Source organism: Rutidosis leptorrhynchoides, chromosome 5 (genome assembly GCF_046630445.1).
Source record: "Rutidosis leptorrhynchoides isolate AG116_Rl617_1_P2 chromosome 5, CSIRO_AGI_Rlap_v1, whole genome shotgun sequence".
Lineage (NCBI taxonomy): Eukaryota > Viridiplantae > Streptophyta > Magnoliopsida > Asterales > Asteraceae > Rutidosis > Rutidosis leptorrhynchoides.
The window spans coordinates 169,945,084-170,017,172 of NC_092337.1; the positions used below are offsets into that span (position 1 = coordinate 169,945,084).

At 32.2% G+C, this 72,089-nt stretch overlaps 2 protein-coding genes and 1 long non-coding RNA gene across 3 annotated transcripts; 2 read left to right on the plus strand and 1 right to left on the minus strand.

The window, feature by feature from the left end:
- The first annotated feature begins 20,730 nt into the window (after positions 1 to 20,730).
- On the plus strand, positions 20,731 to 24,723 carry LOC139847157 (uncharacterized). The gene is made up of 2 exons (XM_071836776.1): positions 20,731 to 22,064; positions 23,360 to 24,723. The coding sequence occupies exons 1-2, from the start codon at positions 20,931 to 20,933 to the stop codon at positions 23,678 to 23,680; spliced, it is 1,455 nt and encodes a 484-aa protein (XP_071692877.1). The 5' UTR covers positions 20,731 to 20,930; the 3' UTR covers positions 23,681 to 24,723.
- Positions 24,724 to 31,579: 6,856 nt separating this feature from the next.
- LOC139847611 (uncharacterized) lies at positions 31,580 to 33,037 on the minus strand. The gene is made up of 3 exons (XR_011759590.1): positions 32,101 to 33,037; positions 31,951 to 32,002; positions 31,580 to 31,872 (listed from the first exon to the last, which is right to left on the minus strand). It is a non-coding gene; the product is annotated as an uncharacterized lncRNA (long non-coding RNA).
- A 5,251-nt stretch (positions 33,038 to 38,288) lies between these two features.
- On the plus strand, positions 38,289 to 38,983 carry LOC139850687 (uncharacterized). The gene has a single exon (XM_071840244.1). The coding sequence runs from the start codon at positions 38,443 to 38,445 to the stop codon at positions 38,965 to 38,967; it is 525 nt and encodes a 174-aa protein (XP_071696345.1). The 5' UTR covers positions 38,289 to 38,442; the 3' UTR covers positions 38,968 to 38,983.
- The last annotated feature ends 33,106 nt before the right edge of the window (positions 38,984 to 72,089 follow it).

Sequence of the window (72,089 nt, forward strand, 5' to 3'; positions counted from 1 at the left end):
CTATTTTTATGCCCTTTCCCTTATTATTTTCTTTTGCCTTTTTAAATTCAGTTGGGGTAATTTCTATAACATCATCGGAATTCTCGTCAGAATCTGATTCATCGGAGAATTGGTAATCCTCCCAATATTTTGCTTCCTTGGCGGAAACACCATTGACCATAATTAACCTTGGTCGGTTGGTTGAGGATTTTCTTTTACTTAACCATTTTATTATTTCCCCCACCGGTTCTACTTCTTCATCCGGTTCCGATTCTTCTTCCGGTTCCGATTCTTCTTCCGGTTCCGACTCTTCTTCCGGTTCCTCTTCGGGAACTTGTGAATCAGTCCACGAATCATTCCAATTTACATTTGACTCTTCATTATTATTAGGTGAGTCAATGGGACTTGTTCTAGAGGTAGACATCTATCACATAATATCAAACGCGTTAAGAGATTAATATATCACATAATATTCACATGTTAAAAATATATAGTTTCCAACAAAATTTGTTAAGAAATCATTTTCAAGTAAACACGGTCGAAGTCCAGACTCACTAATGCATCCTAACAAACTCGATAAGACACACTAATGCAAAATTCTTATTCTCTAAGACCAACGCTCGGATACCAACTGAAATGTCCCGTTCTTATTGATTAAAAACGTTCCATATTAATTGATTTCGTTGCGAGGTTTTGACCTCTATATGAGACATTTTTCAAAGACTGCATTCATTTTTAAAACAAACCATAACCTTTATTTCATAAATAAAGGTTTAAAAAGCTTTACGTAGATTATCAAATAATGATAATCTAAAATATCCTGTTTACACACGACCATTACATAATGGTTTACAATACAAATATGTTACATCGAAATCAGTTTCTGGAATGCAGTTTTTACACAATATCATACAAACATGGACTCCAAATCTTGTCCTTATTTTAGTATGCAACAGCGGAAGCTCTTACATGCTTTAAACGTCAACAAAAATGTTGGTGAGTTATAGGTTTAACCTATATATATCAAATCGTAACAATAGACCACAAGATTTCATATTTCAATACACATCCCATACATAGAGATAAAAATCATTCATATGGTGAACACCTGGTAACCGACATTAACAAGATGCATATATAAGAATATCCCCATCATTCCGGGACACCCTTCGGATATGATATAAATTTCGAAGTACTAAAGCATCCGGTACTTTGGATGGGGTTTGTTAGGCCCAATAGATCTATCTTTAGGATTCGCGTCAATTAGGGTGTCTGTTCCCTAATTCTTAGATTACCAGACTTAATAAAAAGGGGCATATTCGATTTCGATAATTCAACCATAGAATGTAGTTTCACATACTTGTGTCTATTTTGTAAATCATTTATAAAACCTGCATGTATTCTCATCCCAAAAATATTAGATTTTAAAAGTGGGACTATAACCCACTTTCACAGATTTTTACTTCGTCGGGAAGTAAGACTTGGCCACTGGTTGATTCACGAACCTATAACAATATATACATATATATCAAAGTATGTTCAAAATATATTTACAACACTTTTAATATATTTTGATGTTTTAAGTTTATTAAGTCAGCTGTCCTTGTTAGTAACCTACAACTAGTTGTCCACAGTTAGATGTACAGAAATAAATCGATAAATATTATCTTGAATCAATCCACGACCCAGTGTATACGTATCTCAGTATTGATCACAACTCAAACTATATATATTTTGGAATCAACCTCAACCCTGTATAGCTAACTCCAACATTCACATATAGAGTGTCTATGGTTGTTCCGAAATATATATAGATGTGTCGACATGATAGGTCGAAACATTGTATACGTGTCTATGGTATCTCAAGATTACATAATATACAATACAAGTTGATTAAGTTATGGTTGGAATAGATTTGTTACCAATTTTCACGTAGCTAAAATGAGAAAAATTATCCAATCTTGTTTTACCCATAACTTCTTCATTTTAAATCCGTTTTGAGTGAATCAAATTGCTATGGTTTCATATTGAAATATATTTTATGAATCTAAACAGAAAAGTATAGGTTTATAGTCGGAAAAATAAGTTACAAGTTGTTTTTGTAAAGGTAGTCATTTCAGTCGAAAGAACGACGTCTAGATGACCATTTTAGAAAACATACTTCCACTTTGAGTTTAACCATAATTTTTGGATATAGTTTCATGTTCATAATAAAAATCATTTTCTCAGAATAACAACTTTTAAATCAAATTTTATCATAGTTTTTAATTAACTAACCCAAAACAGCCCGCGGTGTTACTACGACGGCGTAAATCCGGTTTTACGGTGTTTTTCGTGTTTCCAGGTTTTAAATCATTAAGTTAGCATATCATATAGATATAGAACATGTGTTTAGTTGATTTTAAAAGTCAAGTTAGAAGGATTAACTTTTGTTTGCGAACAAGTTTAGAATTAACTAAACTATGTTCTAGTGATTACAAGTTTAAACCTTCGAATAAGATAGCTTTATATGTATGAATCGAATGATGTTATGAACATCATTACTACCTTAATTTCCTTGGATAAACCTACTGGAAAAGAGAAAAATGGATCTAGCTTCAATGGATCCTTGGATGGCTCGAAGTTCTTGAAGCAGAATCATGACACGAAAACAAGTTCAAGTAAGATCATCACTTGAAATAAGATTGTTATAGTTATAGAAATTGAACCAAAGTTTGAATATGATTATTACCTTGTATTAGAATGATAACCTACTGTAAGAAACAAAGATTTCTTGAGGTTGGATGATCACCTTACAAGATTGGAAGTGAGCTAGCAAACTTGAAAGTATTCTTGATTTTATGAAACTAGAACTTTTGGAATTTATGAAGAACACTTAGAACTTGAAGATAGAACTTGAGAGAGATCAATTAGATGAAGAAAATTGAAGAATGAAAGTGTTTGTAGGTGTTTTTGGTCGTTGGTGTATGGATTAGATATAAAGGATATGTAATTTTGTTTTCATGTAAATAAGTCATGAATGATTACTCATATTTTTGTAATTTTATGAGATATTTCATGCTAGTTGCCAAATGATGGTTCCCACATGTGTTAGGTGACTCAAATGGGCTGCTAAGAGCTGATCATTGGAGTGTATATACCAATAGTACATACATCTAAAAGCTGTGTATTGTACGAGTACGAATACGGGTGCATACGAGTAGAATTGTTGATGAAACTGAACGAGGATGTAATTGTAAGCATTTTTGTTAAGTAGAAGTATTTTGATAAGTGTATTGAAGTCTTTCAAAAGTGTATAAATACATATTAAAACACTACATGTATATACATTTTAACTGAGTCGTTAAGTCATCGTTAGTCGTTACATGTAAATGTTGTTTTGAAACCTTTAGGTTAACGATCTTGTTAAATGTTGTTAACCCAATGTTTATAATATCAAAAGAGATTTTAAATTATTATATTATCATGATATTATGATGTACGAATATCTCTTAATATGATATATATACATTAAATGTCGTTACAACGATAATCGTTACATATATGTCTCGCTTCAAAATCATTAAGTTAGTAGTCTTGTTTTTACATATGTAGTTCATTGTTAATATACTTAATGATATGTTTACTTATCATAATATAATGTTAACTATATATATAACCATATATATGTCATCATATAGTTTTTACAAGTTTTAACGTTCGTGAATCACCGGTCAACTTGGGTGGTCAATTGTCTATATGAAACCTATTTCAATTAATCAAGTCTTAACAAGTTTGATTGCTTAACATGTTAGAAACATTTAATCATGTAAATATCAATCTCAATTAATATATATAAACATGGAAAAGTTCGGGTCAATACAAGAAGTACCGTCCCAGAACCGAGGTCAATAAGCTCAAGACAGAACTTAGAGGGTTACGAACCCAAGGATTTGATATTACCACGTACGAAAGATGATTCACAGAATTGTGCCTATTGTGTCCGGGAGCATTCGAAGATGAGGAAGAGAAGATCGACGCGTTTGTGAAAGGATTACCGGAAAGAATCCAAGAAGATATAAGTTCACACGAGCCCGCCTCCATACAACAGGCATGTAGAATGGCTCACAAACTAGTGAACCAGATTGAAGAAAGAATTAAAGAACAGACTGCTGAAGAGGCCAATGTGAAGCAAGTCAAAAGAAAGTGGGAGGAAAACGGTGATAAGAATCACCAATACAACAACAACAGCAATTACAACAATAATCGCAACAATTATCCCAACAATCGCAACTACAACAAACGGCCCAACAACAACAACAATAACAACAACAACAACAACAACAACAGCAACTACAACAATCATCCCAACAACAATAATAACTGCAACAACAACAACAATCAGAAGCAGCTATGCCAAAGGTGTGAAAAGTATCACTCGGGGTTCTGCACCAAATTTTGCAACAAGTGTAAAAGAAATGGTCATAGCGCGACGAAGTGTGAGGTCTACGGACCAGGGGTTAATAGAACGAAAGGAACAAATGGTGTCGGAACGAGTAATGGCGGAGCAAGTAGTGTCGGAGCAAGTTATGCCAATGTAGTTTGTTATAAATGTGGAAAACCGGGCCACATTATTAGAAATTGCCCGAACCAGGAGAACACGAATGGACAAGGCCGCGGAAGAGTTTTCAATATTAATGCGGCAGAGGCACAGGAAGACCCGGAGCTTGTTACGGGTACGTTTCTTATTGACAATAAATCTGCTTACGTTTTATTTGATTCGGGTGCGGATAGAAGCTATATGAGTAGAGATTTTTGTGCTAAATTAAGTTGTCCATTGACGCCTTTGGATAGTAAATTTTTACTCGAATTAGCAAATGGTAAATTAATTTCAGCAGATAATATATGTCGGAATCGAGAAATTAAACTGGTTAGCGAAACATTTAAGATTGATTTGATACCAGTAGAGTTAGGGAGTTTTGATGTGATAATCGGTATGGACTGGTTGAAAGAAGTGAAAGCAGAGATCGTTTGTTACAAAAATGCAATTCGCATTATACGAGAAAAAGGAAAACCCTTAATGGTGTACGGAGAAAAGGGCAACACGAAGCTACATCTTATTAGTAATTTGAAGGCACAAAAACTAATAAAAAAAGGTTGCTATGCTGTTCTAGCACACGTCGAGAAAGTACAAACTGAAGAAAAGAGCATCAATGATGTTCCCATTGCAAAAGAATTTCCCGATGTATTTCCGAAAGAATTACTGGGATTACCCCCACATCGATCCGTTGAATTTCAAATAGATCTTGTACCAGGAGCTGCACCAATAGCTCGTGCTTCTTACAGACTCGCACCCAGCGAGATGAAAGAACTGCAAAACCAATTACAAGAACTTTTAGAGCGTGGTTTCATTCGACCAAGCACATCACCGTGGGGAGCTCCTGTTTTGTTTGTCAAGAAGAAAGATGGTACATTTAGGTTGTGTATCGACTACCGAGAGTTGAACAAACTTACCATCAAGAACCGCTACCCACTACCGAGAATCGACGACTTATTTGATCAACTACAAGGCTCGTCTGTTTATTCAAAGATTGACTTACGTTTCGGGTATCATCAAATGCGGGTGAAAGAAGATGATATTCCAAAGACTGCTTTCAGAACACGTTACGGTCATTACGAGTTTATGGTCATGCCGTTTGGTTTAACTAATGCACCAGCTGTGTTCATGGACCTTATGAACCGAGTGTGTGGACCATACCTTGACAAGTTTGTCATTGTTTTCATTGATGACATACTTATTTACTCAAAGAATGACCAAGAACACGGTGAACATTTGAGAAAGGTGTTAGAAGTATTGAATAAGGAAGAATTGTATGCTAAGTTTTCAAAGTGTGCATTTTGGTTGGAAGAAGTTCAATTCCTCGGTCACATAGTGAACAAAGAAGGTATTAAGGTGGATCCGGCAAAGATAGAAACTGTTGAAAAGTGGGAAACCCCGAAAACTCCGAAACACATACGCCAGTTTTTAGGACTAGCTGGTTACTACAGAAGGTTCATCCAAGACTTTTCCAGAATAGCAAAACCCTTGACTGCATTAACGCATAAAGGGAATAAATTTGAATGGAATGATGAACAAGAGAAAGCGTTTCAGTTATTGAAGAAAAAGCTAACTACGGCACCTATATTGTCATTGCCTGAAGGGAATGATGATTTTGTGATTTATTGTGACGCATCAAAGCAAGGTCTCGGTTGTGTATTAATGCAACGAACGAAGGTGATTGCTTATGCGTCTAGATAATTGAAGATTCACGAACAAAATTATACGACGCATGATTTGGAATTAGGCGCGGTTGTTTTTGTATTAAAGACTTGGAGGCACTACTTATATGGGGTCAAAAGTATTATATATACCGACCACAAAAGTCTTCAACACATATTTAATCAGAAACAACTAAATATGAGGCAGCGTAGGTGGATTGAATTATTGAATGATTACGACTTTGAGATTCGTTACCACCCGGGGAAGGCAAATGTGGTAGCCGATGCCTTGAGCAGGAAGGACAGAGAACCCATTCGAGTAAAATCTATGAATATAATGATTCATAATAACCTTACTACTCAAATAAAGGAGGCGCAACAAGGAGTTTTAAAAGAGGGAAATTTAAAGGATGAAATACCCAAAGGATCGGAGAAGCATCTTAATATTCGGGAAGACGGAACCCGGTATAGGGATGAAAGGATTTGGGTACCAAAATTTGGAGATATGAGAGAAATGGTACTTAGAGAAGCTCATAAAACCAGATACTCAATACATCCTGGAACGGGAAAGATGTACAAGGATTTCAAGAAACATTTTTGGTGGCCGGGTATGAAAGCCGATGTTGCTAAATACGTAGGAGAATGTTTGACGTATTCTAAGGTCAAAGCTGAGCATCAAAAACCATCAGGTCTACTTCAACAACCCGAAATCCCGGAATGGAAATGGGAAAACATTACCATGGATTTCATCACTAAATTGCCAAGGACTGCAAGTGGTTTTGATACTATTTGGGTAATAGTTGATCGTCTCACCAAATCAGCACACTTCCTGCCAATAAGAGAAGATGACAAGATGGAGAAGTTAGCACGACTGTATTTGAAGGAAGTCGTCTCCAGATATGGAATACCAATCTCTATTATCTCTGATAGGGATGGCAGATTTATTTCAAGATTCTGGCAGACATTCCATGTTTATATATATTAATTGAGATTTATATTTACATGATTAAATGTTTCCAACATGTTAAGCAATCAAACTTGTTAAGACTTGATTAATTGAAATATGTTTCATATAGATAATTGACCACCCAAGTTGACCGGTGATTCACGAACGTTAAAACTTGTAAAAACTATATGATGACATATATATGGATATATATATAGTTAACATGATACTATGATAAGTAAACATATCATTAAGTATATTAACAATGAACTACATATGTATAAACAAGACTACTAACTTAATGATTTTTAAACGAGACATATATGTAACGATTATCGTTGTAAAGACATTTAATGTATATATATCATATTAAGAGATATTCATACATGATAATATCATGATAATATAATAATTTAAAATCTCATTTGATATTATAAACATTGGGTTAACAACATTTAACAAGATCGTTAACCTAAAAGTTTCAAAACAACACTTACATGTAACGACTAACGATGACTTAACGACTCAGTTAAAATGTATATACATGTAGTGTTTTAATATGTATTTATACACTTTTGAAAGACTTAAATACACTTATCAAAATACTTCTACTTAACAAAAATGCTTACAATTACATCCTCGTTCAGTTTCATCAACAATTCTACTCGTATGCACCCGTATTCGTACTCGTACAATACACAGCTTTTAGATGTATGTACTATTGGTATATACACTCCAATGATCAGCTCTTAGCAGCCCATGTGAGTCACCTAACACATGTGGGAACCATCATTTGGCAACTAGCATGAAATATCTCATAAAATTACAAAAATATGAGTAATCATTCATGACTTATTTACATGAAAACAAAATTACATATCCTTTATATCTAATCCATACACCAACGACCAAAAATACCTACAAACACTTTCATTCTTCAATTTTCTTCATCTAATTGATCTCTCTCAAGTTCTATCTTCAATTTCTAAGTGTTCTTCATATATTCTACAAGTTCTAGTTACATAAAATCAAGAATACTTTCAAGTTTGCTAGCTCACTTCCAATCTTGTAAGGTGATCATCCAACCTCAAGAAATCTTTGTTTATTACAGTAGGTTATCATTCTAATACAAGGTAATAATCATATTCAAACTTTGGTTCAACTTCTATAACTATAACAATCTTATTTCAAGTGATGATCTTACTTGAACTTGTTTTCGTGTCATGATTCTGCTTCAAGAACTTCGAGCCATCCAAGGATCCGTTGAAGCTAGATCCATTTTTATCTTTTCTAGTAGTTTTATCCAAGGAACTTAAGGTAGTAATGATGTTCATAACATCATTCGATTCATACATATAAAGCTATCTTATTCGAAGGTTTAAACTTGTAATCACTAGAACATAGTTTAGTTAATTCTAAACTTGTTCGCAAACAAAAGTTAATCCTTCTAACTTGACTTTTAAAATCAACTAAACACATGTTCTATATCTATATGATATGCTAACTTAATGATTTAAAACCTGGAAACACGAAAAACACCGTAAAACCGGATTTACACCGTCATAGTAACACCGCGGGCTGTTTTGGGTTAGTTAATTAAAAACTATGATAAACTTTGATTTAAAAGTTGTTATTCTGGGAAAATGATTTTTATTATGAACATGAAACTATATCCAAAAATTATGGTTAAACTCAAAGTGGAAGTATGTTTTCTAAAATGGTCATCTAGATGTCGTTCTTTCGACTGAAATGACTACCTTTACAAAAATGACTTGTAACTTATTTTTCCGACTATAAACCTATAATTTTTCTGTTTATATTCATAAAATAGAGTTCAATATGAAACCATAGCAATTTGATTCACTCAAAACGGATTTAAAATGAAGAAGTTATGGGTAAAACAAGATTGGATAATTTTTCTCATTTTAGCTACGTGAAAATTGGTAACAAATCTATTCCAACCATAACTTAATCAACTTGTATTGTATATTATGTAATCTTGAGATACCATAGACACGTATACAATGTTTCGACCTATCATGTCGACACATCTATATATATTTCGGAACAACCATAGACACTCTATATGTGAATGTTGGAGTTAGCTATACAGGGTTGAGGTTGATTCCAAAATATATATAGTTTGAGTTGTGATCAATACTGAGATACGTATACACTGGGTCGTGGATTGATTCAAGATAATATTTATCGATTTATTTCTGTACATCTAACTGTGGACAACTAGTTGTAGGTTACTAACGAGGACAGCTAACTTAATAAACTTAAAACATCAAAATATATTAAAAGTGTTGTAAATATATTTTGAACATACTTTGATATATATGTATATATTGTTATAGGTTCGTGAATCAACCAGTGGCCAAGTCTTACTTCCCGACGAAGTAAAAATCTGTGAAAGTGAGTTATAGTCCCACTTTTAAAATCTAATATTTTTGGGATGAGAATACATGCAGGTTTTATAAATGATTTACAAAATAGACACAAGTACGTGAAACTACATTCTATGGTTGAATTATTGAAATCGAATATGCCCCTTTTTATTAAGTCTGGTAATCTAAGAATTAGGGAACAGACACCCTAATTGACGCGAATCCTAAAGATAGATCTATTGGGCCTAACAAACCCCATCCAAAGTACCGGATGCTTTAGTACTTCGAAATTTATATCATATCCGAAAGGTGTCCCGGAATGATGGGGATATTCTTATATATATGCATCTTGTTAATGTCGGTTACCAGGTGTTCACCATATGAATGATTTTTATCTCTATGTATGGGATGTGTATTGAAATATGAAATCTTGTGGTCTATTGTTACGATTTGATATATATAGGTTAAACCTATAACTCACCAACATTTTTATTGACGTTTAAAACATGTTTATTCTCAGGTGAATACTAAGAGCTTCCGCTGTTGCATACTAAAATAAGGACAAGATTTGGAGTCCATGTTTGTATGATATTGTGTAAAAACTGCATTCAAGAAACTGATTTCGATGTAACATATTTGTATTGTAAACCATTATGTAATGGTCGTGTGTAAACAGGATATTTTAGATTATCATTATTTGATAATCTATGTAAAGCTTTTTAAACCTTTATTTATGAAATAAAGGTTATGGTTTGTTTTAAAAATGAATGCAGTCTTTGAAAAACGTCTCATATAGAGGTCAAAACCTCGCAACGAAATCAATTAATATGGAACGTTTTTAATCAATAAGAACGGGACATTTCATATTCTCAGCCCAAAAATATAAAGGGTAAAAAGGCAAATGAAACTCACAATACTGTATTTTGTAGTAAAAATACATATGACGGCATTGAACAACTGAACTGAACAACGCAGGGTTGGCCTCGGATTCACGAACCTATATCATTTGTATATATATTAAAATATATAATGGAAATCACATAATTTTATTTATTAATATATATTATTTATGTATATATATTTGTAGTTATATAGGATTTATTTTAAATCCTAATTAAAAACATATACATATATTATATCTTAAATTATATGTTACATATACTTATTGTGTATATATATTTTTTAAAATGGTTAATATTCAGTCATTTAGTTATATTAATGTATATATCCATATATATACATGTATGTATGTATATATATATATATATATATATATATATATATATATATATATATATATATATATATATATATATACACATTGTTATTATTATGTTTGAAAATCAATAGTTTGTTACCTGTAATTATTTATCTAGATAGTGTTAATATATATAGTTATATGAAATATTAATATAGTTATAATATATGAACTAAATACATTTTATATACAAATTTATTTATTCGTAAAAAAAATGATAGTTTTGACATTAGTGGGTTACTAATAATAATAACTTTATTAATAATGATGATACTAATAATAGTAATGATATTATTAATAATGATAATAATTATACTAATAATTATAAAATGATGCTAATTAAAGGAAATACTAATAAATTTTATTATTTTCATATTAATGGTAATAATAATAATCCTAAACATGTTAATAAGAATAGTACATATATTAATAATGATATTCATAATAATAGTTATAATTCTTGTAATAATAACACTAATTAATAATGATAATCATAATAATAACCCTAAATTTCATTACGCATATTAATAATACTAACAAATAATGATAATACAAGAAAATATTAATTATAATATTAATAACAACAATAATAATAACAAATAATAATAATAATAGTTAATAATTAACAATAATAATTATAATAAAATTAGATATAAAAGAATGTATACCCTTAAGAGAGACTGTTCTAAAAAGAAATGCCCACGACCGGGCTCGAACCCGAGACCTCACGTTAACCGACCCAACACCCAAACCATCCAAGCTGTATTGTCTTTCGGTTACTATGCAACTCAAAATTAATTATAAACCGTGCTGTTTATTTCCTTCTTCTTCAATACTCAATCATACGGATCCAAACTCAACCAAAACCAAATCGTGAATTACAAAATCAATTTAAAACTTAATATCTAGTATATGATCACTTATATGTGATTAATTGTTTAAAAGAAATAAAAAAATTAAAAGAAAAGAACCTGCTGCTCGTCGTGATTAAGAAAAAAAAAAGAAAAATTGATTGATGAATTGAGGATGTTTTAGCAAAAGGTTTCAACACAAGATGCATTTCAAATTACTCCTAATAACCTTCTGAATTCTCAATTTATTCTGAAACATTCAATTGAATTCGAATTTTTGTGAAGAACGATTGCTTTGACTTTTTGTTCATATCATTGACTTCGAAAATTAAAAATCAGTTTAAGGAATTAGAGACTCAAAATTTGCAGATAGCTCGAATGAATTATTCTCAACACTTCTGCATTATTAGATTTGGATGAGTGCTTCGAAATTAAGCCTTTGGAAAAATGGACATGGCGAGCAGTTCCCTTTTTTTTTATTTCTGGTTTTCGCAGCAAAAATAAAAATAAAAATAGATAATAATATGGTATAATTGATAATGGTTATAGAAGTCATCTGATTTAATCCACATAATAGAGGAAATCGATTTGTATAGATTGATAGATAACAACTGGTATCACGAGTAGCACATCAACAAAATAATATAGCAGAAAAATAAAATAAAAAAATAAAGGAAGATAGAGACCTGTGTGAATTTTAGTGTAATAACAGTATTATATATCATGTATTTATATTTATATGTTTATATAATTATATTTATATATATCTGTATTTGTTTAGGCTTATACAATTAATTATAATCTGTTTATATTTCAATATTCATGTATCTATATTCATATCCAAATTTGTATATCTATTTTACTTATATAATTGTATTTATTTATAAATTATAATTTATCTTGTTAATAAATATAACTATAATAATATTACTCTTAATATTATAAATAATAGTAATACTAATGATAATAATTCCTATAACACTTTATAGGTATAATACTAATAATTTTAATACAATAATAATAATAATAATAATCATAATACTGACAATAATAATTTTTAATCATGATAACTTATACATATCAAATTCTATATATTTTATATAGTAATATTAATAATACAAATATTAACATTTATAAAGAAAGTAAGGTTAGTAATATAACTTTAATATTTTAACTTGTACTTAATCTTTATTATTAATATGATATAATAGCATATATAGAATATTTAATATTTATACCTTATATATATATTATAATATACATATAACATTAATTATGTATAGATTCATATATATATATATATATATATATATATATATATATATATATATATATATATATATATATATATATATATATATATATATATATATATATATATAACTTTAATATTTTAACTTGTATTTAGTCTTTATTATTAATATGATATAATAGCATATATAGAATATTTAATATTTATACCTTTTATATATATTATAATATACATATAACATTAATTATGTATAGATTCATATATATATATATATATATATATATATATATATATATATATATATATATATATATATATATATATATATATATATACTAATAGCAACTTCATTATTTTATATACTACTTTACATATTCAACTCAATTGATTAATTTGTATTTTATTTTACATACCTAATTCTAATGTTTCAGTTATATTTTACTATTTCCCATTTTTATATATACTTTTTGTTATATTACATTATATGTACACTTTTGTTTACATACAATTGTTCGTGAATCGTCGAGCACAGTCTAAAGGTAAAATGTATACATGAAACAGTTCAAACTTTCTGAGACTCAACATTACAGACTTTGCTTATCGTGTCGAAATCATATGAAGATTAAGTTTAAATTTGGTCGGAAATTTCCGGGTCGTCACACTTTGGAAAGGTAATTTTCCTAGTACAACTTCCAACGTGATAGATCCTACTGGTCAAGTTGCAGAACTGTTGAATCCTGCTAATGAGGAGGTCACAACTTTCTTTTGTCTGTGGATGCTTTCCAATAATTGCAAAAAGCAGTGTTCGAACATGACCTCTGTTCCTGCACCGGTGTCGGTGTATATTCGTCGAATTTGGCAATTGGAGATGTGTGCCCGGATGATGACTGGTTCAGAAGAAGGGTTGATATTAAATAATGATGGGAAGATGATGGGTTCGTGCTTCCATTCATCTAATACCCCTGCTTTTCGTCGCTGCCCAACAGCCCATAGTGGATCATGTATAAGTCAGCCTTCTTTGCGTTGCTTGGGTTTGCTTCTGCATTGTATAGCTCGTTAAGGTAAGGTGCAATTAATTTCGTTCCCTTGGATAGCGCCATTTGATCAAACCAAAAGCGTTAAGTGTGAAATGGATTTTAGATTTGAGTGCTAGATTTTTGGAAAATAGTGAATCGAATATTTTAACTCCAATAACTGTGCAAACCCCGATTTGAAATCTGGATTTCAAGGGCTTAAAACAATCGATGGGATTGACCTTATTCTATCGGAATCGAATAAGTTAATATCTTAGAATGAAGATTAACTCCGATATCGACCGGAATCTCTATCGGAATTGTATTATCAGCTGGAGATATGTTACCATAATTAATTTGTGCAGAGTAACAATAATGCATCCAGTGTTTTTAAATGAATGATCTTATTCGTGTATTTATAGGTGTTATGAGAGAATGATGACGTGGCACATGTCCCTTTCATGGTTATAACAAACTTCACTAATTTCGAGGGTTGACGTGGCACCTGTCCCTTTCATTGGAGTAACAAACAGATCCTAAAAACTTTCCTAGATTCGCGGGCTGACATGGCGTGCAGCCCATCTGTGTGTCTGTTTCGGGATCATGTGTTTGTTCCGGGACAGTATGCCAGTTCTGGGATCATTTGTTTGATCCGGGGCGGTATGCCAGTTCCGGGACCATGTGGTTGATCCGGGATGGTATGCCTGTTCCGGGACCAGATGTTTATTCTGGGACTCGACACATCTTGGAGAGGTATGGCTACTCCGGGAGAGTGTGTTGAATCCGTCTATATTGTGACAGATGAATGTCTTGATTATAGGCAAAAGGACATTGCCTGATGTTTATTTCAAGTGCTTCTTCACGGTACTCTTTCGGCCGGGTAAAATTGTAACAGGTTCATAAATAATATTGTAAAGGTTGTCGGATGCCCCTATCGTACATGGTCCGACAGGCCTTTTCATGACATTATGTTTCGTAACTCCTCAATGCTTTGAACCCGGTTAAGTGGTGCTGAAAGCCTGCACACTTTTCCGGGTAGGATGAGCCTTATGTAGTGTCTCGGCAAGCCAATGATCGGGGCGCGTATTTCCAGGTATGTATGTAAGTAATCTGGTCGATGACGTGTCTTTTCGATACGGGTCATTATGCGTATCATCAGGTACCAACCCTGCTCTCGGTACTGATGATCATTTGAATCAGTTCATTCAAGGTCAACAACATCTAAATCAAAGAACCGCATCTAGACAAGACCAGAAGGAGATACTCATGCGAAACCAATTGGCTCTGCTCAAAAGTCTAGAAACGCAGCTCGGACAGTTATTACAACGCCTTGAAACCCGACCACAAGGAAGATTACCTAGTAACACTATTCAAAATCCCCACATAGAGGAAGCTAAGCAAATGGATTCCATAATCCCAAATGAAGAACCACGGAGAAGGTCAGCAAGGCTCAAGAACAAATCGACATATACTTAGAAGCTTCTCACTCAAACTCCAGTCGTGTACCTTATCCCGGAAAGCTACTGGAAGAACCATCCAAGCTTGATACATACAAACTTTACGGAAGATTCCTGGACAGCGTGTCCAACGTTCCCAACCAGAAGAGATACATTCTAAGGTTTCTCTCTACAAAGGAAAGGATACCTGATTCTAACAAAATTCCACTGAGTGACGAATGCTCGGCATTGCTCAGAAACTCTCTATCGAAGAAACTAGGATATACGGGCCGATTTATTTTCCCATGTTCAATCTACCAATCTAGAACCATTAATAGATTTAGGAGCAAGTATCAACCTAATTCTCTATTCTATCTACAAGAGATTAGAGCTAGCAGACTTGTCACTAACCAAAATGACAATCCAGCTTGTCGATCACACAATTCGATATCATAAGGGTATAGTTGAGAACGTCTTGGTGAAAGTCGACAAATTCTTGTATCCTGCGGATTTTGTAGTGATGGATATTAAGGAAAACCTACATACGCCAATAGTATTAGGGAGACCTTTCATGAACAAGGCTAGGACTGTCATTGATGTGTACAATCAAACCTTGATCTTGCGATCACATGAGGAGAGCGTTACCTTCAAAATTGACCGACCTACCGATCTTTCTGTACAGGCAGAGATGTTTGCTATTTTCACTGGACGGATCACTTCCGATTATGAGTCCCTACCACCAGCCGATGATATCAAAATGAGTGTCGAATCACAGTCTTCTGACGACCCAGAAATGGAAGAAGAGGATCCCAGCGAAGAAATAGAGGAAGGGAAGAATCTGAGGAGGAAGAAGAAATGGAAGACATAAAAGAAACTATGATAGTACCTTCTCTAAGCTTGGAAGCAAATTGCAATCGTCACGAATAATTAATGAGACTAGAGATAGAGGATCACAATTTAATTATTTGATTCAAAAAGAAAACTGCTAAGGCTGCTGAAATTAAAGATATAAAGATTGATCCTCTGCCATTGTCGAAGTGAAGCACCAGAATATTGAAGAAGCCCGTTCGTCAGACGAATCTACAGAAGAAAACTATACCGATGATGACGAGGAAGAGGAGCAAAATAAAGACATTCTGGATGATTCATATTCTCCACCCCCAGCAGATCAAGAGGAGCTGGACTCTTCTTCAGATCAGATTCCGGTCATATCTAACCACTCCGACATGATAACCTTCATCAATGACACCGATGAATTTGAAGATATTCTCGAAGCCATCCGTAGATCGACAATTGTTTTCACACCTCGTTTAAAGGAGCGGATTAAGGCTATCGAAGATGAATACAACCTTTATCTACTAAGAGAAGATGATAATGTTGAAATCTTAGAATAGCTCATTCAAGACTTTATCAATACTCTTCACGATCATATTTACCATGAAGAAAGGCAACGAGAGCACAATTCAGTGGTTTGCACTATTCTCTAGACAAGATTTAGTCGAGATCAAAAGATCATTTACTCTAAGGTTTACAATGCCTTAGCCGGATTTGCACCTCTGTTCTCAGCAAAACAACGAGCGCTACTGACTCTCATCAGGAAGCATATGGATCTCTCCACCGGACGCCCGACTTATCACTCCGATTTGCAAATGATCGAAGATATTCACAGCCTCTTCGTTCTCTTGGAAAGAGATAATTTTGAAAGCACACCAGACATGCTAGTGATTTACGTAACAATTGATCACCACGCTGATCTGATTATCAAGGAGTTACGAGACGTAGTAGCAGAAGAATGAAGACGCAACAATCCGTTCTCACATCTGGAACATGACCGAGTCAACATTCACCTTTGTTACGAATCAGTTAGCACGTATCTTCCATGAATTCACGGATCCTAGTTTCACATCAAAGCTGGATGTCGGGATATATATTCAAAGACGGTGACACTGATGCTTGGATCAGGACTGCTTTTCACTTCTTTTCAGCTTCGCCTCTTAATTTTTTTTTGCAAAGCTACAGACTCCTACTATGGAGACCACCGTTCAGAAGATTTTGAGATACTGAAGATACAATTTTTGACACTATTTGAAGACCTCCGAAATGAACATCCCATTAGAGAAATAATCACTACAAGCGCGACCTCAATAATTGACATTCATGGATCAATCACCAGAGCCGTAGACCATGTTCTCATCGGACTTTAAGATTTTGCATGAGCTCGAACCGCACATTATCTCTCTTTTAGAAGATCTCCGAGAGAAAGCCAGATCTTCTACCACTCTTGATCCGGCACTTTCTCCGAATCTATCCACCAAGACTCACATTTCCTCGAGAAGACCACGATTACAACTACCAGAGGGGAATACATGCTTTTTAAGCATCATTATGGTCGAGCCAACGACCTTAAACAAAAGCGCTTTTCGGGAGGCAACCCGTGCAATAAAGTAGAGTAGAAGAATAAAGGACGACAAATAAGCCGATCAATAAAGGGCGTAACTTCCAAGATTGCTGAAACAACCTGCCTTCACAAGCCAGCCAGTTTCTTCACAAGCAACCACGACAATCCGCTGGGAAGTAATCATTCCTTTCTTCTCATTACTAGTTCTAATTTAAATTATGCCACATCCTAGCTTATCACTAAGTGTGGGATTCCAACATAAATAAACACTAGAAAAATATTCCCAAACATCGTTAACTAGAACTCGTAAGTGTGGGATACACTAGGAACATTGGGGATAATGTTCTTCTAAGTGTGAGATGTTGGTATAATCTTTTTATGCTGTATTAAAATAACCCCATTACAAAGATTCCTAGTTCTTAAGCCAAATTTCAAAATTTTTAAAAAGTACTTTCGAATACCTAAAACGTTTTTAAATAAAAATTAAGGCTTAAGTAAGGTAGAAATCTTGTTGGGACAAACTGAATCTCTAATAGAGCATTGTATGACTGGGCATTATCGACCTAACTTGATTATGGTGAGGCACCAAAATAATGCCATATAAGCATTCATCTTTAATGCTTCACTATTATCCGTTGAGAGTGCCGATGTCTGTACTAAGAATCAGAACTTGCTCTAGATATGCATTTCCAAGTAACAAAATGTGATTCGTGTATAATCAGAAGAGCTAGCCATTTGTCAAAATAAACCCTTCACGCCCTTCACCACTTCTACCATCATCTATATTATCTTTACTATCACTTGAAAAATCTAGAAAATGAGATTCCTTCCGAAAACCCGATGTTATGAACTTCTCAAGTATCACGGAAAAGGTCTTGCAAAAAGTTTACCGGCAGAAAGTTTCCAGAGATAAAATCTTTGTTCACGAACATTATAGATTGGATGAAAATATGAACATTTAATAAATTTGTGATAAATGTTTTATTTTTTGCGGGAAAATGCTCGAAGAAGTAATATATAACAATTATCGTATTTTTCGAGCGTATGTTGAGGTTTTAGATATTAGGGTTTAGATATTAGGGTTTATATATTAGGGTTTAGAAATTTAGGGTTTAAGGTTTAGATTTAGGGTTTAGATTTAGGATTTAGATTGAGTTTTTAACACGAACAGTTTAGAGTTTAGAGTTTAAGGTTTGGGGTTTTCGGTTTAACATGAAAAAAAACGCTAACATTCTTCACGATCAATATTATCTTGAATGTTGTTTTTGTCGATCGTTTTTCCTCCTAAATAATAACATTCATCACGAATTGTCTTTTTTAAATGTTCATTTTTTCGTGTGATCTTGATGTCTGAAAAAACAATTTCCAAAAAAAATGAAAAAAATAAAAATTTTGTTTCCCATACTTCCTCATGATTGGTTACTTCCCCATTGATCATATATATATATATATATATATATATATATATATATATACATTATTATAAAGCACGTGCCATTATGCTTACGTGTCATCTCCTCAATTAATCAAACTTAAATTGTCCTAGGTGTCACTTTATTATTAAACCAAATTAAATATTAAATTAATAATTAATAAAATATGACAATGATCTTAAATTAATAGATACTCCGTCATTGTTACCTTAAATAAAAGATAAAGATAAATATGTAATCATCTTAATTATTAATTAAAAAAATACTCCGTGATTTGTTAAGATAAAAGATAGATATATAAGCAACTTACCTATTAATTAAAAAAACATAAATACTCCGTGATTTGTTAGGATAATAAAGATACATATATTAGCAACTTAGCTATTAATTATAAAAAAATACTCCGTACAAAAACACAATCGGAGGATTTCTTCCCAGTTAGTATTTTTTATATACAATTAGAGATGTACATAAAATATTTTTTTAACAATCAATTTTAAAACAAATTTTTAGGGGCTCATGTTTGGTATTTTATCGATTATTTGTCAATTGAAGTTACAATGATTTCAACAGGCAGACTCATAATCTATGCGTTAGTATCCAATACTAATGTTTTCGATACAAATGTTATCATTAATAAAAGATTTTTTTTATTGTAATTCTATTATACATTTAATAAGTATCAATATTAACGTTATCGACTACTAATTTATACAAATATCGTGCAACACACGGGCTTATAATCTATGCATTAGTATTGAATACTAATGTTCTCGATACAAATGTTATTAGTAATAAAAGATTTTTTATTATAATTGTATTATACATTTGATAAGTAATAAGTATCAATATTAACGTTATCGACTCCTAATTTATACAAATTTCGTGCAACGCACGGGCTCATAAAACTAGTATATATATATTATATATATTATGTATAATAAACATATTAATGGTGATAAATAAAAAATTATAGACGTTAAATTACTAACACTACTCAAAACTATTACGGAGTATTAAAATTTTCAATATCACAAATTCTTAAACTTAAAAGAACATTTAAAATATATCAACACCACGAACTCTTAAACTCAAAAGAATAATTGTTTAAATAAAACAATTAACTTTGAACAATTATTTTACCTATCGTGAAACATACGGCTCTCAAGGTAGAATATTAATATTAATAATTAATATTATACACAAATACCAATACTCGTACGAAAATAAGGTTGTGGAGAGATTGGTAATATCGTAAAATTATGGAAACACATAGGCATATTCTTATCGGTCACGATATCTCTATTTTCATTGAGAACGATATATCTATTTTTTCTAGAAAACCAACAAACACACCAACTACAAATCACAACCGTAGATATCTTCCACGTCACCCATCCGTGCCTTATACATCTAACGTTCAGGATTTCATCCTAATCCAGAACCAGACAAAATGTCTTAACTCTAGGGTTAGGTTTGTTTAACCCAAGCAATACCATTCTGTGATACACCCGGGGCTCCATTATCATATCATCACAAAAAATAAACCACCTTCAAAAAAATTTAGGGCATAAAAACACCTTTAATCTTAGGGTTTAAGCGGTTTATCATCAAAATTTTTCAGAATTTAGGTTAATACTTATCCTCTATTAGTTATTAGGTTAAAAATTATCTGATATCAATTCTGCTAGGGTTTCGATATTATTTAAGTGTGAAACCTAATTTTTTAATCCACAAATGGACGAGATCTGGGAGAGAGCAGTGGAAACGGCGTTAGACGGCCAAACGGACGTGACGTCAGTCCGGACGTTAACGCTAGACGGCGCCGTTAAGTGCGTTCCCGGCCGTTTACCACATCCGTCTTTATTTCAGAAGTTTACGCACTTACAACACCTATCAATTGCAAACATCGGTGTATCATCGCTTGAACAGTTTCCGCGGTTACAAAATCTACAGAAATTGATTTTATCTGATAATCGGATCGCTGGTGGATTGGAATATTTGGTTGAGGCTGGTTTGGAATCGTTGAGAGATTTAGATTTATCGAATAATAGGATCCAGGAGATTGATGATTTAAGACCGTTGGCTGAGTTAAGGCTTGTTTCGCTTGATTTGTATGAGTGTCCTGTTACTAGGGTTAAGGATTATAGGTCTAGAGTGTTTGGATTGATCAAATCGCTGAAGTATTTAGATAAAATGGATGTTGATGAGAACGAACGGCCTGAATCGGAGGATGAAGATGATGAAAACGATGATAATGATGAGGAGGAGGATGATGATGAAGGGGAGGAAGAGGATGATCCTGGTAGTGGAGAGATTGATGGTGAGGAAAACGGGCCGAATCGGTTAACGAATGGACATGCTGTTGAGCAGGATGGTGTGGTTGATGTAGATGAAGACGACGAGAGCGATGCGGATGAGGAGGAATCGGAGATTGTGAGAGGATCGAGTGGGAACGGGAATAGGAATGGATCAACTGTTGAGGCGAATGGTTTTCATGGAGAGGATGATGATGAGGAGGATGGTGATGGTGATGATGATTCGGAGGAGATTGATGAAGATGAAGGTGGAGAGGATGAGGAGGAGGATGTGATTGAAGTTCATGAGATTGAAGATAGTGATGATGAAGAAGATGGGGTTGAGGATGAAGATGAAGATGATGAAGAGGATAAGGAAGTTGATAATGATGATGGTGATTTAGGTGAGCCAGGGAGTAGTGGTTGGGTGACTAGTACAGAAGGTGAAATTGATGGACATGAGCAGGGAGAGGATGATGATGTTGACGAGGATGATGATGGAGAGACTGGTGAGGAGGAAATTGGTGTTGATGATGAAGGTGATTTTGAAGATGATGAAGAGGCTGAGGATGAGGTAGTATCTCTTTTCTTAAATTTTAGTTATTGTTTTATTTAACCAGGTCTAGTTTATTAGCTATTTGATCTTATAGGTTTGTGCTGCAAATCTGATATGGAATTGCTATTAATATTCAGTTATCTTTTGTTATATTTTGCATAGGAACATCATTTTGCTTGCATGATTGTTTTTCCATATGCTATGTGATTTGTTTATTTGTGTGCCAAGCTATGCTTTGTGCTATTGTGTGTTTTCATTCCATTTTTGATACTGTAAATAGTTTGGTGTCAAATTGAGTGAATTTGTAAGTGAATTTTTAAATGGTGGTAGTTGGCTTCTAATATATCTTTTCGTCTTGATTATCATATTTTCAGTAGTAGATTTTGTGGTAGTTTTGATTTTGGAGCATTTGCTGTAGTTTTTTTTGGGTCAAAGGTATAGCTGTTCCTTCAAAAGAAAAATATAAAAAATACGTCAACTTTCTGAATTTTTGTTGTTTTGGTTATTGTCCTACTAAAGTGATACTAGCCGATTACAACACATTTATGTACTTATGATATAGAGAGTATGTAAAGAACATTTATACTAGTATTATTGTATTTGACCAATTATTGAACCATATAATAATATCATATTTCTCTTTGTTTTTGGGTTATTGCTTAAAAAGGACTCTTAACTGAATGATCTGTTACACAGAATGTCATGGTTCATTTGATTGATGTAAATATGCTCTTGGTTTGTTACTAATTGAAATTGAAATTTGATCTTGACGTATTTTTATTTGATTACTGTATTATGAATTGATATGACTGGTTGAATTCAATATTCATGTATAGTTTACATTTTTGGAATAATTTTTATGCATTTTTAATCTTAAGAGACTTTCTTATACTTCCTTTGAAACCTGAATTGATGAATGCATGTTCTTTGTAACTGATATTGTTGGAAAATAAAGGCTTTTTTGTTTTTAGATAATGTATGTTCATGGTCTTAGGTTTGAATCATGGTAATGAACTCTGCATGATGCATGTAAGTGCCTGTTAAAATGTGTTTTTTCCCCGCAAGATTCAGTCTTTAGTGTTTGAATCCACTGTGAAATTGTTAGATTTACTCTCCATTATTGTTGGTTCATAGGAATTTTTTTCGATTTTTTTTGTACATCTATATAATTTTAGCAATTTCTGCTGTTGGGCTTCAATAATGGGATTTCAATGGTCTGCTGATTCTGCAAATCAGAGTGTTCATGAAATTGAAGTGTTTTGTGTTCAGTTGATGTGATTTAGTGTTTAATCATTGTGTTTTAATGGTGGCAGGATGAAGAGGATGCTGGTACAGGGTACCTGGTACAACCAGTTGCACAGGTTGCAGAAGCTGGTATAGTACTTGGGGATGAAGAGGATGATCCTGAAGTGGAAGAGGATGAGGAAGAAGAAGAAGAAGATGAATACAATGAAGATGGTGATGAGGATGAAGAGAATGATGATGAAGTGCACCTTCCATCTTCTTCAAATAAAAGAAAACGTGATGATGATGATGATGATGATGACGATGATGATGATGGAGATGATGATGATGATGGTGGAGAAGATGATGGTCTTGTTCATCATCATCCCAAATCATCAAAGCACAACTAATTATGTGGAAAAAGTTGGAATGTGTGTATGGTGTTTGATGTTGTTCTGCTTCTACTGCTGGCTGCTGGTGATGGTGTTTCATGCTTATGAATTTGGAATTTGTGTTTTCCAGAGAGAAGCGGTAATGGGGGGGTTTATCTTGATAAAACTGTAAACTTATTTTTGAGTTTTACTATCCTTTTGTGTTTTTAATGAGAAGATGTTGATAATTTGGAGGGAAAAGAAAAGGATGTAAGCTGGTTTGGATGATGAGAAGCATTTGAAAAGTTGTTAAAATCGTTGGTTAAGTTTAATACTAGTATACAAGTACCAAGTGGGATGAACGATGATGAATGGCTTGCTAGTATCCGTTAAACATTTTAAGATTTAAATGGCAGTTGATGTTTAAAGAGGGAAAAACAAGTTTTTTAAATTACGGTTGAACCTCAACAACATGAGAGAAAACGGAGGGAAAGATGAAAAGCTCAAAATTTATATATTTATATGAATATGAATGTGAATCGTATAAAGATGTTGGAGTGAATAATAATAATAAAATAATTAATTAATCGAAAATAAGATGCAAAAGAGAAGGGAAGCTCCACGGTGGGTGTACTTGAATTGAAACATGAAAACCCAATTCGGACAAAATGGGGCGGGTGTAAATCTGATTCGACGTCGTATCGAAGTGGATAACTAGTCAAGTTGCAGCAATTGTAAAGGAACAAAGGAACGATCGAGTAGTTGTCGGTGTAAGATTGGCAAGTGAGGTTGGACAGATGTTGGGTATGTATGTGGCAATTGGGCTCGATTCACGTGAAAATCAGTTAAGAAGCCCAATAAGGATGCTAGCCAAACTTTTGGCCTGGCTTTGCTTGGCTTGGCATTTGCTCGGCTTTTGAATTTTTATTGAAAATCATTTATGTGGCCATGTGAAGGTGGACTGGAGGTGCTGGTGCACACATGATATTTAAGGATTTATTTTATTCCCCGTGTAAAGAAAAATAATTGTTCAGTACCTTTTGTAACTGGAATTAATTAATTTCATGCCCTGATTTTCCTTATTTTTTTAATTCTTAAATAATCATAATTTTTTTTTATTACTTAATTATTATTATACAACTGATTAGATAACCTTGCAAATATTTTATATATATCTTTTAAATTCCTTATTTGAGGAAATTAATATATTATAAGCTATACGTTGAAAATGAACTAGCTAAATCTGATAGCAATAACAAGTTAACGACGTTAATATGCATAAAAAGTCAATGATACTTATTTTGTGCTATCCATTTATGCGCGTTAAAGACACCATCTAATGGTGCTATTAGAAGAATTAATTAATCAACCTAGAGAAAATCAAACCGGATTTAAAAAACGGTTTTTAGATCGACGCTGAGATGCCCCGTACAAAACCATCGTGTACGAATCATCAACAACAGGATCATTACAAGGTTAAGTACTACATGCTGTAATAAAAGAAGTTGCATTCACGATAAAAAGATGACGTCATAACCGACGTCAATTGTTTTACACCAATAGTATGGTTCTATGAATAGCAAGCATGAATAAATGTATATGACCCTTAGGTCGTTACAAAACATAGTTTCAAATGTATTAAAGTTTGAATGCAAGATAAACAGTTCATGCGGTGATAACACTAGAGCAGAGGGTGTCTACGGCAAGACTAGTACACAGCGAAAGCAACCTTAAGCACCTGAGAAAAACATGCTTAAAAACGTCAACACAAAGGTTGATGAGCTATAGTTTAAGTATAACAGTATGTAAGGTAGGCCACGAGATTTCAGTGCTACAAAGAGCGTTTCAAAACAGTATGATAAAGTATATGTTAACCGTGGGCACTTGTTAACTAACTTAACGTTTATACCCCCTGAAAGTACACTTGGCAAGTGCGTATGTATTACGAAGTATTAAACACTCGTTAAATGCTAGCGCTACTAGCCCGAGTGGGGATGTCAAACCCTATGGATCCATATCTAAGATTCGCGTTCACCGATTCAAAAACCAATGACTAAACGTTACCGAGCTAAAGGGAATGTTTCTGCCGTTATATAACCCACACATATATAAAGTTTAAGTACTCGTGCCTAGTATGTAAAACATAAAATCCGCATGTATTCTCAGTTCCCAAAATAAGTTAAAGTAAAAAGGGAATGCTATAACTCACAATGATCAAGTAGCGGTAAAGTATGACTCGGGAAATAAGCAAGTGTGTAGGTCCGGGAAGTCCTCAACCTAAGTCAAATAGTACTAAGTCAGTAAATCGTCCCAAAAGGTTTAAAAGTATGTAAATTAGGTCTTAAAGGTCATCATCATTCATCATCAAACGAAAGGTGTAAAGTAAGTTTCGTTCATGAAAAGAGTTTAAAACAAAAGCTGACTTCGGTCAGTCACCACGGCCTCTATACCTACTGAAATAAGGTGAGGCCAGTGGCCATGACTCCTTATATGAGTCCTTTAGTTGTGGTAAAAATCCCAGAAGCAAACTCGTCTTCGTTTGACCGTGGCGACGGTCTAAGTGCGAGTAGGTCAGAATTTTCAGCACAACGTTAAAAGGACATAGTGACGATCGGAGGGCCATAAATCCTAAACCGTAACTCGGATTAAGACGAGTCCTATATGAAAAGTTATCTACTCGAACAGAGCTATCTGAAAATCATAATTACAGTAGACCAGGTCGTACTGATCAGATCCATAAACAGTAAAACAGTAGGTTCCGGGGTTTCTTGGTACTCGATGCTTATCACGGTTCTCATCCTTGATGCATATAGCTTCAAGTGTACAACTCGTTGATGTGTTTACATCATCTTTACCAAGTTTTGACCATCATAACCCAAGTGTAAGTCTAAGATAAGTAGCACAACTCAATTAAGTGTTGCAAGTGTTTTGATGAACCAAAGTTACATCAAAGTCTTAGATTTAACACATACATGAAATATAAAAGTAATATTAACCAAGTTTTGACTATTATGACACAAGTGTAGGTCTAAGACATGTAGCACAACTCACTTAAGAGTTGTATGAAGTTTGATGAACCAAAGTTACATCAAAGTCTTAGATCCAACACATACATGAACTTTAAAACTAATATTAAGTTACAACTTGAAAATAAACTTATAAAATCAAGATCTTAAGTTGTAGAACATAGTTCCTAGTTAGATCTTGAAGATCCTAGACCCAAAAGTCTAGATCTAACATAAGTGTACCAAGTTATAATTAAAGAAAGCTTACTTACATGTTCTTGAACTTTTAAAGTTAACTTTTGTTCAAGATAAATGAGATCAAGGTTAATTAGTAACACTTGACCAATAACAACCAACAAACATGAAATTAAAGTGCATAATATGAAGAAATAAACTAAGTAAACAAGTAAATTAGTTCATGGGTTGCATACTTTAAAGATTCAAGCCTAAGTCTTGATCTTTAGAAAGTAAACTTTAAAGTTTACTTCATGAACTTCAAGTATGATTTACAACCATGAACTTACAATCTTTTGAAACAACATATGTAGAACATAAACTAGTAAGTTTAGTTCTTGTGTGTTCTTGAAATTACAAGATAAAATGAAGAATCAAACTAAAGAGTTTGATTCTTGTAACTAGTAAAGAATAACAACAACTAGTAAGTAATTAACAAAGACAAGTATCAAAACAATAAACAAATGATGATGATGATGATGATTAAGGGGTTCATGGCTACGGTTTTAAGAGAGAAGAAAAGGAAGAACTCAAGCTTTGTTACTTACAAAATGTAGAGAAAGATGAGAGAAAAATGGAAATAACAAGTAAGTGTGTGTTTGGAATGAGTGAAATGTGAGAGTAAGTACTGAAAATTTGAAAGCAAAACCTCCCTTGTATACCTCAAAACCTACGGCCAACATGAGGGGAGGGAGGAGAGAAATATCCACAAGTCTTATGCATGTATGTGTCATAAAAGATGGATAATAAGGGTGCATGCATGGGGATTATGTGCAAGTATTATGTAACTATATTCCTTATGTACATAATCAATCTAGTTAAGATTAAATGTAATACTTACATGTTAAATGGGCTAATAAGTCCACTAAAGAAGTAGGGTGGGCTCTTTAAGTCCACTAACATTAATTAAAGCCCAAGTTTCATGTAAATAACAATTTAATCCAATAAGAGCCCAAGTAAGTAACTAATAACCATAGTTAATTAAAATGATTAATAAAACTTAATCATGAATGTAAATAATATCTGAAAATATTATTCGTGTAATGTACGCGTGTCACAAAGACGTTTCGGGCAATTAAAGTCAAGTACGGTTAATCATGGCAACAAGTAAATGTAATAACATACATTCGTTTAATCACAAGTATTAATAATAATAATTATTAATAAATAAACGTTGGAAAATCCAGGGTCGTTACAGACGCAAACTGAATTCTTAATTCTTAATTCGGTTTTGAAAATTTTGAATTCAGATAAATCGAATTCAAAATTTTCTATGATTATTTTTTACATTTATATGTTAACTAGTTTATAACTCGCGAATTCGCGGGACTATAAAAATAAAATTTATGTTATACATGATAGTTGCAAAATGTTTTTATTATGAATATGAATTACATTCAATTAACAACTTTTGCGAGAAAATTTTAATTGAATATGTTGTAGGACGAGCTTTCCAAATATGTGTAAATGCTACAAGTCTATTAAAATATTTGTTGATTGAAACCAATGTTTGCGCTAATAATCTTGTTAGCTAATTCTCATGTTATTAGTAGTATATCATTAAACTTGTCAAGTGATGTAAGACCCACGTATTTTCCTTGTTGAAATATAAGATTGTTAAAAATAGTATAGCTATATTAATACAGTTATAATATTTTCGTGTAAAGCTATATAATCCCATGCGTTGACCCACCCTTATTGATTTAGCACCCACTAATTTTGAAACAGCTAAATGCACTCCATGTAGAGCAAAATGTCTGAGAGGATCGTCCTTTATTTAAATTATCAATTGGTCATGAACGTTGTTGGAGAACCAATGCACACTTCAAATCAGAGGATGTGGATAGACAATATCTAATCTTCAAAGGGCCTAAATTGATAGCGATTGTATTGAAACTATCTGTTTAGTGGTGTTGTTTATAGCCTTCATTGATGTACATCTTAAAATTTTAGTTTGATAATAAGATACAACAATATACATAACTGTATCTCAAATATGACGATGACAAAATGTCAACAAGAATTAGTAATAGTAATCTTACAAACATAAAACTCTAAGTTCCACTAATCAATTCTACTTCAAATCCTTGTTGAAGAGATGAGGCTGTTTACGTGACTTTTTATCTTTGCACACCTATGCTTCATATCAGGCCCAATTCTACCTCTCAAAATACTTAAAGTACAACAACACTATTTAAAACTCAATAATAATCCCATCCATATTGTCACTATTATATTATATTTATATTTATATTTATATATTTATATAAGACATTAAACAAAGGAAGGTCTGTAGCAAAATGCTTTCCTCACTTTAATTAGCATTTTTAACATCAATGACTTTTGGTCTAGCAAAATGCTTTTGCTTTGGTTGGTGGTAACCTTTATATTCGTATCTACTGCGTTTGGTAAATTCAAGATAAAAGTAATCCCCTAACAAAACTGGACAGCAAAAATGACTATCGTTTCCTTCACTTTCATATTTATTACACCTGCAGCTGTTCTCAATTTCTCAACCAAGACAAGACAACAACAGTGACATAATGAAGCTGCAATAAGCAAGAGCAGCAACAAGATTAAGAAAGTAGGAAGCACATGAGATCATATGTTAACAACTAATTTGTAAATTTGTTTCAACATTAAGGAAGTTGCAACATAATGACCATTTTAATGTAACATTCAATTTTATAAATTATATAAACATACAATGAAAAAATAGACAAAATTTCATTCATCGTCCCTGATGTTTACATCAACTTTGACTCCTCGTCCTTTTTCCTTTTTTTGTGCATCCCTTGTCCTTGATGTATCACAATTATACATCCCTCGTCCTTCCGTCGACTTCCTATCAATTTCAGCCGTTAAGTCAAGCATGTGCAAAACATATGAGGGTATTTTAGTCTTTCTTCCTCTTTATTCCCTTTACCCCTTCCTTATCTACTTGACTTCTCCAAATTCATTCCTAACAAAATATAAACCCTAATTTCTAATCAAGAAACCAAATCAATTAACCAACCCCCTTTATTAAATCACTAACACACACAATCTCATTTTTTCTCTCTAATTTTTCCCTTCACGTTCGTTCAATCTCTAAAAGGTGAGAAATTATTTCATTTTATTTCAATTTCCATCAATTTATATTTTTCTGCGCTGTCTTCAGCTTAATTCGTCCTCTAATCATCTTAATCTACCAAAAATTTACACAATCTAGGCTTTTATCATGTACAGCACTAGTAATTTTCCAGTAAAAATACAATTTTAATTCCAAACGAAAGGTGATTTTTCTACGATCTAATCGATTACTACAACGGATCTAATCTATAATTTGTGTAAAACAAATTAATTTAACGATTATTACAACGGATCTGCGTCGTATTTAATTACCTAACTGTAATAAAAAATCAAAACCAAACCTTGAACACCTAATCGATTTTGTAAGTCACCTTCATCATCATCAACTCGTCGATTTTGTAAGTCACCTTCATCATCATCAACTCGTCATCATAATCGATTTTGTAAGCCCTTGATGGTTGGAAAGAAAGAGCAAAAGTGTGTAGATTTGGAAGAGAATAAGGATGAGAATAAGAAAGAGCAAAAGTGTGTGTAGAGCAAAAGTGTCTGTAGATTTTTTCATTATTATTTATAATTTTGATTTCTTGATTTTATAGGAGTATAAAACTAGGGTTTTTAATTTGGGGATGATTTACGAGGATGTGGTAAAAAGATAAGTTTAATAATAAATAAAATAAAAAGACTAAAGTACCCTCACATGCTTTGCATATGACTGAACAAACGGCTGAAATTGACAGAAACTAGACGGGAGGACGAGAGATGTATAATTGTGATACATTAGGGACGAGGGATGCACACAAAAAAAAAGGACGAGGAGTCAAAGTTGATGTAAACTTCAGGGACGAGGAATGAAATTTTGTCGAAAAAATACCCCCTTTTAAAAAGACTAACATATACAAAAGGAGGGATTGACCTCACTGCCACTCTGAGGTTCTTCCTCGATATTACCATACCACACAACTATAATCTCTTAACATATAAATCTCATTATATCCACACGATGAATACATAAAATAAAGGCAATCTATTGAATCATTTCGAAAGATGACTAACAATGTTTCTGTTAGAAGAACCACATCGCATTCCAAAAAGTCCACCCAAACCATGTATAATATTTTGTATTGGCCAAACTAATAGGACTCTCTATTTATCAAATTCAAACATGATGTTAGCGATTTTTATGATCGAATGTGTTTTACCGTATGGCATACCGCATACATAAACGATTTGCAAAAATATCTGATCCATATAGACATAAAACACAAAACAAAAAAGATAATTAAACATACCTATTACCTGAACTTGGATATCTTATCATTCAAACTGCTCCCGATTTTCTTCTCATTTAGATGTACAGTTCTTAGTGGCCCTTAGTTATGGTTATGTATATACACCAACCCTCACGAGACCTTTATTATTTATGGCAACCCATAGTTTTGGTTATTTAATACCCTATTACAAACTTGTCAAGTCACTCAAGTTTCTTATTTATCTACACATAGTTAATAGATATATTGTAAGAAGTAATTAATCGAAAAACTAAAAAGATAAAATAACGGGGGGTTGTAGAATAGTTAGACAAACCTCCTCAGCTATCAATATCATCTCAATGCAGGAAACTTGGGTTGGATTATTGAAATAGTTTTGAACCCATATAACCAAGACCTTAACACAAACGTTAACATCAGGACCAACCTGATAATTCAACATGTTCAAAGCTACATAATAGACGGTAACGAACTTAAATATATCAACCTAGAAGTTTAAAAATCCAACCCAACATATACTATCTGCAAAATTACACAATGATATATTAGTTTAAAACCAAATATACTCCGAAAACTCATCTGCATCGTCGTTAAAAGGCCAAGGTTTTGCAGTCCAAAATTGTCCTTGCAGCAAACTCAACCATTTCAAAATCTGATTCCATGTAAGCATGAACAATAAATACAGAAAATGTAATTTTAGTTACAGAAAATATAAAAATCATAGTTTTACCTTTGTAATTTGAGACTTGCATTTCTTCAACAAAGAAATAAAAAATGAATCCCTGACAATATATTATAAAATAGATCATCCAATCAGTACCAACTATGTAATCCAGTACACATCCTATAACTGAATATTTTTTACGCAAAAAAATGTTACCTCAACCAGTGTCTCCTCGAAAGCAATTTGCAGAAGCTTATCCTAATAAACTACTACACTTTTATTCAATTACAAATATATTAGAGTGTATGTGCAATAACAATTAATGAAGTAAACTAAGTACTAACCAGCCGTCCAACAATCCCAGGAACTTCAGCAACATCAAGAGCATGAGTAAGGATTGATTTTATTGTCATCCGAAAGTAAGGTGGTTTGACAAAACACACCCTTAGACGCCCAAGAAACGGCCTTCTCGGGAGAAACTTAATCCCCACCAAAAGCTAAAATCAAATTCCAAAATTAAGAAACAATTTTACGTAATTAACATCTTAGCTAAAAAAACTAATAGACCTTTCATTCATCATGCATTTTGTTGTGGAGTTTAGTTTTATACAGTAGCTACAAATCCAATTATTCACCTTGATCACAAGGATTAAGGTATCTAGTTATAGAAGGCAAACAAAATAATTATTATAATCATAACGAACTACTAAAAGGAGAAAATTCTAAGAAACAAATAGCAATTCAGTAAATATTGATTCTCTTTAATCTAAACGTTATGTTTCACTTTAAGATTAATTGCAGTCATGTTTAAAGTTATGTAAGCAAAATTAGTGTAATCAAAATTTAAAAATTCACCTTTTTTCTATTACCTTGCCTTCTTTCTTCGACCTCACTTTCCTCCTGAATCTTGTTAAGAATTATCATGAACGGACCTCTAATAAAACTCTCTTATTAGCAAAATCAATTATTATAAGCCAAAAAGTATATGCAAAATTTAACCAGTATTAAGAAGAGACAATGAATGTTGCTGGATAACATGGAAGGAAGTAGGGTAGGGATGTTCTTTTACCAGCTGTTGTATATTTTAAACACATAATAATACATCGTTGTAATTATTAGTAAGATAAAACTCTTCGAACATAACAGTAACCAAACAATATCTTCATTCCAATTTCATCCAAAAAATCGAATCCAAAACAAAAAGTACCAACAGAAAGGAAAAACATTATTTAAAGATGAATGCAATTATTATAAGCAATGAATCAAACAACAGATATGAACAATAAATTCAAAAAAACCCAACAAAAACCCTAATTTATAAAAATAATTACCTTGATTTCTCTAATTAAAGGCTATGTATGCCATCTTCTGAACAATAATAGTATTATACATACAACTTTGATCGATTTGATTATCGAAATTAGAGCAAGGGTTTCAAATTAGGTTGTCAGATTTCTCTCATCCTACTCGAAATCAAATTTGTAAACCGATAACAATTGTTTCGGTATTCATGCATTCATCAAGTGATTCAAACATGTTTGATTACAATATTTGACGATTTGGTATCCGGAATGGTTTTTGAAAAAGAAAATTCATCTGGTATTGAATAATGATTACGAAGTACGGAGTATACCGTCCGGAAATTGAGTTGACAGATACAACTAGGATCATTACACAAATTTATTGATACAATTTTTTGAAGGGTATTATTGAAAAAAAACAACAAATGTGTGGATCTATCAATTTAAAGTTTGGAAATATCACTTCCCATACCATAAGGGACAGTAGGGTAATTTCCTTATTTGAGTGACGTATTCATGTATAGAGTCACGTTTGTTGTTTTTCTTTTTCTTTTTTTTTTATTTTTTATTTTATTTATCAAGGGTTGAGATTAAAGCAATTTTGTTCATCCAAGGGACGGGATTATAGAATGAGACAATCATTTAAATCAGTCATATGATAATTTGGTAGCCCACATTATAATTATTTTACTAAAAACGTTATGTTCTTCCTCCAAATAACGGAAGTCGTAAACGTCACAATTAAGCTGTTAATATTAATAAATCATCGAGAGGGAGGACTTTCTCTACTCTTGTGAGTGTTTCACTCGGGGTGGAGAAATGATTTCTCTTTATTCTAGGATAGAGGAAGGATTGTCTACGTCTCACCTGAAAGTACCCGTTCATATACATTATAAACGATTCACAATAGTTGATTACATCGCGAGGTATTTGACCTCTATATGATACATTTTACAAACATTGCATTTGTTTTTAAAAGACAAACTTTCTTTACATCGAAAATTGACAGGCATGCATACCATTTCATAATATCCACTATCCAACTATAAATTGACTTAATAATAATAATCTTTAATGAACTCAATGACTTGAATGCAACGTTCTTCGAAATATGTCATGAAAGACTCCAATTAATATCTTTAAAATGAGCAAATGCACAGCGGAAGATTTCTTTAATACCTGAGAATAAACATGCTTTAAAGTGTCAACTAAAAGGTTGGTGAGTTCATTAGTTTATCATAATCATTCATTTTCATCATTTTAATAGACCACAAGAATTTCATTTCCAGTTCTCATAAATATAAGTCCCATGCATAGAGACAAAAATCATTCATATGGATTGAACACCTGGTAACCGACATTCACAATATGCATATAAGAATATCCCCATCATTCCGGGATCCTCCTTCGGACATGATATAAATTTCGAAGTACTAAAGCATCCGGTACTTTGGATGGGGCTTGTTGGGCCCAATAGATCTATCTTTAGAGTTCGCGTCAATTAGGGTGTCTGTTCCCTAATTCTTAGATTACCAGACTTAATAAAAAGGGGCATATTCGATTTCGATAATTCAACCATATAATGTAGTTTCGATTACTTGTGTCTATTTCGTAAAACATTTATAAAAATTGGGCATGTATTCTCAGCCCAAAAATATAAAGGGTAAAAAGGCAAATGAAACTCACCATACTGTATTTCGTAGTGAAAATACATATAACATCATTGAACTAGTGCAAGGTTGGCCTCGGATTCAAGAACCTAAATTAATTATATATAATTATATGTTGGTCAATATTTGTCTAACAATTAGGTCAGGTCATAGTGTACCACAATCCTAATGCTCGAGACTAATATGCAAAAGTCAACAAAAGTCAATTTGACTCAAAATGATTTCCAAAATTTATACATGATTATAATATATTTTAAATATCGTCGTTTTATATTTTTAAAAGATTTATTAGAGTAAATAATATAATTCATTTATTAATAAATAAAATTTTATATTAAAATTTATATAATAAAATATACTTTTATATATATTAAGTAATAAAATTTATAGGGTTCATTTAATATCATAAAGATAATATGATAGGTATTATTAAAGTAATTTATTACACGTAGTAAAATATGTTTGTATTACATATTTATTTGATAAAATAATATCTATAATGTTAGTAAGTAAAAGTTGTATTATTTTGTAATAATAATTATTATTATAAAAATATCAATATTTATAATTACTAAGATGATATTATGTTAAAACGATAATTCTAATTATGATAACTTTAATATTTACGATAATTTTTAATATTATCTTTAAAATAATAATTCTATTTAAAATGATAATAAAAATGATATTTTATAGTAACAATGACATTTCTATTAAAATGATAATTTTTGTTAAAATGATAATTTTTGTTAAAATGATAGTTTTGATACTAACGATACTTTTAATAATAATAGTAATGATAAAAATAATAAGAACGATAATTTTACCTAAATCAATATCTTATAATATTTTAATTTCATCATGATACTCTTACTCATTATTTCCTAATCGTTTCGTTTAATAGCTTTTAATCGTCTTTTATATCGTGTTCATAATAATGATAATAATAGTAATCAAAATAATTAGGTGTTACTAATATTAGTTTTAATTACAATAATACTAATAATGATAATTACTATGACATTATTAACGATAATGATAATATAATAATAATAATAATAACAATAACCATTTTTAAATAATGATATATATATTAATAATGATAATAATAATAATGATAATAATAATAATAATAATACTAATTATAACTTTAATGATAATAACGATAGTAATAATAATAAAAATAACAATTTTTAATGATAAATCCTTTTATTGATAAAGATAATAATAATAATAATAATAATAATAATAATAATAATAATAATAATAATATGATAAAACTAGAACGACGATAATAACGACGATAATAATAATCATTTTTAATAATAATACAAAAATTCGATGGACTATAACTTCAAATCCGTTCATCGAAATCATTCGATATCTAAATGAAAAGTTCTTAATTTTTCGCTAGCTTTCCAACGACATGCATATCTTATACCTTATCTCAGTCACATATATAACTAATTCAGGATTCAACATAACCTAACTAAAGGCAATATCAAAAGTACAAACATGCATAATCCTATATACTCGAGCACTAGTCAGGGATACACTATTAGTATGTAAAAGTTAAATTATGAGTACTCACGTATCAATATTGAGATTCAATATTGCAGGAAAGGTACGTAGACGCAACGGAGATGATAAACACTATATTGACCTCACGAGCATACCCATGAACCATACCCAATCACCTCCATAGCTATAACCCATAATTTCCTTAATCCAATCCCACTCGAAAAACAATTTCGAAATCACTCGGACAGCACTCCGACGTAATATTTTATGTATACTAATAATATCTTGAAATAATACGGAGTAAATATATATATGTAAATCGATTGAGAGAGTTTAGAGAAAAATATTTTCAAGTTTCTATGAAATAATGAAACCTATTGAATTCTATTTATAATAGATTTTTGAATTATTAAAGTGAATTATTAAAGTATGAATTATTAAAGTGAATTATTAAAGTATGAATTATTAAAATGAATTATTAAAGTATGAATTATTAAAGTGAATTATTAAAGTATGAATTATTAAAGTGAATTATTAAAGTTAAAGTAAAGTAAATATAAAGTAAAGGTAAAGTTTAAGTATAGTAAAAGTATAAAACTATGTACGTATAATACGCGTATAAATATATATAATATTAATTTAAATCGTTATATATATTTAATAAAATAAAATATAAATATCATTATCTTTATCATACTGGTTAAGTAATGAGTTGTCAAAAGTGGTTCTAGATATTTATAAAAGTTATATACGTTTTAATAATAAAGTTCTTTTTAAACTGAAAACGTTTTTGTACGTTTGAAACTAAATCAAATAAATATAATAATTTTGTTTTCCAAAACCAAATATATTTTTAAGAATCATTTTGTTTAAAGGTTAAAATAATGGAAATCGTTATATCATAAAACGTTTTAGAAAAGTAGAATCATATATATTCATAATAGGTTTCAAGTTTTTAAATTACAGTCTGTTGGTGAAGCATGGAATAAAGTTCAAAGGTTAAATAAACGTATGAAATCATCTTAATAAAAAATGTCGAGTTACTTAACTTGTCGATATCCAACATCTAAGTTAGTTACACTTCACGTTCTTACTTATAAATCACTTTACCATTTTCCGAATGTTGTCAAAAAGAATAGATTTCTTAAATCATAGTGGACCTCATAACATAGACCCGTAATTATATCACAATGTATCTGATAAATCAATCATTTGATATTATCTTCTAATTCCATCGATAAACATATTGAAACAAATACGTTCATGTAAAGTATTATACGTTTAATACTTTATTAATATTCTCAAGTTATAATATATATACCTATATATACATATTTATTTATATATAACGGTTCGTAAATCGTCAGAATTTGGTCGAGGTTATAATGAATGTATGAACACAATTTAAAATTCTTGAGATTTAACTTAACAAACTTTGCTTATCGTGTCGGAATAATATAAAGATAAAGTTTAAATTTGGTTGGAAATTTTCGGGTTGTCACATCACCTCCCCCATACCTCACACATGTGGGATTGGGCTTGTTGTTGTTGTTGTTGTTGTTGTTGTTGTTGTTGTTGTTGTTGTAGGTTTTAAATAATTAAGACATCTGTGACGCTACAATCAAACTACCATTGTTCTGTTTTTTTATCATGCTTTTCGATTTTAACCGATACCAAACCGAATTTGAATTCGGTTTTTGATTTCGATTCGGTTCCAATTTTGAATTCGGTTTTCTCTTTCAGTTTTGCCCAAGAAAATTTCAAAAAAAAAAAAATAGATTGAATAATCGAATACCGAACCGATGAATACTCTAACTAGCTACATATGCTACATCTACAACTAAAGTTTTTGCTCAAGCTAATTTGGCATATAGACATCGATTTAAGCTACAAAACTATGCATAACCATGAGTTTTTCTTAATCTATTATTCAATTATACATGGGAGACATTTTATATTAGAAAAAAAAGGTCCATTTGATTACACGTAACCATTGTTGAGTCGTTCATTTCATATCCTTCACAATGCGTCATAACTCTATTCTCTACTAATCAAACTCGCAAAAAATGTTCCTCCGATCACCCACTTATTCATTCTCACCTTACGACATCGTTCAATCCCGTTACTTACATAAACACCGGCTCCATGTTCAATCAATGGCAAAACAATCAGGTGAAAAACAACAAGTTTCTAATAATGAGAAGCTGGCTATAGCCGGTGGATTAATCTCCAATCCGGTAATTGCGTGGTCTCTTTACACTCTCAAAACAACCGGCTACGGCCTACCCTCTGGCCCGGGTGGGTCCATCGGTGCATTGGAAGGAGTTAGTTACTTGGTAGTTATGGGAATTGTGGGTTGGTCTTTGTATACCAAGTCTACAACCGGGTCGGGTCTACCTAACGGACCCTTTGGTTTGTTGGGTGTTGTGGAAGGATTGTCATATTTGTCGGTGGTGGCTATTTTGGTTGTGTTTGGGTTGCAGTTTTTCCAGAAGAGTTTTGCTTATGGTTTGGTCCCGGATTCCGTGATTGATTCTTTAATTGATATTGATCAGTTTTTATGTTATTCTTATTCTATTGTTTGTGTTTAAGCCCATGTAATTTTCACGACATTATGTATAGGATTTAATGTTAATCATCATCTAATTGTTTTTATTTTCGTCATCATTGCATTGCTTGAAGCATGATATATAGAGGCCTTTAATTGTTTAACCAGGATATCTGCTAACCATTTTGAGTGTGTATATAAGACAAAATATTATGAATGTTTATATCGAATTACACTAGTGATCCTTGTGCTTTTTTCCATTAAAAGATGGTCTTTATGGTTTGCATTTGAATTATCGGTGGTCCCTGTGCTGCAAACCACAGGGACCGCCGATTATTCAACTGCAAACCACATGGATCATCTTTGACGGGAAAAAATACAGAGACGATGAGTGTAATTCGATACAATCACATGAACCATCTGTGGGTTTTTGTCGTGTATATAATGTGATCTCTATTTTCATATGGTGACTGTGTTATGTGAGAGTGTTTGATCCTTTGAATGTTGTTTTTTTCTTAAGATTTTCTTCTGAAGGCATAGCGCCCCGCCTCTTGTCACGCTCTTAGAGCGGTGACGGGCACAATATTTTAGGCGTGATTGTTAGCATCAAGAGTCAGATCACATGCTCAATGAATTTGATAATATTATTTATATCATTTTTTTTTCCAAACTTTCCGTTCTAATTTGACACGTCACCCATCAACCTCCTATCACCCCTTCCTGTTAAACTATTTATAGTGGTACCAGTTAGGGGTGTTCATCGGTTCGGTTTTTGATTTTTCGGTTCGATTTTTTCGGTTTTCAAAGTTATAAAATAAAAACCGAAAACTAAACCGAAACCAAAATTAAATATCAAAACCGAAACCAAAACCGAACCGAAAACCAAATTTGATTTCGGTTTGGTTTCGGTTAAAACCGAAAATCACTAAAAATAAAAATTAATAACCAACATAATTACTTACATATAAATTAAGAATAACCGTTGTTGAATTAATTTAAGTATACAGGATATACAACATGTTTATTATTTAATAAAAATAAAATAATACATCAAATATAATACAAATATAAATATTATAAATATAAATATGTTTTAATATGTTATTAACTTGAATTCGGTTTTCGGTTAACCTAAATTAAAATTTTCAAAACTGAACACTAAACCGAAAACCGAATTACGAATTCGGTTTCGGTTTCGATCGATCCGAAAACCGTTTAAAAAATCCAATTTGGTTTTTTTGGGTTTGAATTCGATTCGATATTCGGTTTATTTGATTTAAAATCAAATGGTGCACACCCCTAGTGCCAGTAACATAACAATGTAATTGGAGCATTTTTGGAGAATGACAACGACATGACAAAGATGATTAAAAAAAGGGGAAATAACGAGGAAGGTGTTGAAGACGTGTTGTGAAAGACATTAGTGATTAGTCAATATATCATTGAAAGTTTGGTGTAGGAAAAAAATAAAATAAACAAAAGAAAGGTAGAATGCCAGTGAATGGTTACCTGCTGGGAATGAGCACACCACTTTTGGATGGGTAGGGGGTGCCGGGTGCGAGCATGTCGGATTATCAAGGTGTTGGAGGCGTGCTAGACACATTTTATCCGAGTAAGCACATTACAAATAGTCTCATTTTTCAGTTTCCTATCACATTTGCCACGCCACTACCAACACCTCCAAGAACTCATCACGTTGTCACACAACACCACTAAAAATGGTCTAAAAGCGTTCACACTACATTATATTTTACAAGTTTAATACATGTTGTAGCTTATTGTAGAGGAGTTAATTGGTTTGTTTTTCATTTTTTAAGTTTATTCGACTTTAAAATACCTGGGAGTAAATTTTGAAACTGAAATCTAATCGAAAATTGAACTTAAATTCGATTGATTTTTAGCTAAAAAAAGTCAAATAACAAAATAATCATAAAAAATAATTTTAAATTTCATCTTTGGTTTTATACGGGTTTGTGGTCTATATATTAATCTATCTATCTATATAGTCTAATAAACCTCTAAAATGATGACATCATCATTAGGCTAAATTACTCTTTAATTTTTCATAATGATGATGTCACAATTATATATTAATTTAATTAAATAAATAATACAAAATTTTTTATAAAATGACATATTAATCTCTCTTAAATTGTAATTTTATTTTTCAAAAAAAAATTAAAAGGCATTCATTATTATTAACAATTATTATTATTATTAAAAATATAAATATAAATATTCAACTATGAGCGAACTTTATATTTATAACATCAACGACAAGTTTCTTAGTCGGAATCCGTAGTTGCACGGGGCAATAAACTAAATGACTTTAACATTTACATTCACTTAATGCCTAAAACATATCATTAAACTTAAAGTGTTTCGTTTAAACAAACCCGTGTTTCCACGGGTCATTTCACTAGTAAAGCTCATAAAGCTCTAAAATGATGATGTCACCATCAAGCTAATTACCCTTTAATTTTCATAATGATGATGTCATAATTTTATATTAACTTAATTAAAAAAATAATACGAAATCTTTTATAAAAAGAAATACTAATATCTCCTAAATTGTAAAATCTTCTACAAAACACTCAAATTTTAAATCATATTGTACAACTTTTATATAATAATTATATTTTAATATTTTTAAAAATTTAAAGGGCATTTATTATTACTAATTATTATTATTATTAAAAATATAAATACTCAACTTTAAGCGAACTTTATTATTATTATTTACTTTTAATATAATAATAATAAATATAATTATAATATTATTAATAATCAAATATGGATTCTTTTTACGAAATTAATCACGTTACATATGTATGCGAAAATACATGTCTCTATATATTTGTAAAAATAACGACAAGTTTCTTTGTTAAATGGGTTATTAAAATAAACGACTTTAGCATTTACATTCACTTAATACCTAAAAGATGTCATTAAATTATTTATTTTAAACAAACCCGTGATTTCATGGGTCATTTCACTAGTAATTTAATAAATTACTAATGAAATGACCTGTGGAACCATGAGTTTGGTTAAACGAAACAGTTTAATGATATGTTTTAGGAATTAAGTGAATGTAAATGCTAAAGTCGTTTAGTTTAATGACCCGTAAAACCACGGATTTTGACTAAGAAACTTGACGTTTTTACAAACATATAGAGACGTGTATTTTCGCATACATATGTAACATAATTAATCCCGTAAAGAGAATTCATATTTGAATATTAATATTATAATAATAATAATAATAATAATAATAATAATAATAATAATAATAATAATAATAATTAATAATAATAATAAAGTTTGCTTAAAATTGAGTATTTATATTTTTAATAATAATTATTACTAATAACAAATGCCTTTTAATTTTTTTAAATTAAAATATAATTATTATATGAAAGTTGTACAATATGCTTTAAAATTTGTACATTTGTTCATTGAGTGTTTTTTAGAAGATTGTACAATTTGTTTTAGAGTTTGTACATATGATCATGTGGGTATTTTATCATAACCTTACAAAAAGCAACTCATGTTAACAAAAATCAAATTCATTCCTGTCATTTTATCGAACATGTGGTATGCATCCAATAAATTAAGATAAGTAAAAAACTAAAAAAAAAAAAATTATGATGAAATACATTTATCCAAATTCAAAAATATCATGAACCAATAAATGGTATGATCCCTAAACTCATAACCAAGAATTAAACAAAGATAATCTAATTGATAAACTCTTTAATTAAAAGATTGATTCACCTAAAAAGACTTGTGATGAAGCTTAAAGTAGATGAAAAGATCTATTAAAAGATGGTGTAGAAGATTAAAGAAACTACTTTTTGAGGAGATAAATTTGAATTCTTTGTAAAAGAGCGTACGTAAAGGCGTGCAATTCGTTTGAGTTTTCTAGGGTTTTAATTTGATTGGGGAAAAAGGAAGATATTTTGAGGACGGCGATTGTATCCGTATATGCTTTTTAATTTAGCGAATATATTGCATAGCACATGAGTAATTTTATTTACCATATAAAAAAACAAATACTCTGTAAATTACAAAAGGAATAAAGGCTGCATCTTTTGTTAATTTATATCTTAATCATAATTAATTGTAAAGATTAAATTTTAATTGTAAATTAAATTGATTTATGATGTCATCTAAGTGGATTAAATTTTTTTCTATTTTCTTTTTGATTTTTTTAATGAAGGAAAATGACTATTTATGATGTCATCATTAAAACATTTTAATATTAACTATAGATAGATTGATCGAATTTGATTTTTGATTTCACCAAATTAAAATGGGAATATCACCAAAATGCCCATTTTTTGAAGCTTGTTGACTGACAGCCCTAAAAAAAACTTTGACAATTTGCCCTCGCAAGGCGCAAGATGCCTTACGCCCTTGCGTTCTTGCGTTTAGGCCTAAGCGCAAAAACAGCCTTGCGTCCTTGCGTCCTTGCGTCTTGCGCCTTATCCCGATAAAATTTTCTTGATTTTCTGGATAAGATTTTGGTAGATTATTGTACTTTTACGGATAACCTTTTATTTCTATATAATCATTCTACCCGGAACTCTAGATTATCAGTTTCATTTCACTTCATTTCCACATAAATCATGTCATTACAAGCATCATTAAGGTAACTTTCAACCATTTTTTCACTTATTTTTTTAAATAATGAGTTGTAGTGATGATGAAACCTTTGTTATTCATATATTTTGTGGTGGTTCTTTTCAATTTAGTAATAACATATCTATGTATTTGCCTCTAGATTGTTTTAGAACACGATTAAAACTCCCAGTTGCCCCACAAAAATCAATTACTCGAAGAATATTGTTAAAAAATGTCCTTAGAAAAATTAATTTGCCATCTAATGCATCTTTTTCAATGAGATATGTTGTCGATAATCAAGTTTTTGATATTACTGATGATTATGAAGACTTTTGTGATTTTTTACAACATGCAATCTCAATTGCTCATATTGATATTTATATTGTCGATAAAGTAACAATGCATCAACTCATAGAAAACTTACAGTCACTGCAAATCCTACCAACACACGATGTCTATCAAAACCTACCAACACACGATCTCCAACAAAATCTACCAACACACGAGTCCCAAAAAAACCTCCAGACACACAACTTGAAAGAAGCACAACCTGAAATACCACCTCCAAACACAGAAGAGTTTGATTTGTTCAATTATGGAGTTGAGAACATATGTAAAATTAAAAAAACAGATCACCCTTTTGAATCAGTTGTCGCGTCTAGTGATTCGGAGGAAGAAAATGACAGAGAAGATCAAGATGAAGAAGATGAAGAAAAAAAAGATGTATTCTAGAATATGCCACTTTTACTGAGTGAGCATGACCAAGAGACTGAATCTACGAGCCAAATACCAACCAGTTATAGGGTATCCGATTTGATTAAAGTTTGACAAACTTTTTTTAACAAGGATGATTTTGTAAACCATCTATACACAAAATGTCTTGAAGAAAACTTCCAAATTAAGCCTGTAAAGTCGAACGAATCTCGATTCACCGCTAAATCGCTAAATGCATGTTGCCAAATTGTGAGTGAAAATGTAGTGCATACAAAATAAGCCACACTGACAACTTCATTGTAAAGAAATTGCATGATGTACACACATGCTCACGTACCCAAATTATGCGAAATAATAAACATGCAACCAAAAAAGTGTTAGGAAGTATTCTGACGTACACACATGTTCACCCGATTATCATCGTTGATGGTGCACATTTGAAAGCTGGATACTCGGGTACAAATTTAGTTGCTGTTGCAATGGATGCCAATAACGGAATTTCGCCATTGGCTTATGAAATTGGTGAAGGCGAGACAAACGAGGTTTGGTCATGGTTTTTTGGCAATCTAAGAGATCATTTAGAGATTTGTGGTATAAGTAATCGTATTTTAGAGATTACCTTTATTTCTGACCGTGCTCCTTCAATAGCACATGGTATTTCAAATGTGTTTCCTGAAGCCTTTCACGCTTTCTGCGCACGTCATCTATTCATGAACATAAAAACGATGTCCAACGAATTCAAATATTTTGAATGGCACTATTGGAAAATGGTTAAGGCTTACCGTTTGTCAGATTTTCAAGATCATGTTAGTGTATTTCAAAGAAGATTGAAAGCGTCTTACAAGTATCTACATGACGTTGGTTTCAACAAATGGTCGAGAAATCAAGTTGATCATGTTAGGTATGCATACCTTACTAGCAACAGTGCAGATTCTATTAACGCTCTATCCAAACATGCTCGCAAACTACCAGTTTGCATGTTGTTGGAATTTTTTGGCGCTTCAATACAGGATTGGTTTTTCAAACATCATAACAAAGCAGTTAGTCTTACTTCAACTGTTACTCCATATGTTGAACGGAAATTAGCCAAGAGGATGAACAAATCAAGAATATGGAAAGCATTTCCATCGAAAAACAATCTAATAAAGGTGCGTGATGGAAGGAAAAATGGCCTCGTTAATCTATAAGATAGAACTTGTACATGTGAGCAATGGCAATTATCGGGCATACCTTACGGACATGTAATTGCAGCAGCACGACTCTTCGGAGTGGAAGATGTTACATATTATGTATCACATTAGTTTATGTTTCAAACTTATATAAATACTGTAAGTAACTAGAGGGGGTGAATAGTTACTTAGTCGATTTTTAAAAATTTCTTTACATTTTCTTGAACTTGAACTTGATATAGTGTGACTTGAAATGTTTATTCTTAAACAGTATGTATAAAATATATGTATATGTATATGTAATCAAAGAGATAAAGGAAGAGAGAACAAACACAACGATATATAGTGGTACGGGAAGATGTTAACTAATCTTCCTTAATCCACTACCCAATTCTACGAATTGAGATTTTTCTTCACTATGATACTCCAAACTTGGTAGAGTGTTCAGATACAATACTAGTACTTCGATAAGCCGCAACTTGTGAACCCTTACGTCCCTTTGAAGACTTCACAAACACCTAAAGATCTTACCACAAGATCTTAATGCACTATCCTAGTGAAAACACAACTACCTTCTAGATCCCTTTAAGAAGATAGTTTATAAGTAAACTTACAACTTAAGCTTACATGTACTCTTGCTAGTATCACTCTAAAAGATTACAATGAATTATAAGAATGATATAAGAAAGTATAAGAAAATATGAGTGCAAGAGGTGAGTCTTCAAATGCTTCAAGGCTTGGCTTTTATAGGAAAGAGAAATCTGCCTGGAAGCTGTACGGCTCACTTCACAGTCAACCGTGGTTCGACCGTGTACCCCTGACATCTGATTCATATAGCCGTTTTGTCCTTTGAACTTTGTCATTTTTCTTTGTTGAATTGCTGCAACTAAAAGCCATCTTTCTCTGAAATCATCCCCATTACCCTTTTTGTTTTGGACATAAGTGTGGAAGTTGACATGTCCATAAAAGAAGAAAGTCTTCAAGCTTTGACCATTTGTCATTGATTACTTAATAGGGTAATTGCAGAATTTTGTCTCTTAACAAAGCATTATCTTCCAAAACTTCATCAACCTTTCTTAATTACTTGTCATTTTGCTAATGGAAGTATCTTGTCCTTTGAAACATTGTTACATCTCAAATGAACTAGTTTGAATCTAGTTAGAACTTACTTGGAGATTATAACAACTTACTAGTTCACAATAACACATACATAAAAATGATACATAAGATACATGGGAGAGCATATCTTTTGTTGGGACTTTTAATGACCATCATTAGTATGTATTTGAATGACATTTTGTAACAAGTGAAAAGTAAAAAACTTTTGTGTTTAATCTTATTTGAGCTTAAAAGGTCATTAAGATGTCATTAGGTGTGATTAGTAAAAATTAACATCTTTTGGTTCAAAACTCTTTTGAAATCAAAGAAGACAACTATTATAAGTATGTTTAAAAAAGTTTTGTAAATTATAGATGCCTCAAAGTGGTCTATCTTAAATTGGATGAATTTGGTTACAGAGAAAACTGTGGTCGATCCACGGTCTGCCGTGAGGTTGTACCGCAGATAACAGTTTTGAAAAAAATGCAGCCGTTGGTACAGGGCATCCACGGTCAGACTCACGGTCGACCGTGGTGTAGCCGCATAGCACTTTTACCAAGTTAATTATTTATGTATTGGTCTTTTGCTAGAGATAGTTGTAGGCTTATGAACTCGTGTCGTCTCACATATGATTAAGCACTTATCTCTTTTGTGTCATCATCAAAACAAAGTGATTAACTTTTGAATATTATAATTGGATTCTTAACCAACATTCTCCCCCTTTGTGATGATGATAAACATATGAGTAAGTGTTTAGCTATGTAAGCCGACATAAGTGTTAACATCACTTACCATACACTTTCTCCCCCTTTTATCGAAGCAAAAAGGTTAGCTCCCCATGGAACTAAGCGCGCCTTAGAGTAATGCTCCCCCTTAAATTGTACAAGCTTATCAATTGTTCATGTGTATCAATAGTATGGCTCCCCCTTGAACCAATAGCAAACGTAAAAAAATAACAAACATAATATGCATAATAAGTGCATGATAATAATTAGTACATAACAAGTTTTAACTTTAGGAAAAGTGTTGTATCTACCCGCCCTTAAACTTAATCTTAACCAACATTAATTGTTCAATGATAAATGCCGTTGGTGCTAAACGCATCGGAGATAGTTGAGCCTTCATTGTCGGAAGAGATAATGATGATCGGATGTGCTACCCAATAGTTGATCGGAATTGTGGACACGGGTTGAGGAATTTGAGATGGGGTAATGGCACCAACAAATTAGAAAAGTTGATTAAGATGGTTTGAGTATGGAAGAGGACGACTTTATAGTTCTCGAAGGTAACCCATTCGCCGAGTCATGAGATAAGAGAGATTTATGGGCTCATGAGTAAGAAGGGATCACATGATGACAATTTCGGTTCCTGAAACGTGAGTGGCGGTAGGTTCCCTACAGTGGACGTTATTGCAAATGACGTTTAATAGGAGTTAAAGATCATGGCGTATTTCGTCATCTTGAATACAAAGTCGTTGGTTGGGATTTCAAGGTACTCCAGGAATAGTAATGAGATCTAAGATAGGTTGTAACGGAAATGTGGGGTTAAGTGACCATAGATCGGTAGAAGGAGTATAGAAGGAACACCCATTGGATGGAATAGCCATAATGGTTTCATATTGTTCAAGAGACCAAGTGTAGAGTGTATTGAAAAGTCGAAATGCAACTTGGTCGGGATTTGAAAGGTCAAGATCAGCATAAAATTCTCTAATCAACGTTGGATAGATGACTTCATCAAGCTCAAGGAATGAGAAGCAATTATTTTGAGTGAAAAATTGAGTTAGTTCAGGAAATTCGGTATGATGAAAAACACACTCTTCATGAAGTGTCCTAGTTTCCATGTGTTGCCTATTGTTTGTAATACGTTGACTTCGCGTGTTGGTCATTTCCTAGGAAAACAACATTTTTTTAGCAAAACATTCAAGTTTATTACATGTTTTTGAAAAACTATATGCTAAACATGTGTAGATTAGTCCTTGTCTAGACTCATTTTTGAAAAGAAGATTTTGAAAGTAAGTTGTGGCATTTTGAAAATTTAGACAAGTTTCATCATTTTGCTTTATGTTTGCCAAGTATAGATAATAGTCATGAGATTGACAAGTATCATAATGGCTTGTTCAAACATATGTGTGTGCATGAGTGGGTTTCAAAAAAATATTAAAGCGTATATGAGATTTATGCAAGAAAACACTTTCATGGCACATTTGATAAGTAATTTTTCCCATAACAATTTTTATTCACATAATTTGAAGAAATCATGCTAGAAAACAAGTGTTCCTATTAGTTTGGAAAGACTCTTACATAATTAAACAGGTATAGACAAAATTAAAAAGAAATTTTGGATGCTTACCTTGAAGAAAATTGAAAGAGTTTTGGACCACTTTGAAGAGTACTTGAAAATAGGGCAAAAGAAAATCTAGAGATCCAGTGGTTGGGGTATAAAGAAGAGATGTGGTTGGTGAAAAATTTGTTTGGATATTAAATAGGGTACATAAAAGACAAAAGAAATCGTCAGACGCCAGGTGGTCGCGTACACGGTCGGCGGCCGTTCGACCATGCGTGAACTGCAGAAAATTTTACGGAGTATGTTCCATCATTCCCAACCCATTCCTAAGAAAATTAAAGGTCTCCTTTTTAAGGGGCTTAGTGAATATATCAACTATGTTTTCATCAGATTCTACCTTTTCTATCACAATATTATCATTTTGGACGTGGTCACGAAGGAAGTGGTGCCTAATGTCTATGTGTTTAGTCCTATAGTGTAATATTTGATTTTCAGATAGGTCTATAGCACTTTTGTTATCATAGCATATGGGTATTTTGGATGAGATGATACCGTAATCAAGGAAGTTTTGCTTCATCCATAACACTTGTGCGCATGCTCTTCCCACGGCTACATATTCGGCTTCGGTGGTAGATAATGCAACAGATGTTTGCTTCTTCGAGAACCATGATGTTAAACAAAGACCCATGAATGAGCATACTCCACTTGTGCTCTTTCTATCAATCATTGACCCTCCGTGATCGGAATCCGCAAAGCACATAATATCAACATCGGTGAAATTTAGATACCATAACCCAAGATGCATTGTCCCCTTTAAATATCTAAAGATCCTTTTAACCTCTTCAACGTGTGATGTTTTTAGATTTTCTTGAAATCTTGCATACACACACACACACTAAACATGATACCGGGTCAATTTGCCTTTAAATATAGAAGGGATCCAATCATTCCTCTATACTTAGTGCTATAGAATGGTTCTCCTTCTCCTTCTAAAGTAAGTTTCACATTAGTTGCCATAGGAGTAGCCATTGGTTTTGAGTTCTCCATTCCAAACTTTTTGATCATTTCATGAATGTACTTTTGTTGATTGATGAACGTTCCATCTTCTAGTTGTTTAATTTGAAGTCCAAGAAAGAACTTGAGTTCACCCATCATGCTCATTTCAAACTCATCATGCATTAACTTAGAAAACTCATTGCTAAGAGATTCGTTAGTAGAACCAAATACAATATCATCAACATATATTTGAACTATAACTAAATCCTTTTAATGCTTTTTAATAAAGAGTGTAGTATCAATTTTTCCCATTTCATAACCATGATTGATTAAAAAGATTCTAAGTCTTTCATACCATGCTCTAGGAGCTTGTTTAAGTCCATAAAGAGCCTTTTTAAGTTTAAAAACATGATATGGTTTTTCGAAATCTTCAAATCTCGGAGGTTGTGACACATATACTTCTTCATTTATGACACCATTTAGAAAAGCACTTTTGACATCCATTTGATAAAGTTTGAAGTTATTGGCATATGCATATGCAAGAAGTATTCTTATAGACTCTAGCCTAGCGACGAGAGCAAATGTTTCATCATAATCATTTCCCTCTTGTTGGCTATATCCTTGAGCAACTAGCGTAGCTTTGTTTCTAACTACATTTTCATCTTCATCTAGTTTGTTTCTATAAACCAATTTGGTACCTATGATATTGCTCTCACTAGGTAAAGGAACCAAATCTTATACATCACTCCTTTGGAATTGATTTAATTCCTTTTGCATTGCTCCCACCCAACTCTCTTCTAATAGGGCTTCCTTAATATTTTTGGGTTCTATTTGGGAGATGAAAGCATAGTTGGCGATTAGGTTGAATGCTTGAGACCTAGTGGTTCTAATGTTGATATCTCCTATGACTTGTTCTATAGGATGATCCCTAACATGTTTAAGATCGATCGAGGATGCTAAGTTATCCTTATTTAGTTTTAAATGAGATCCATCCTCATTTATTTCATTGAACTCAACTTGAGTTGGCATTATTTCTATAGCATCTTGTTCTATCACATCATCATCTTCTAAAGGTTTAGTCTTAGGTGGAGGAGGAGTTTCATTGAATGTGACATCTGGGGATTCTTCTATGATATTGTTGTATTTATTTAGAACTCTATATGCCATACTTTCTAACGAATATCCTAAGAACACTCATTCGTAAGTTTTGGGTTCAAACTTCGTAAGATATTCCTTTTTGTTCAAGATGAAGCATTGGCACACGAATACTCTAAGATGACTTACGGTTGGTTTTCTACCATTTAAGACTTCATAGGGTGTTTTATCCATTGATGGCCTAATTAAGACTCTATTTTGAATGTAGGTGGAGGTGGCAAAGGCTTCACTCTAAATTTTTTGAGGTATAGATTGTTCATTTAACATTGTTCGCCTCATTTCTTGAAGAGTTCGGTTTTTCCTTTCAACAACCCTATTTTGATGTGTGCGAGGTGACGACCCGAAAATTTCCGACCAAATTTAAACTTAACTTAAATTGAATTCGACACGATAAGCAAAGTCCGTAATGTTGAGTCTTAAAATTTTAGAACTGTTTTCATATATTCATTTAACCTTTATTTATTCACGACGATTCACGAACCACTGTATATAAATATGTATGTATATATATATATATATATATATATATATATATATATATATATATTAATTTGAATTAATAAAATACTAAATAATCATTGGAATGAAAATATAAAGTAATATACGAAATAATTAAACTATTATTAAAATGAATTTATATATAGATGACTTCTATAAATAATTATTATAATATTGGGAGGAGTAAATATTAAATATTCAATAAACGTTATTATATTATAACTGAGATAATTAGTAAATAAAAATAATTAATAAATTTTAATATTAATATAATAAATGTGAATACAAGTTAAAAGCATAATTGATATACTAATATTATTATTACCACTTTCATTATTAATATTATATTACAATTATTAATACTATTATATATAAAATGTAGATATAAAATGAATACATTTAATTTGTTATAATATTATTATTATTAATATTATTGTTATCATTATTAATATCATTATTTACAATATTGTTAATAATTAACATTATACTTGCTGTTAATAGTATTATTGTTATTTTTGAAAGTATTATTATTAATATATATTTGTATTTATTAACTATTAATATTAATTATAAATCATAATAAATACTACAGAATTGTAACATCAATAATTGATTTATTTAATGTAATTGCTGGATTAAATATTATATATAGAAGTAGAATTCGTACGCATATCACAATCTGATTCATATCTATTTTGTTTCTTCCCTTTGTTTGGGTAAATCATGAATGATACCTTTAATTATATCTAACAAATGAACATTCTACTTTATGGACTAAATTCATTCAATCTTCCTTTACAGCTACAACAACAATCATCTACTACCACCGAGAGTCAACTACTCAATTCTCTATTTTTCTAATTACGATTAAACAACCCAAACCCAAAACCATTTAAAGAAACATCAATACCGACTTGTATTACAACCATTTTTTTTGCATACTAACCTGCAGCTATATAACTATAATATATGTACTTCCATGGAAAAGAAACACACCAACTGTGTAATATTTGATTAATGAAGTCTGGAGCTTGATTTATCCATCCAACACCCATCTTTTCTATATGTATACACGACATACAAATACATACGCATAATGAATACAGCTAGAGGTGTGAACTTGTTACAATTCAAACCATGACAACTTTACCATCTCATCTCTTTTTCTTTCTTTGATCATGAACCCATAAACCATACGACTCTATTATCTATATTTCTGTTTTCTATGGGATCGAACAACACAAGTTAGCCGTGAATCCTCCACCATCACAACCTCCATCATAACCATCAATACTTATGAGACTTCACCACTCCGGTGATCTGCTACACTTCCTGTTTTCTGCTCAGACCAAAACACAATACATTGTATTATTGAAAATACCTACAATTTAATACATAAGATCACAAGTATAAAAATCAAACTGCCATCCCTTGAGTCTAACCTGTTCCTGCTCGAATTCTAACCCCAAACCGCCATCATCCAGTGGAGTTAATGTTTTTTTTTCTTGGTTGCTGTTACCAGATAGCTCTAACATCATCACTATAAATTATCGTTGCTACTGCTCGACTTCTAATCATCAATATCACCACCACAAGCTACTGCTACTTTCTGTTGTACCACCGTGACACTATAAACCTCCATCCACGACCCCATCATCGAATATCTACATCACAGCTTCGAGCAATTATTGATACAACCGTCTTCTATTTTGGATCAAAATATAAACTACTTCTGTTTTAGTACCATCGAAAATCATAGGTAATCATTACTATTTTACTGCTCTATAATGTTTCTATTTTGATCAATTCGAAAGATAAAACAGAATATTGTTGCAAAATGCCACTCGAATTAAACTCTTTAGACTGCTACTGCTTTAGAAATTCTACTTTGACTCTATCAAACATCTTCCTGTTATGACTACTACATCATGTTGATTGAATCAAACCACAAGATCAATCTAATTCCTAAAATACAATAAGTTTCAAAATCCAACAAAAATCATAACTATGTATATAGATCCGGTTTAAGCAAATTCAATCGAATTAAATAAAACCCTAACATACGAATTAATTATAAGTGATTGAATTACGTACATAGATCTTTGATTGCTTATATATCGATTGAAATTGAAATCCAATTTCTGCGATGGCTGATGATGACGATTATGATCTCTATAGTTCATGTTCTGTGAACGAGTTCTTCTCCTGATCGAACAAATCGAACGATGAAACACTGGTGACTGCTACTTGATCGATTGCTTGATAAATGGATTGATAAAAACCTGAGCCCCTTCTCCTGCTTGTTTTCGATCCTCGATCTGATTAACTGTCTAGCTCTCCTTTTAATTAGGTATATATATATATATATATATATATATATATTATTATTATTATTATTATTATTATTATTATTACAAAGTATTAGTATTATTAATATTTGGTATTATAAATATTATTGTTATTATGAAAATGATAATAACTTGAGATGTTTTGATGATAAAGAATATTTGTATGATATGAGTATTACTAGTATTATTGTTACATTATTAATATATTTATTATTATCACTATCAATGTAACTATAACTAAAGTGACAAATGATCTTACCCAAAATTATTATTTTCGACATCATTATTAAATCTGATAAATTATTATCATTATTTGGTATTATCATTAATTTAACAACTAAATGAGATTTACATAAAAATATATTTGAATATACATAACTTAACTATATTACCAGTTTTAGTTATTAAAATATATAATGAATATAAACAATGAAACATATAAGTTATTAAAATTAAATGAAATAACTGATATATATATATATATATATATATATATATATATATATATATATATATATATATATATATAAATTTTGTTCAATTTCAATTATGTGTATTAATATATAAATAAATGATATAGGTTCGTGAATCCGAGGTCAACCCTACTCTTGTTAAATGACGTCATATGTATTTTTACTACAAAATACAGTTTGGTGAGTTTCATTTGCTCCCTTTTTATTCATTACATTTTTGGGCTGAGAATATATGCAATGTTTAAATAACTGTTTTTACAATATTTATATGCGTGAGTTTCATTACTCCCTTTTTAAATGCTTTTACAATATATATTTTTGGGACTGAGAATACATGCGCTGCTTTATAAATGTTTGACGAAATAGACACAAGTACTTAAAACTACATTCTATGGCTGGATTATTAAACCGAATATGCCCCTTTATAGTCTGGTAATCTAAGAATTAGGGAACAGACACCCTAATTAACGCGAATCCTAAAGATAGATCTATCGGGCCCAACAAGCCCCATCCAAAGTACCGGATGCTTTAGTACTTCGAAATTTATATCATGTCCGAAGGAGGATCCCGAAATGATGGGGATATTCTTATATGCATATTGTGAATGTCGGTTACCAGGTGTTCAAACCATATGAATGATATTTTTGTCTCTATGCATGAGACGTATGTTTATGAGAAATGGAGATATGAAATCTTGTGGTCTATTAAAATTATGAAATGATTATTTATGTTAAACTAATGAACTCACCAACCTTTTGGTTGACACTTTGAAGCATGTTTATTCTCAGGTACGAAAGAAATTTTCCGCTGTGCATTTACTCATCTTAGAGATATTAATTGGAGTCATTCATGACATATTTCAAAAGACGTTGCATTCGAGTCGTTGAGTTCATTAAGATTATTATTAAGTCAATTATAGTAAGATATATTACGAAATGGTATGCATGTTGTCAACTTTTGATATAATGAAAGATAGTCTTTTCAAAAACGAATGCAATGTTTGTAAAATGTATCATATAGAGGTCAAGTACCTCGCGATGTAATCAACTGTTGTGAATCTTTTATAATCGATATGGACTTCATCTGGATGGATTAGGACGGGTCTCTACAGTTGGTATCAGAGCGGTGGTCTTAGCGAACCAGGTCTACATTAGTGTGTATAACTGATAAGTCGTTAGGATGCATTAGTGAGTCTGGACTTCGACCGTGTCTGCATGTCAAAAGTTTTGCTTATCATTAGTGTCGAAAATTATCTACTTATCATTCTTAGTCTAGACACATCTTACTGCATTGATTGCATGATTAGTGTATAGACAAATTCATATCTTAGCGTATCTGCTAATTCATATCTTAACGTATCTGTTAAAGTAAACTTTGCCTGATATTCCATACATTCGGACGTAATGTACGAAATCTTTTGCTCTATATTGGTACTCCATGTAATTAGAACATCATTCGATAGCCGAAAATCTTTTCATATCGAAAAATCCTTTATTCAATTGTACGAAATAGAGCTCACCACTAGTTCAAATCCCTCAGATTCCGATAAACTATTCCGATAGTTATTCCGACCGCTATTCCGACATGAATGTTCACCTAAGCTCCGAAAGCAGCGTCACCAGAATTAATCAGTCAATCAACCATCCCCAATTTATCTGATGGGTTCGTAGTCGACTTAACCAATGGAGACGCGAAGAAGGCGATCCTTTCCATCAACCAAATTCATCTCTTGACAAAAAACCTGAAACACTTACCGGTGAACTTGTTCGTAATACCATATTCTCTTTCATTTCCAGAATATCATATCACGATTATATACTATCTCAAATTCTAAACCTTATTCATTCGCTCGTTCTGACCGACAATCATCCTGGAATAATGTAAGAAGTCAACGAGCTTCGCGCTCGAGTAATCAATTTGGAAAACATGGTGCAAAACCTACCAGCTTCAGCAACAGCACCGGCAACACCAGTACCACCAACATCAACATCCGCATCCCACACCTCAAATTTCACAATCTGTCCCACGAACATCAAAGTTATACGCACCATAGATACCAAGGAATACCAACAACAATGAACGATGAAGTATTGCTCCATAACTTCATTAATATTCTGTGAAGAATATGTGATTCTTAATAGTTAACGACGAAGTATTGATTCATAATCCCAATTTCGTTGAAATAATACTCCGTAATTTCTAAAGTCTTTAGGGATTATTCAATTCTAGTGTCAACCGAAAAGCAAATGAGTTTAATATCATGTTAACTCATTAAATCCATGATTACATCCAAAGAAAATATATATGTATATATATTCTCATAAAGATTGTAATTAAAAATTCTTTCGTACAAACTATTAATGGTGAAAATATTTTAACGGGTAGGTAATACCCGAGGAATATTTAGATTTCACATTGAAAAGTTGCATTGTACATCCTTCAGTTCCGATTCAACAGTCATTTACTACCATACTTACAACCACAGATATACATGTCCGTTCACTCACAAATAACCATTGTTATTCCCATTCAATTTTATATTCGGATTTTGACCGATCAAAATCCAAGTCAAGATTTAACAGAAGACATCACTTTTAGATTCCTACATCATTCAAAGCCATACATTGAATTCAAAACTGTGACAGATCCATTGACGTGTTATTACCGAAAATAACTTTACAATACCTTTCCAAAATTAGTCAATTTTGCCACAGCTCCAGCAAGTCAACTTCGACTTTTCATTCGAAACAACCTTATTATAACCTTGATATATATACGTACTCTTTTATTGTTATCGAAGAACCTTTTTATATTCCACCATATTACCATCAGCATTTAATCATCTAAAAATTCAATTCTCTTGAAACCAACTCGAATTGATAACTGACGATTCAGATATGGTTGCATTAAATGCAAAGGAAACAGTAAAATTGTAGATGGCCTAAATGGCCAAGAGTTTGATGATAAAGAATGGAGTGTTGGGAACGCTCGATAGAAAATTTGGTACTAAAAAAAAACGGATTGAGCTAACCATGAAGGAGACCAAGGACAAATACAAGGACAAAACCCTATATTCAAAGAATCCAGGTAATTCTTGATCCGATGAAATTTTTAGAGAATATCTTGCTTCGAAGTCATGTTAAAATCGTGCGAAATTTTTTTTTCTTCATTAACCTTAAAACTTAGAAATTCCAAAATATCATCATAAATATCTTCGATATTTCTGAGGATATTTTCATAAATATTCTTGTCCGAAATTATCTACCTCTTCGTATTTTCTGTATTCCATTATATTGGAAACTTCTGTAAAATCTAAGTATAAACTATGAATGAATTGTGGAGAAGTGTTAAGAATCGGAGCATGGGTTAATATAATATAATGACGCTTGGCTAATGTGATTATATTACAGTAAGTTATGCTGAGTTTCTATTGGAACATGATGATTCACAGATCATAATGTCATCATGTGCCATGTTACATAGCTCTTTCATTTTACTTAACTTCTGAACAAATCGAGAAAATGTATTCTGGTGGTTCTATCTTCCGTGATGTTGGTAAATTTGAAAATCAAATCGTGCTATCACGTTCCTTTCTGCTTAGAACATTATAATCAATCGAAACTCTATATCTACGAATTCTGAACCATTATTCGCTTGATTTAGAATCGGGAAGAGAAAACAAAAGAATGAAGATCTGAAATAAGAATGGGAGTATAAATCATAGTAAATTGGAGAGAGTATTAACTGTGGATGTCAATGATTACAGAAGGACAGAAGCAGAGACATCGAAATATAAGGGAAGATATAAAACCCAACAAAAACTCAGAAATTATAAACCGGGGATATTAATACGAATAGCAATATAAAGACACGGTAGAATTAAGAATAGTGTCACCTCAAGGTAATAGTAGACGTAAACAGATTTTTCTGGTGGGAGATTGAAAAGAAGGATGACAGAAATGATAATTAGAAAAATATCAAGGGATAGAACGGGATTAAGCATTTTCACAATCTTTTGGATGTATGAACTAAGAGAGAAAGTATAGGAATGGTGAGAATAATGGAACGGAAGAGTTTAATTTATAATAAGAATATCAGACAGATTAATCGAGACAGATCACCGCATTTAATTAGAGAGATCCTAATCTCCATAAATCCCGAAGAATCAGATCTTATAGATTTCCAAGATTTACTTTAAATCCCTTAAATTCCTAAAACCAACCATGACTACGTCACTGGTAAAGATGAATCTGCATTTATTCATTTTATTCTTTTGTGATAGCTTCATTCGTACTCTTCGAGTAATCAAATTACGTCATCCTTATTTCTCAATGGTAATAAAACTCTATTTATCAGACTATATGAGTCATGAAAATATACTTATTATTATTCATGACCATCCCACTCAAATTTCGGGACGAAATTTCTTTAACGGGTAGGTACCGTGACGACCCGGAAATTTCCGACCAAATTTAAACTTAACTTAAATTGAATTCGACACGATAAGCAAAGTCCGTAATGTTGAGTCTTAAAATTTTAGAACTGTTTTCATATATTCATTTAACATTTATTTATTCACGACGATTCACGAACCACTGTAAATAAATATGTATATATATATAAATATAAATATATATATTTATATATATATATATATATATAGATATATATATAGATATTAATTTGAATTAATAAAATACTAAATAATCATTGGAATGAAAATATAAAGTAATATACGAAATAATTAAACTATTATTAAAATGAATTTATATATAGATGACTTCTATAAATAATTATTATAATATTGGGAGGAGTAAAAATTAAATATTCAATAAATGTTATTATATTATAACTGAGATAATTAGTAAATAAAAATAATTAATAAATTTTAATATTAATATAATAAATGTGAATACAAGTTAAAAGCATAATTGATATACTAATATTATTATTACCACTTTCATTATTAATATTATATTACTATTATTAATACTATTATATATAAAATGTAGATATAAAATGAATACATTTAATTTGTTATAATAATATTATTATTAATATTATTGTTATCATTATTAATATCATTATTTACAATATTGTTAATAATTAACATTATACTTGCTGTTAATAGTATTATTGTTATTTTTGAAAGTATTATTATTAATATATATTTGTATTTATTAACTATTAATATTAATTATAAATCATAATAAATACTACAGAATTGTAACATCAATAATTGATTTATTTAATATAATAGCTGGATTAAATATTATATATAGAAGTAGAATTCGTACGCATATCACAATCTGATTCATATCTATTTTGTTTCTTCCCTTTGTTTGGGTAAATCATGGATGACACCTTCAATTATATCTAACAAATGAACATTCTACTTTATGGACTAAATTCATTCAATCTTCCTTTACAGCTACAACAACAATCACCTACTACCACCGAGAGTCAACTACTCAATTCTCTATTTTTCTAATTACGATTAAACATCTCAAACCCAAAACCATTTAAAGAAACATCAATACCCACTTGTATTACAACCTTTTTTTTTTTGCATACTAACCTGCAGCTATATAACTATAATATATGTACTTCCATGGAAAAGAAACACACCAACTGTGTAATATTTGATTAATGAAGTCTGGAGCTTGATTTATCCATCCAACACCCATCTTTTCTATATGTATACACGACATACAAATACATACGCATAATGAATACAGCTACAGGTGTGAACTTGTTACAATTCAAACCACGACAACTTTACCATCTCATCTATTTTTCTTTCTTTGATCATGAACACATAAACCATACGACTCTATTATCTATATTTCTGTTTTCTATGGGATCGAACAACATAAGTTAGCCGTGAATCCTCCACCATCATAACCTCCATCATAACCATCAATCCTTATGAGACTTCACCACTCCGGTGATCTGCTACACTTCTTGTTTTCTGCTCAGACCAAAACACAATACATTGTATTATTGAAAATACCTACAATTTAATACATAAGATCACAAGTATAAAAATTAAACTGCCATCCCTTGAATCTAACCTGTTCCTGCTCGAATTCTAACCCCAAACCGCCATCATCCAGTGGAGTTAATATTTTTTTTTCTTGGTTGCTGTTACCAGACCGTTGTAATGACCCGGAAATTTTCGACCAAATTTAAACCTTAACCTTTATATGTTTCCGACACGATAAGCAAAAAAAAAAAACTTAATGATGAGTCTAGAAAGTTTAAAATCTCTATTTGGATAATTAGTTACCCTTTGACCAAGCCTGACGATTCACGAACTATTATGTGTATTAAATATGTAAATATATAGGTATAAACAAATTCTATACATAAATAATATTATATTTTAAATTATAAATATTAAAGATTATGAATTATATATGACCAAATATATAATCAGATACATATATATATATATATATATATATATATATATATATATATATATATATATATATATATATATATATATATATATATATATATATATATATATATATATATTTATGTACACATACTGATATATTATATTTATACAAATATGATTAAAATACATATGCGAATAGAAAAAATCACGAAATTCATTTTTATTTATTTATTTCCTTTTTCAAACTGTATGTAATTTTGTACTTTTGCATCAGATTATTGAAATTAGTCCAACAAAAGGTACCAATCTCTTTCGATTACTATCTACTTTTCTTTAAACCTTTGTTTTCTTCTTCTTGGATGGTATATTTCTGTCTGCTTCAATTATTCTATCGACATCTCCTTTGGCTATAAAACAATCGATTATCTCATAATTGTTAAGAGTTTCCTTTGAAGAACCGTCACCTCTAAGCTTGTGTTCTTGTAAAGAACAACCCATCTTCCTCAAACGATCGTATACGTCGAGTAATATCTTGCAAACCCGTTTGCTTACCTCTTCTGTTTTTTTCTTCTTCTAAAAGTGATTAACCAGACACCAACCCCATGTACAACTACCACACTTGGAACCATGTATCTTACTGCTACGCCTACGCTTGTTTTTGTTTCTTGAATCAAACAACCACAGTTCACCATCGAACAAACCACCTGAAATTATCATAACCATCATCGTTGGATGTTTTCCTGTCCGAATATACCATCAAACAACCTCTGCGTTTTCTTTTCGTTTCTTATTTGTCGAAACACCATTGCCACGACTAACCATTATAACCATCGTCTCTCCAAAACAACCCAACACCTACAACCATGAATAACCCGTCCCCATGGATCCACCAATCCACCATCTTCACTACCATAACCGACACCCTCACTATCACCTTCTTCCTTAAATAAAACTATCATGTTTCTCTATTCTCTCTCTCTCCTAATTTCTTCGTGAACCACCATGAAACCCTCACCCTAATTATCGTGAGAATATTTTCGTTTCCTTTCTTTCTTCCACTTTCTTTTCCTTCTCCATGAACAAACACCACAGACCATCGACACTCTCATCATTTATTCAGTTTTCGTTTCTAGCTGCAACATATAACATCAATCGAAAACTGCTATTTTCTATCAATATTTCTGTTTGATTGGCGAGACCAGTAATCAACCCAAAACTCTCATCACTCCAGCTGCTAACGAATTCAATAATTTCTGAATTGATATAGGCGATTAAAGTAGAGGTTGTCATATGTTTTTCCATATTGGCCAACACCCATTAATGTATCCACTAACCAGCTGTTGTTCTTTATTTCTGTCGGCCAGAAAATTTTGTGAAAGCAATGTATACCGACACCTTATTATTTGATAAAAACGTGGACTATCGTTTCTGCTTGGGCCGTTCCATTATTTTCTCTTAGTTGGGCTGGGATTTCCTTTCTGATTGGGCCGTGTTTATTGGTTGGCTGGGCCAAAAGTCCAGTTATTCTTTTGCTGCTAGGACGATTTTAGAATAATGATGGTTACGTGAGTTATGATGATTACGGAGACGATATGATCATATGATGATGATGATATAAATAATAAGTTAAATAATAATATAAGTGAGGATATTGATTACGATAATTGGGTGATAATCATGATTAGGGTATGTGTATAATGAAGTGTGATGAAGAAAACATTGATAATGCTATTGCTATTAATTCGTTGGGTTCCTGTTTCCACTCTATATAACGATTAATGATGGTTAAGGTTATAAAGATAAATATATATAAGATTGATGATGATTAGGATACACGATTAGGTCAAATGATGTATTAAGATGATGTCTACTGAAAACGGGTTAAAATAAGTGGTTTGTAAATATAATCAGAAAGGCAAGGTAGATGGAATGGTTAAAGGGTGTTTGTGTTGAATGAAAGGTTATGGGTTCGAGTCTAAGTAGAAGCGTTTAATTCTTTTAAAGGCCGGATGCATTAAGGTAGTAGTTTGTCATTATTATTATTATTATTATTATTATCATTATTATTATTATATTATTGTTATTATTATCGTTATTACCACTAGTAATAAAACTGTTATTTTATAGTATTACTATTATCGGTATCATTATTTTGACCATTATTACTAAAAGTATCATTATTTTTAATATATTATTATCATTATTACTACAAAGAAAATGATTATTATTATTATAAAAATTTATATTTTCATTATTTAAAATTAATTATTATTATTATTTTTAACATTAATCTAGTATTTGTAAAGTCATATTTTAATAAAAACCAAAAGTTATTTATGTAAAAATATATCAAATACATATATAATAACTATATAAATATTGCATTACTAATTTAAATAAGTAATATATTATTAATATTTACCAACGAGTTTGGTTGTTATTACATGTTAATTATATGTGTTAATATATAAATAAATAATATAGGTTCGTGAATCCAAGGCCAATCTTGCATTGTTCAGTTTCGTCATATGTATTTTTACTACAAAATACAGTATTGTGAGTTTCATTACTCCCTTTTTATATATATTTTTGGGCTGAGAATACATGCGTTGTTTTATAAATGTTTTACGAAATAGGCACCAGTACTAAAACTAATTCTATGTGGGTTTAAACCAGAAATATACCCTTAGCTTGGTAACATTAAACTACCTGTCTATGTACGGTAGGCGCGAATCCTAAAGATAGATCTATTGGGCCTGACAACCCTATCCTGACTATGGGATGCTTTAGTACTTCGAGGTTTATATAACACACCTGATTCAGTGTACTTTCAGAGGGTAAAACATGAACGTTAAGCTTGTTACCGGGTGCCTACAACTTATAGAATACTTTAATACACTTTTGAGTGTACATATATTTATAAACGGAAGTCTTGTGGTCTATTAATATCTTGAAATGATTGTTATGATAAACCTATGAACTCACCAACCTTTTGGTTGATACTTTTAAGCATGTTTATTCTCAGGTATGAAAGAAGTCTTCCGTTGTGCATTTGCTCATCTTAAAGATATTATATGGAGTCGTACATGGCATATTTAGGTCAGTACCTCGCAATGGGACCAAATGTTGATGACTTCGTTCAGGTGGATTAGGACGGGTCACTACAGGTGGTATCAGAGCGTTGGTCCTAGCGAACCAGGTCTTGCATTAGTGTGTCTAACTGATAGTTGTTAGGATGCATTAGCGAGTCTGGACTTCGACCTTAGCTGCATATTATAAGTATTGTATATCATTCCTAGTGGAAAATTTCCTGCTAATCATTCCTAAGTCTAGACATGCCTTACTGCCTTTATTGCATAGATAGTGTATAGACAAATTTATATCTTAGCATATCTATTATGGTAAACTTTGCCTGATATCTTCCGTAAATTTCTTCGTAATTTAAGGGATCCTGGTACTATATATATCTAGGCATATTATGCATTGAGAATACCATCCAACTATCATTTGCTGTCACTAAGCTTTTCATACCAAAAATCTTTTCTGTGATCGCGTACGATGGCCTCTACGAATCGACCAAGTTCTTCTGACTCCGAAGATAGCGTGACGGGAGCGCACCAACCGACCAACTACCGTGATTTCTTTAGAAAGTGGGGATGGGTTCGCGAAATACTTACCCTATGGAGAAATAAAGAAGGTACTCCATATCACGAGCTGAACTTACCACCTAACGTCGGAGTGCTCAACCCGCTCACCGGCGAACCTGTTCGCAACACCGTTTATACCCTTTTTGCAAGAATTTTTCGTCTTGAGGCTACCATTAATGGAACTAGAGAAGATATCCGACCTCTACCTCACACTGATAACCAACCAGGGTTAGTAGAAGAAGTTAAAGAACTCCGAGCTCGGGTGTTAACTTTAGAGAGCACGGTACACAATTTGCAAGCACTAGCAGTATCATCAACACCAGTAACATCACCAGCCTCAGCACCAACAGCACTAGTACCACCAAGAACAACATCCGCGTCACCAGCTTCAACATTTCATTCTGTACCTCGAGTATAATCATCGTTCTACATGACGTTCTACATCATTTATCTTAGTTCGACATAGTGATTATGTAATCTCTAATGTTTTAGAGATTATGTATTCTAGTTCTAACGGTAAATCAAATGAGATTAATGTCATATTAACTCATAAAATCCATGATTGCATCTGAAGAAAATATATATGTATATATGTTTTCATAAAGATTGTAATTAAAAATTCTTTAGTACAAAGTGTTAATTGTGAAAATATTTTAACGGGTAGGTAATACCCGAGGAATATTCAGATTTCACATTAATAAGTTACAATGTACATTCTTCGAAGCTGATTTAACAGTCGTTTACTATCCTACTTACATCCACCGATATACGTATCCGTTCACCGCAGAACAACCATTTTCATTCAATTTCATATTTGGATTTTGACCTATCAGAATCCAACAAGTGGCATAATGAAGAAAACATTGGACAAAATAAAATTTGTTAGAAACAAACGAATTAACTAATTGAAATTTTGTTAAGAATCCACGCTAACTGTTCCAGCTAACTGTTCCTAGCTAACTGATTACATTTTATTTATCGCAATTTAATTATCGCAATTTTAATTTATCGTCATTTAATTTCTGTTATTTATTTTACGCACTTTAAATATCGGGACACGTATACAAGGTTTTGACATATCATATCGACGCATCTATATATATTATTTGGAATAACCATAGACACTCTATATGCAGTAATGCGGGAGTTAGCTATACAGGGTTGAAGTTGATTCTCAAATAATATATATACTTTGAGTTGTGATCGAGTCTGAGACATGTATACGGGTCACGAAATGTATTAATTAATTCGAATATTATATATTAAACTATATATGAATTATTGGACTGTTAACTGTGGACTATCGACTGTGGACTAATAATATTGGACAATTAAAAATGAATTAAAATATTGATTATAACATATGAAACTAAACAATTCTTCAAGTTTGCCACTTGATTCTATCTTAAACCTCATTCGTATCTTGACGATTACAATTCGCATTCACAATTTTTTTTTTTTTTATGATTCTTGATAACACCTCGATCGGAAAGATGAACCAACCGCACTTCATCTATGAAAGAAAAGATTTATGCACCTGAAAAAAAAAACTCTCGAATCCAAATTCATAATTTAACACATATCGTGTTAAATCCTTTGCCATTTATTAGCAAAAACAACCCTACAATTTCTTTTCAGGAAGCTAATTTTGTCACAGCTCCACTTCGACTTCTCAGTGAGACTACTCCTATTATAATCTCAATATTTATACCTTGTCCTTTCGCCATCGTTACCGGAGAACCTTTTATATTTCACAACATCATCAGCAGACGTACCAGCAACTCGTTATCTCTTTGGCAAAATCCGCAATCAGTATTTTGAAAATCTCGTAGAAATTCTCCCAGTTATACCGACAACGTCTATCCCTAAGAGTTACATATCTCGAATGTGAAGTTTCTGAAAAACACCCTGGACTATGAAGTAGTTCTTGAAATGCTGATGAAGCAGCAAAAACTGTAAACGACTTTAACGGTCAAAAGTTTGATGATACAGTACAGTGTAGTGGTAAAGCTCCGAAAAAGAGAAGGTTGAAAACTGGAAAAAGGTTTGAGAAAAGTATGAAGGAGGCCGTGAACAAATCGTGAAAACTAAACCTGACTTCAAAGGATCCAAATGATTCCGTACCAGTTGAAATCATTAGCAAACACCTTACTTCTCATTCTAAACCTTCACAGACAAATCTTCCTCGTTATCCATCAATGATAGAAGATTTACGCTATCATCGTGTCTTTCAATATAAATATCCTCAATATTCCTGAAGATATTTTCATAAGTATTCTTATCTGAGAATATTTATCTCTCCGTAATATCTGCGTTACAATATAAAAGAAACTGTGTTAGTCTCTAAATTCTAAAACCTTCAAGTTTAAAATAGGAATGTTCTAAAGCAGTGTTGGGAACTGATGTATGAATTAGTATAATATAATGAAACCTGATCAACTTCATTATATTACCGTAAGTCATGTTAAGTTTCTAATGGGATGTGATGATTCACAGTACCATCATCATATGCCATGTTACACGGCTCTTACATTTTATAATCTTTAAACATATCAAGAAAAATATTCTCTTGATGATTCGGTATTTTCCAAGATATTCTGGTAATTAGACAAATCAAATTCGTGTCATTGCCATTTCCTTCTAAGAGCATTAGCTATATTCATTCTGAATTTCATACCTACGAATTTCGGACCATTACAAAAGATGCTTAGATGAAAGGAGGAAAAGAAAAAGAATGAAGCTCCGCAATAAAAATTGTAGTAAAAGTCGCAGCCAATAGGAAAGAGCATTAACTATGGATGACAATGATTATAGAAAACAAAAGTAAAGACATCGAAGTATAAGGGAAGATATAAAACCCAACAACCACGCAGAAACTACAAACCGTGTATATCAATACGTATTGCAACGTAAAGACACAGGAGAATTAGAAACATTATAATTCCAAGGAAATAGTAAAAGTGGATAGATTCTTCTGGCGGCAGATGAAAGAGAAGAATGAAAGATATGAAAGTTAGAAGTATAACAAGAATCAGAACGGGATGGAGCATTTAAAAGAATACTTTAAAGTATGAATCAAGGAGGAAAGAATAGAGTATGTGAGGTATGGAACTAAGGAAGAGAAGGGGGTGAATTTATAGTAATATATCCGACAGAGAAAATCGAAACAGATTTGCCACATTAAATCCAAGAAGATCCTAATCGCTGAAGAACCAAATCTTATCACGTAAGATTTTCTTTAAATCCCTCAAATTCCGGAAGTTAATAGTAACTACGTCATCGGTTAAAACAAATATATTTATCGACTCATTTCACTCTTTTGTGATAACTTCACTCGTGCGCTTCACATGATCGAATCGTTTTATCTAATATCTCTCGATAATGATAAAACTCCATTATGACCTCATATTCATCATGAAAACATCCTCATTACTATCTATAATAATCTCTATCAAATTTCGAGGACGAAATTTCTTTAACGGGTAGGTACTGTAATGACCCAGAAATTTTCGACCAAATTTAAACCTTAACCTTTATATGTTTCCGACACGATAAGCAAAAAAAAAACTTAATGATGAGTCTAGAAAGTTTGAAATCTCTATTTGGATAATTAGTTACCCTTTGACCAAGCCTGACGATTCACGAACTATTATGTGTATTAAATATGTAAATATATAGGTATAAACAAATTCTATACATAAATAATTGTAACACCCGTTTTTCAGTTACACGTTATTTCGAGCGTCATTCGAAATACGAGACTTGTAAGTGTATATTTGAATCCCAAATAAAGTTGGAGTTGATGTTCTAAAACCTTACCATTGGATAGTAAATCTCATTACGTTTCCAACGATATTTGATTCATCAAAAACGGAGCTACGGTCAAAAAGTTATGGCCAAAACAAGTTTCTGAAATCTGACCTGTAGGGTGGAGCGGCGCTCCACCATATGGCGCGGCGCGCCGAAAGTGCCTGATGCGTTTTTTTCAGCATTTTAAAGGGTCAAATGAGGGGTACTTTGGTCCTTTCACTTATGGACGGATTTGAGGCTTTAATATCAGTTTTAGATCCACTTTTGGATCATTTTGACATCCATTCAAACACTCCCAATCTTAGAGTGAGAGAGATGAGTTTCTAGAGAGAGGAAGCTTGAGTTAATGATGAAGATGGTGATTTTTGCCCAAATTGGAAGCGGGTTTTGGTTCTCCTTGGTGTTTCTAGCTACTAGAGCTCGTTTTGGTGCTTGAGGTAAACCCTAATCCGAATTGTAGTGTTTGATTTTTTGTTTGAGTTAGGGTTTGTGTTAGTTAGAGTTATAAACCCATTTTATTGTGAAATTTGGGGGTTTTGGGTAAAATTCATGTAAGTAAGCCTAAATGGGTGACTTAGGGTTTCGATTGATTAAATTGTAAGTTTGGATCTTGCGTGTGTTGGTTAAACCTTAGAACACTTGTGTTGACTTGGTTTTTGGGTGTAAACCCTAATTTAGGTCAAAACGGGTCGAATGGGTATTTTTGGACAAGTAAGCTTGATTCGGTGTTAAATTAAGTTTCAAATCAAGTTTTGGTAAATCAAGTAGGTAAATACTTGATTTAAGTGTTAGTGGTTGTCTTGGAAATATAATCACTAGTCGTTAGTGATTTTGGGGCGTTTTATGACTTTGGTCAAAATGAGCAATTTGAATTGGGTCAAAATTGAGGATGACGCTAATTTGGATTAATTGGATGTTAAACACTTTTGTTGAGTGTTAAATGATGCTTTTCATGTAATTACTCGCGAGAAGTGATTTTAGGTTAAAATTTGGTGTTTTAGCAATAAAGTCAAACTTGGTCAACCATGGAATGGGTTTTGTGTAAAATACGAGCTAGTATGCGTTTAAAGGTTAAAGTTGACATAATTGGGTATTTCGAGAACGCGGGAACTAGTCTCGTTAGTTTTGGACCTTCGGGTAGCGTTAAAAGTGCAAAAGGGTGTATTTTACACTTGTTGTTCATTTGGGCAGGTCAAGAGTCCAAATGGGATTGTATGTTGTTTATGTGTATACCTATATGCGTATTGTAGGTAAAATCTTGCTCGGTTGCATGTGGTGAAGATTTCGCGCATGGTTTGTAATGCTCGAGTTCACGAGGTGAGTGGAATAATTATATGCGTAGGTATATAATATATTTAATTGTGGTAGCGTGAGATGTGAAGTGTCGAGGTGTTAAGACACCACGTTTCACGTGACGAGTGAAGCATCGAGGTGTTAAGATGCCACTCGAGGTGAAGCATCGAGGTGTTAAGATGCCACCTAGGAGTGAAGTGTCGAGGTGTTAAGACGCCACTCCATGTTAAAGGGTGAAGTGTCGAGGTGTTAAGACGCCACCCGAGGGTGAAGTATCGAGGTGTTAAGATGCCACCCGGGGGTTAGTGATACGAGGTGCTAAGTACACTAATGGATGTTATGAACACCAATGGGAAATTCGAGTACCATCCCTTGTACGATTGGTTAACCATGGTTATTGTGTTGTAGTGTAGCATACTATATTGTTCGTGTTATATATATGCTATTGTTGTGCTAGCTTGTGGTATTGGAGGTTTATAGCTTTGTATTGTGATGATAAGCTATTTGTGTTGCTAGCATGTATGCGGTATGTGAGTAAGTGTTTGCAATTAGGTATATTATATATGTATGTGTATAATTATTGCATTCACTAAGCTTTATGCTTACCCCTCTCGTTGTTTACCTTTTTACAGGTATTGTGATTATGAAGCTAGCTAGTTGTAGACTAGATGCTTAGGAGCGCTTGGGCTCGACGGGGTAGCTTTTGGATATTTGGACGCGGATGGGGGATTTGGTAGTCCCCGAGATTATGCTCTTGGTATTGGGTTGGGTTATAGAGTCCTAACTCGTCTAAATGTAAATTGTGATGGAAACTTGTATTTTGTACGAAAGTCGTAAAATGGTCAATGTGGGCCCCATTATGTAAAACTTGATTTTATATTTGAAACAGGTTAGTTTTACATAATTGGATGTATGGTAAAAAGCGTTTCGTCTAAAAGTGTCGGGAACTAGTCAATCTTTTTCGCATTTTGAGACTTTCCGGACAGACCCGAATGGCGCGCCGCGCGGCCATCCTGGCGCGCCGCGCCAGTTCACTGTGCAGCAAATTTTTTTTATTTTGTATTTTTACGTGGTTTGTTCGTGGGTTGGTTTGGGTCGTTACAAGTGGTATCAGAGCATAGTCTAAGGGAATTAGGTGACCTTGGAATAGGTGCCTAGTCTTAGACTTATTGGCCGTTGTGCGTTATTTGCGGGACTTGTAGGAATACGGGTCGGATTGAGATTTGTTAGTGCCTTAGAGTAGGTGACTAACTAGGACTTGTTTTTGTCCAAAGTGTGATTATGTGGGGGCCTTATTTCGTGTGTAAATTAGTGCCTTAGACAGATAGTGCCTAATGTAAGTAGGCGAACTTGGATGTTGTTTCAGTAATAGTCACCTAGGTTGTAGGTTGACTTGTTGCGGTGTACTTGTGTATATCTATTATTATATTGTATATATGTGTATATATACAGGTATCTTTTGTGCGGTATCCTAGGGATGAATCTATTGGAGAGATTCGTATGTTTGGGCGGTTTTGAGTGATTAAGTTCACGATAAGGACTTTGGTCATACGGGTACTAGGAGTTATCGTGTGTTGTTTTGTGTGAATGTTGCGTCAGTCCGGATAAAGTACTTTGCGTGACCATGTGGAAATGGTAAGGTACGCATTTGTAATAGTGAATGATCACCATTATTACGAAAGTGTATCTTGACGTCAAGCATGACATAACGAGTACCGAACGGAGGAAACGTGGCATGGTTGGGGTAGATTCGGGATAAATGAGGAATCTTTATTGGTTCCTAAGTGTTAGTTGTCTCGGGTGATGTGCTTGTAGTCGCATTAGGTTCTTTGTGAGTCGGGAAGTGTACGATGGAATCGGTTAGTTAAGTGAGCGAGCTAACTCATGAGTTTGGTGCGTGCTTAGCCACCCTAAGTAGTGGGTGCATTATTGAGATTGTTATTGGTTTTAGTTACCCATCGTAACTAGGAAGATCGATTTACGTTTGCGTGTGTGCGACGAGGACTTGAATTCTGTAATGGAATGCGACAAGTCTAATGATTGTAGTTTTGAGTTACACTCGGTAGAGTGTGTGGTTAGAGAATCGTGTTAGGATTCTTGTTGTGAGTCGCCTTGGAATTGGCGAATCGAGGAGTCTTCGGGTCGTTAAACTCATGGAAGTGGGACCCGTGTAATGTTGATTGCGTTAGTGTGTTGTAGATTATAGGGCAACATTCCTAATGGAATATCCCTTGTAGTAGTGGTTTTATCGAGATGTAGAAGGGTGTAAGACTTGGTATCCCTGAGCATCTCCTTGTGTTAGATGAAGGGCCTCATTAGGCTATATCGTTTGGCCTTTTGGAAATTGCGGGTAACGTGTGATCGCTAGGAACTTTCGATAAGACAATAAACCTTAAGGTTGTCGGGTAGGTATGACTTCGGGTCATTATTATAGAGAGATGGGTGACATCGGGTGTATGGAACCTAAAGATCGATTTTCTAAAATTCATTTGATTGTGGTGGGAGTCTGCATGACACTGCGTCAGGTGCCTTTTTATACCTGCTAGTGTAATGTTCAACTCCGGTAGTGGTGTGATCACTTTATGCTTAGGGTGCCCGTGAGATACCCTTGGAAGCATCAGAGATTATAATAGTGATCGACGGGTGATGGTA

Excerpts from the sequence above, each read along its gene's own strand:
- LOC139847157 (XM_071836776.1), top strand. The coding sequence starts at position 20,931 with ATGGACGAGATCTGGGAGAGAGCAGTGGAAACGGCGTTAGACGGCCAA. Across the intron at positions 22,065-23,359 it reads ATGAAGAGGCTGAGGATGAG|GATGAAGAGGATGCTGGTAC; the intron begins GTAGTATCTCTT and ends TAATGGTGGCAG.
- LOC139850687 (XM_071840244.1), top strand. The coding sequence starts at position 38,443 with ATGTTCCTCCGATCACCCACTTATTCATTCTCACCTTACGACATCGTT.